General features: G+C 41.8%; 2 protein-coding genes across 6 annotated transcripts in view; one reads left to right on the plus strand and one right to left on the minus strand.

Moving 5' to 3' along the window:
* The first annotated feature begins 31,493 nt into the window (after positions 1 to 31,493).
* LOC125463628 (ectonucleotide pyrophosphatase/phosphodiesterase family member 7-like) lies at positions 31,494 to 55,341 on the plus strand. Of its 2 annotated transcripts, XM_048555152.2 has the most exons (6): positions 31,494 to 31,757; positions 34,230 to 34,375; positions 42,526 to 43,155; positions 47,600 to 47,834; positions 51,780 to 51,894; positions 55,133 to 55,341. In XM_048555152.2, the coding sequence occupies exons 1-6, from the start codon at positions 31,514 to 31,516 to the stop codon at positions 55,143 to 55,145; spliced, it is 1,383 nt and encodes a 460-aa protein (XP_048411109.1). In that variant the 5' UTR covers positions 31,494 to 31,513; the 3' UTR covers positions 55,146 to 55,341. The 2 variants fall into 2 exon arrangements, with proteins under 2 accessions (XP_048411109.1, XP_048411110.1); XM_048555153.2 differs by lacking the exon at positions 51,780 to 51,894.
* A 9,165-nt stretch (positions 55,342 to 64,506) lies between these two features.
* The window catches only part of LOC125463707 (matrix-remodeling-associated protein 7-like), a 109,593-nt gene continuing 102,010 nt past the window's right edge, over positions 64,507 to 72,089 (minus strand). For 2 of the 4 annotated variants that reach the window (XR_007249892.2, XM_048555303.2), the window contains 2 exons: positions 67,634 to 67,651; positions 64,507 to 65,021 (listed from right to left, as the gene is read on the minus strand). Coding sequence is in view for 2 of the 4 variants with exons in the window: in XM_048555303.2 (XP_048411260.2) it covers positions 65,009 to 65,021; positions 67,634 to 67,651 (31 nt within the window). In the remaining 2 variants the exon portion in view is untranslated. The remainder of the gene's footprint in view (positions 65,022 to 67,633; positions 67,652 to 72,089) is intronic. The other 2 variants (XM_048555302.2, XM_048555304.2) reach the window with 1 other exon arrangement.

Genomic DNA, 72,089 nt, shown 5'->3' on the forward strand with positions numbered 1-72,089 from the left:
CAGATGACACTAAGGTGAGCAGTAGAGCAAAGTGTGCAAAAGACACTGAAAGACTGCAGAGGGATATAGATAGTCTAAGTGAGCAGGGAAAGGTCTGGCAGATGGGGTACAATGTTGATGAGTGGGAGGCCATCCATTTTGGTAGGAATAACAGCAAAATGGACTATGTTTTAAAGGGTAAAAAATTGCAGCACGCTGCTGTGCAGACGGACTTGGGTGTCCTTGTGCATGAATTGCACAAAGTAGGATTGCAGGTGCAGCAGGTAATTAAAAAGGCAAATGGAATTTTGTCTGCCATTGCGAGAGGGATGGAGTTTAAAAACAGGGAGGCTATGCTGCAGCTGTGTAGGGCCCTGGTGAGGCCACACCTGGAGTACTGTGTGCAGTTTTGGTCTCCTTAATTGAGAAGGGATATACTAGCACTGGAGGGGGTGTGGAGGAGATTCACGCAGTTTATTCCAGAGTTGAGAGGGTTGGATTATGAGGAGAGATTGAGTAGGCTGGGATTATGAGGAGAGATTGAGTAGGCTGGGATTATACTCATTGGAATTAAGAAGAGGTTGGTTGGCTCACCAAGCTGGTTTGTTGTTCCGCCGACCTTTCATTACCGTGCTTGGTAACATCCTCAGTGCAGCCTCTGATGAAGCATCGGTGTGTTTTCCCGCCTGGCTTTTAAACTCTGCGGTCCGTTGCAACGGATTGCCTCACTTCCCGGTTTCCTCCGTAGTGGAATGTATGTGGGGTCGAGTTCAAAGTGCTTATTAATAGCCTGCTTCATGTGTGCCACTCTGGTGCCCAGAGGTCGTAGAAGTCTTGTGGTGAGTTCTGACGTGTTCCTGATGTGGGCACACAAACCCACATCAACCCTACAACAAGTGCTTGCCCGAACTAAAGACACCACTCCCTGCCATGGACAGGACCAGTGTCATCTATAAGGTCCCCTGCAGAGACTGCAAGAAATACTACATCGGACAAACAGGAAGGAAACTAACAACAAGAGCACATGAACACCAACTGGCTACAAAAAGACATGACCAATACTCACTCATCTCAATCCTCATGGACAAGGAGAACCATGACTTCGACTGGGACAACACCAAGATCGTGGAACAGGCTAGGCAGAGACAAGCACAAGAATTCCAGGAAGCATGGCACTTCACAAAGCAGGCTATTAATAAACACATTGAACCCGACCCCATATACATTCCACTACGGAGGAAACCTGGAAGTGAGGCAATCCATCGCAACAGACCCCAGAGTTTAAAAGCCAGGCGGGAAAACACACCGATGCTTCATCAGAGGCTCCACTGAAGATGTTACCCAGCACGGTAATGAAACGTCTGCAGAACAGCAAACCAGCTCGGCGAGATGACCAACCTCAACACCACAACCCGAGCTACAGATCTACTCCAAAACCTTAGAATTCAGAAGAATGAGAGGAGATCTTATAGAAACATGTAAAATCATGAAGGGAATAGATAAAGGGGAGGCGGGGACGTTGTTTCCGCTAGCAGGTGAAACTAGGATCAGGGGCCATAGCCTCAAAATAAAGGGAAGCAGATGTAGGACTGAGGTCAGGAGGAACTTGTTCACCCAAAGGGTTATGAATCTGTGGAATTCCCTGCCCAGTGTAGCGGTTGAAGCTACCTCACTAAATGTTTTCAAGGCAAGGCTAGATAAATTTTTGAAAAGTACAGGAATTAAGGGTTATGGTGAGTGGGTGGGTACGTGGAGCTGAGTCTCAAAAAGATCAGCCATGATCTTATTAAACGGCGGGACAGGCTTGAAGGGCCAGATGACCTACTTCTGCTCCTAGTTCTTATGTTTTTTCAGCATCCACTCAGTCAATGCCATCAGGATTTTATATGTTTCAATAAGTCATCTCTGACTTTTCTAAACACCAGAGGATACAGGCCTAGCCTGTCAAACCTTTTCTCATAAAGTAATCCACTCATTGCAGACATTAGTCTGATAAACCCTCTCTGAACTGCTTCCAATGCATTGATATTCTTCCATATACACAGCGACCAGTACTGCACACAGTATTCCAGAGGTGGTCTCACCAATGCCTTGCATAATCGTAGCATAACTTGCCAACTCTTGCTTTCAATTTACTTTGCAATAAATCATAACATTCTATTACGCTTTCCTGATTGCTTAGGATACCTGCACATTAAACTTCAGTGATTCATACACGAGGACATCTGGATATCCCACATTTCAGAGCTCTGCAATGCCTCACTATTAAATTATATGCTTCTTTTTTATTCTTTCTGCCAAAATAAACAATAGACAACTTGCAATTGTATCGCTAAACTTGATGCACCTGTATTCAACCAAACAAACTGATCCATCATATCAATGGGAAGCAGTTAACATAGCCATTGTTTAAGATATATATCTGCATTACAATATGTGCATTTGGTACAACATGAGGACTTAGAAAGTGTTTATAAATACGAATATGGTACACTGGTAGGCATAGACAGTAGGCTGGTGGAACTGAAAGGTGCTGTGCTACATGTTTCAGAAACTATTACAGATTATTTCACCTTATTGGACATTTGCAGCAATTTTCATGTCATCAAATTTAGGTGATATATTGAACACTCTCTTGGATTGTTTGTGATTCTAACTTAAATCCATTTCAGAGATTAGAACTACTTAATACGTAACCTCCAAATGAATAAGTTGTAATAATCAAAATTGTTCTCTGTTGAATCCAAATTTTACTGCTGAAGCCCATTTGGTAGTTAAAACAATTAGATGAAGTCATTGGAGGGAATAAATCCAATATGAAGGTGTCAGTTCCAAGCTCATTGGATGCACCAGGAATCTCATTACATGTTGTGATTGATATAAATAGATTGCAGGGGCAAAAAATGTGGTTAAAATGTTTGCAAAGAAAAGTCAGGAAGTGTTTCAGCGTTAGAAATGCAACAGCTAATGAGACATTACTTTCACTTTTGAAGTATTCAGTTCTGTGGCCCAGTTGTGCAAATAGTATAATATGCTTCTTGTTTGATGAGTAATTGTTTGACTTAAGGCACTACCACTGGCAGTTTGCAAAAGAAGATAAATATCCAGAGGCAAGAATTTATCTGGCAAAGTGTAAGTGCATTCATCACATTAGAAGCTGTCTCGAGGGGTACTGAACCGCATCACTAGGACTGTGACCATACTTAACAATAGAAAATTGTAGCTGCATTCAATAGCCTAATACTCAAAGAATAAAAACCACTGTCATCAACTTTATGTCAATGATAAATAATGTATTGGAATTTACAGAAAATATATTATGAAGGGCTCAATTTAAAATACTCGGATATGCTATCCCAATCCACTAGCGGTGGTAATGATACAGTTCTGGTTGAAATGACATTTTAATGGCATCCAAAGCGCATCTCACTCAGATATTCAAGGAAGGTTGCAGCTTTGAATTATTTTAACCCAACAGGAGCAGTAATTTCCACAGGAGGCAAGTTATGACAGAAGAATAGTGAAATACAAAGATGACGTTCATTTTTTGGAATTGAAGTTATGTCTCTGACAGGGTCAGAGACCCTTTGGAAAAGCAGGAACGAGGTTTGCAAAATGAACAAACGTATCTGACTGGGAGAATAAATGGCCTTGCTGTTCATCTCTGCTGTAATCCCAAACCTGAACACCCACCCCTCACAAGATTTCCTTTCCCCTCCCCCTGCATCCCCCATAGGGCCGACCCTGTCACTGTCTCCTTGTAGGGGACAGCTCCAATTGCCCAATCTCACTGACCATGCAGCTCACTCATTCATTGGAAGCAGGTCTTGCCATCTGTTTCCCTCTATTCCCTTCACAATGATATTGAGGGCTCCACTGCTGATCAATGCTCGTCACATCTCCCGCCGGAGCATCTGCTCGTTTGCCAACAAACCTTTTGCCAACCTTAAGTTCAACGTGAGCTCCAACATTGAGAGAGCGGACAAACATCATGGCCTTGACAGAAACCCGGCACCGTTCCTCTTCATGAAGCCTCCTATATCTAACTGAACCGTTCAGAACCAGCCTTGCCCAGACTGTCACAGTGGTCGTATGATCCCTATCAAAGAAGTTGCTACTCCTCAAGCACCCTCACCTCCTTTTGGCAAATCATTTTTTTCAAATTCTCATTGAAAATCTATGTCGTCTGCTGCCTACCATGTACACAATAGTCATTTCACCAAGATATTTCAAGTGACGTGCTGAACAATTTCCCATTCTTGGTGATTTCCATTTGAACTCATCATGCTCTCTCTACTCTGAGATAACTGCCCCTGTCCAGATCCTTCATTAACCTCTTCCTCACGCATTACTTACAGTTACCCCACTAACTTTGCTACTTCTATCTTTCCCATTTCAGATAAAGATAATTTCTAATCGCTTCCTAGTGTTATTCTCCACCCTAATTCCCACTCTCCTTTCTTCTGTGCCTGTGTTTCAAACAAATCTCACTTTCAATCACAATTGTAAAATTCTGTCCAGCCTTTGGCTATCAACTCACCATAACTTTTCTGCACTCACACACTGTCCTTGGCAACACTATTTGAAAGCCTAACATCAGTGTGCGCATGTTCATTTATGTCACCAGTTCTGTTTTACCATTACCTTTCTTAACTCCTCTACTATGTCTAACTTTTCACACTGCTATCCAACATCTAGTACTGGATGAGTAGAAATTAGCTGTAACTAAATATTGAGAAGAATGAAAACAATGTCTTCACTCCCTGCCACAAACTCCATCACCTAGCAACCAACTGAACTCCATCTCACTAGTAACTACAACTGGAGGAAGGAACACTTCATGAAGAAATACTGGAAGAACAAGGTTATGATGACAAAAATTATAAATCTTTCCATTTTGTTGTTATGCTCCAACTCACGTTGAGCTCTCTTGCCTCTGACTTCATCCCTCTTCGTGGCAACTGTCCGAATCAGACTGATCGCAATCTTGCTATCATATTTAGTTCTTGAGATGGTTATATCAAATCAAATCCAGCTTGTTGCCTACCATGTTGTATGGTCATGCAAAGCTCATTAGGCATATGAGATTCTGTGCATGATGAATGTTGCTGCCACCATCTCCTTTAGTTTAGGAAATATCAGGGCCAGATTGGCTTTGTGTGGTAGAGAGAAACCACTTCCCGGACTAACTCCAAGCGATTCAGCTAGTTCCCAAGATATAGCTTATCACAAGTTAGCAACTATTAAAGGCTACATTGATAGGAGAGATGTTGTTGTAGAGATTTTGAGAATAAATGTTAGGTCGCGATCCATCCAGATGCTGAGCTGCTCTGCCTACAAGTCTGTATGACAGCATTATAGTGCATGGTGCTTATGACACTTCCAAGAATGAATGTTTTCAGATTCATAGATACCAGAAATGAGCTTCAAACTGTACATGCACACTATCATTCCACCTCCATATCATTGCCTGATCTCGGCCTACCCTAGAGCAACGGAAACCCTCATCTATGCTTTTGCAACCACTATACCTGACTGTCCCAATGTCATTCTGACTGGCCTCACCCCAACTTACCCACCATGAAGCCAAAGTCATCCCTAACCCTGCATTTGTAATCCAAGTCACACAAGATATTACATCACCTGAGATCTACAATGGTTCCTGGATAATTTCAAAATGTTCATCCTTGTTCACAAATTTCTCCATAGCCTTGTCCCTCCCCATTTCTAATCTCCTCCAGCCCTAATAACCTTCCAATTCTCGCTCCACTGTTGGCAGCCATGCTTTAATCTGCCAAGGCCTTTAATCTGTAGAATATCTTTCTTGAACTTTTCCATCTCAGTGCTTCACTTTCCTACTTTAAAACACTTTTTAATACCTGTTTTATCAAGGCTTTGATTAATGCCTTCATTACCTCCGTCTGGGGTGGAATCTTCTGACAGAGCACTGGCCAGCTTGGATGTGATAAGTGATTTAATTCAGTGGCATGGAATCACATCCTGCCTCCAACAGAGTTCAGTTCTAGGCAGTAGGCCTACGGTTAATCTGACTGCTCCATTACCAATGGAAGAAGTCCTTAAAGGGCTGATTAAGAACCTCATTCTAGCACTGCTGGGATTAACACTGCTGCAGGCAGATCTCTTACCATGCTGCATGCAAGACAGTCAAACTGTGTGGCCTGATTGTCACCTCAAGCTGAGTGGAGTGTGCTCCTCACTGAAAGGTACAGTGCTCAATCAAGGGGCTGAGAATCCCTGAAAGCCACCACTTCCCTGTGACCAAACTCCACATTACCCACCTATGGCCTGGGCCGTCCCAGGAACTGTGATGAGCCTAAGCCCTGCTTGCCTCTGACTGGTTGGCAGTCTCAGTTGACAAGATCTGTGTCTCTGGAATAGAGATTATGGGAACTGCAGATGCTGGAGAATCCAAGATAACAAAGTGTGGAGCTGGATGAACACAGCAGGCTAGTGCTCCTAAGATGCTGTTTGGCCTGCTGTGTTCATCCAGCTCCACACTTTGTTATCTGTGTCTCTGAAATCTTGATTCCAGGGATAGGCCTGCTGATGGCTCAGCCAGAGCCTGATGGGCCTATCATTCATTAGGCCTTCCAAAAAAGGCAGAAAGATATGGCTAGTTATACAGGGAAGATTTCTATGCCCCATTAATGGCCCACCCTTCATGTCAAATTTTGATAACTCCCCTTTGAAGCCTTTTGGAATTTTTTTATATTTTAAAGATAAATGTTAGATGGCATTGTCGTAAAGATTAAGTTCATGTTGGGTATAATAATATATGCAAAGCTGTTCCTTTGTACAAAGAGATCGCTCATTTTCAATCAGATGTGATGTTATTTATGGTCTTTGTTCGCATAAAATGCCTCCATCCACCATTGTAATTGCCACTCAGATCTTTCGATTTCAAAAATCAATAAATCTCGTGCTTGCTGTCTACTGTAGTTTCTTAATAATTTGAAGCAAAGGCAGTCAGACAAGATAACACCATTCTCTAGTGCCTCACCGGCTATGTCTAAATTAAAATATTCCCACTTTCTGACACATACTACTTTTGAAAACAATGTAGGCCATATTAAGGGGTCAGAAAATGTAAAATTCAATGAATGAATGCAGTTGACACAAAAGTCAGACCAAGTCTCTAACAATCACTCATTAATAGTGCAGAGCCTTATCAGGCTGTCTGTTTAATATTAATTGCTCAGTCACAAAGCAGATTAAAATGGGAGTCCCACTATTCCCAGCTAAATGATAATTACTGGAAATTGTACTTACTGATTAGAATCCCTGCGCTTTGCTATTAATACTAAACCAGAAGAAGCAATTCAAGAAACAAAATGTGCGCAGTGAATTTCCAGATTTCAAGCGCTAGTAAATACAAAATACTTTTTTTGGGAGTGTCTCGTGAATGTTTCAGCATGACAGAGCCATGAAGCTTAGGACCCCAATTCCTGGCATGCTCTGGGAGTCCTGATCCATGTACAGCAGTGTTACACACTGTACATTTTCAGCTCATTGTTTTATACAGCTGAAAAACCCAGAGCTTTAAGCCAACGTGTACCGATATTGCAGAGACCGTTGTGAAAGAGACCTCAAGGAACCCAGTCAGATGGTCAGAGTCAGTTGACACAGACATTTATCATCTTCGAGCTGTGGGTCAGCTAGTCCTTCAGGAGTAGAAGCAGCATCTGGGCAGCAGAATTGTCCATTAGCAGTCTCCTGACAGCCAGGGGAAAACAAGAGTCCTGAAGTACTGAGAAGGTGGTCTGCGTTGGAGGAAAGAACAGTCCAAGTTTCTCTACAGCTTAAATGGTCTGGTTGGCTTTGAGGAGCTTGAAGCTCACAGAATTTCCCAGAGACCTTTGAGTCGGTGAAGGAAGCACACAAGTGCCATTTGTTTGGTTCATCTGAAATATATTGGAGTTCACAAAATTTGAGGCCGTGTCAACTTAATGAAGGTAATTGCGTGTTAAAGAGCTGGAATTTTGGGTGCGAACCAGTGCTGGAGTACAGCCTCAGGAAAGGAGCAGAACACAGTTTTAAGGGAACAGAATAAACTACAAGGATGTGCAATTATTGATGCAAACCATCATTGAACAGTGTCCGAGGGAGTTCTAAAGTTAGATCTTCAATATGGATGATTTGGAATCCCATGGAAGGGAAGCAAAGTACTAGTCAAACACTAGTCAGTGGAGTTGTGGATAGTGACGAAGGATGCTGTAGGTTGCAGAGAGACATAGATAAGCTGCAGAGCTGGGCTGAGAAGTGGCAAACGGAGTTCAATGCAGACAAGTGTGAGGTGATGCACTTTGGTAGGAGTACCCGGAAGGCAAAGTACAGGGCTAATGGTAAGATTCTTAGCAGTGTAGATGAGCAGAGAGATCTCGGTGTCCATGTACACAGATCCTTGAAAGTTGCCACCCAGGTTGACAGGGCTGTTAAGAAGGCGTACAGTGTTTTAGCTTTTACTAATAGAGGGTTCGAGTTCCGGAACCAAGAGGTTATGGTGAAGCTGTACAAAACTCTGGTGCGGCCGCACTTGGAGTATTGTGTACAGTTCTGGTCACCGCATTATAAGAAGGATGTGGAAGCTTTGGAAAGGGTGCAGAGGAGATTTACTAGGATGTTGCCTGGTATGGAGGGAAGGTCTTACGAGCAAAGGCTGAGGGATTTGAGCCTGTTTTCATGAGAGAGAAGAAGGTTGAGAGGTGACTTAATTGAAACATATAAAATAATCAGAGGGTTAGATAGGGTGGATAGGGAGAGCCTTTTTCCTAGGATGGTGACGGCGAGCACGAGGGGGCATAGCTTTAAATTGAGCGGTGAAAGACATAGGACAGATGTCAGAGGTAGTTTCTTTACTCAGAGAGTCGTAAGGGAATGGAACGCTTTGCCTGCAACGGTAGTAGATTCGCCAACTTTAGGTACATTTAAGTCGTCATTGGATAAGCGTATGGACGTACATGGAATAGTGCAGGTTAGATGGGCTTCATATCGGTATGACAGGTCGGCACAACATCGAGGGCCGAAGGGCCTGTCCTGTACTGAAATGTTCTAGTGCTGCGAGGGGAGTGGTTGTTGAGAAATTTGAGATCTGTTGTGGTAGCATCTGCTTTTTGTTGTTCCCTGAAGGATGATTACCTGTAGTTTGTCCGTTAACTCTTATTTATCTCATTTTAATTCTGAATATCAGAGAAGTGGGGTGTGTGTGTGTGACAGAGAGAGAGAGATATGGTGGTATGGGTGCGGGGGTGCTTATGCATTGTAGATCGTTTTATATTGCTAACTTTGTATAGATGCTAAGAGTCATACAGGCAATGAGTGACGTGGGCTTTGGCAAATGTGGCCGGATTGCATGCAAGCTCAGCGAGGCTTACGCTGACATCAGGAATAACTCCCTGCACATTTTAGTTAAGATCTTGTGAGGCAAGATTCTCACTGAGCAGTATGTTGCCTATTAAGGAGTTTATTACTTGTTAATAACTATTAATTCATATCTTACCTTGCTAATACGCAACTATCTATCCTACCATCTATTGCATGCAAACTGAACACTGGGCATTCTCAACATGGAGCGAGTACTGGTGACCTCAGCTCATCATCGGTTGCAATGAGCATCCTTGTTGGTAGGCATGTAACAGCTGATCAGGGCACAATCTATAAACACCAGATGCACACACTCCTCATCCACACTAGCTGCCAAACTCTTATGATCCTGATGGCATCTCTTCAATCCAGCAGTCAGCGTTGAAAGATTGCATAAGGACCATCTGCATAGAGGAACAGGCACCTCGTATAAATTTCAGGGCTACTGGCTTCCTCTCCCAGCATTCACTACCTGCTTACATAGAGCATCCTTTCCTTACCAGTTAGTGAAGACACAGGAGCAGGTAGCTCGCTTGCTCTTAGTCTTTGGGTTACACATCTTACTTTATGATTGTGTGCTACGTCAATCTCACACCCTCTCTATGATTCAGCAGCTTATGTGGCAAACACTCTGCATGTGCAACAAACAAGCAGCATGTCTCAAAGTGTTACGAGAGTAATCCCCACTGAAGTCCACTGAGACACCCTTCAGTCAGGGGGTCTTGGCACAGTTAGTCAAGGGCAGCCTCCGATAACAGTCCAGGGAATTGGGCACAGTTAAGTATCCACTCAGGGGATTCTTGGTCAATGGGTCAGTGCCTCTGCAGTCCTGGGAGCAGGTCATGGTAAATCCTGTGATTACAGAGCAGCCAGTCCACGGGGTAAGGCTAACACAGTCAGGAAGATGTGAGGTCATCAGTCCTGTTAGGTTGATCAAGGGGGTCAGCCCCAGTCAGTCCCTGGGTCTGACCAGAGAAATTAAGGGAAAAGGGGTTTGGAGACTGACACAGAGGTCACTGCCATGGGATTGTGAGTCAAGATCAAGGCACTGGGGCCTGAATACTGGGGAGAGGGGGATGACAATTGTGAAGGGGGTGGGGGGGGGGGGGCAAGTAGATTTTAAAAACGGTAAAGCAAGGAACAAAGCAGCATCACACAGGAAGGGTATTGTCCATAATCAGGAACACCCTTCTTTCAAGGGAGGGGGCAAGGAGAACAATATATGGCCACATTTGGTATTGTCACCTAGTGTACCAAGGACCGCTGGGGGGGCGCCGGGCAGGAGCAGGCTCATTTAGACAGGTTGGGTGGAGACCTGGTGAGGTGCGAACTCCATGGGGCTCATAGAAACAGCTAGCAAATCTGGATGTTCAGGGCCTCAGTAACACTGAGACAGGGGCTGGGAAACACTGTTTGAAGTGTGCCCACAGTTGCCCTCCATTATGCTGGAGATCAAACCTGCAAAATGGGAATGAAAATGGCCATGCTCACACCAAGCTTGGGGCCAATAAGTGGCTCAACATGTGAGGGAAGGGGCTAGTGCAAGGCCATTTAGAAGAAGAGAACATTATACACAGACCCCATGCACTGTAAAGGACTCAGACGGGTGGACTCCCTCATCCTTGGTGATCTGAGTGCATAGGCCCCTCCCGGTACTACATATTGTTCCGAAGTTTTGGAACTCTCTTCCCGAGCTCAAGGCGTTGCCCCTGGCAGAGCCACCCATGTCGCCCTAAGGCTGTGGTTCTCCCACTGGCACATACAAAATACCAGGAAATGGAGGCATCACAACCAATAGTTAGAAGTGGTGTGCAATGAATGACACTGGCTCCAAGGTTAACCTGAGAGTTGCAGTGGAATGACGAGTGGTACTTACTCTGTTACCAGGACATGGATGTAAGGGGCAGGTTCTTCTGGGAATGGCAGTTGGCAGAATGGCATTAAAATTGGGCAAGCGGGGTGCCATACAGGCAGGGTAGATGGTGAATGAGATAGTAGAAACTGCAGATGCTGGAGAATCTGAGATAACAAGGTGCAGAGCTGGATGAACACAGCAGGCCAAGCAGCATCAGAGGATCAGGAAGGCTGACGTTTCAGGCCTAAAGGAGGAGGGTCTAGGCCCCAAACATCAGCCTTCCTCCTCCTCTGATGTTGCTTGGCCTGCTGTGTTCATCCAGCTCTACACCGTGTTATCTTAGATAGTGAATTAAGCAGATTTGATGAAACGTGGCGAGAGATCTCGGTTGACCTCACACAGAGAGAAATTCTCCATGAAACTCAACAAAACTAACAGCCAGAGAAAATCACAACTTTCAGCCCATAAAGCTTATTTTGTTTGCTCAAAACTGTGGAGTCTTGTCGTTTCATTAGTAGCTTTCTGGGAACTTTGCCCACTTTAAACAAACAAAAAAAACAAATAGCCCCTCACCAGCTTATCAAATAATTTGTCAAGGTCATCTGAGAGGATAGGAACAAACTGAATGCTGCCGTTGAGGTGTAATATTTTTATTTTTAAATGATAAGCATTACGAGAGACATACAAACTTATAATAACACTGCAAAATTATTAAAGAGCAAAAACATATTCATTCTGGAAATTCAGACCAGACTTCAATGAAAATTATGCATTTTGTGCCCTTACTTCCTTGTGTTTCTGGTGGAAATGCACCAAGGGAAAAGGAAAGGAAACAAGATGAGGACATTTTGTTGTGCATTAAAGTTACGAGACTATCTTCCACAAATAAGTGGCAATGATAAAAAGATGCACCTGCTAGCTTTGAACTGGTACAACATTACAGACTTTGAAACTAACCCAACATTATCTTTACATTTGCTGACACTAAATAAAAATGAGTACCAATTGTGTTGAGGTAGAAATGCAAGGCAGTATCTAAATCAGGTCATAAACTATACAAATGTAAGTTGAAAAATCAAACCAATGTGGAGATAACAGCAGTTGTATCATTTCTAAAAGATAATTTGAAAAGGTAATAATTGAGAAATCCGAGAAAGTCACAATGGAAAATACTTACACAAAGTTCAGAAGTAATGCCATAAAATCAAGTGTCAAATAATCGTAAATATATTATAAATATCTGTAGTTTAGCAATATGAAGTGTTGCCTCGAAAAGCGCTATCCATCCTGCTGTGGTGGCAGGCTTTACAAAGTAGTTGTTGAGAAAGAAAGCAGCTATGTATTGTGTTTTAGCAGCAATTCTTCATCAAACATTGTTTCCCTGTCCTTATTTCCAACACTTTTCTTCTGGCTAGCAAGCATTCTGTTGCATCCTCTGAGTTCCTGAAATTTTAATTCTGCCATTAATGTTATAAATTCAAATTAATTTATGATTCTTACATTAGCAGTGAGTGTTGATCCAACTGCAGTGAGCATATAGAAGAGTGACCAGCAAAACAAGGCTGGAAGATAAATTGTGAATTCAATTTTAAGTGAGACTTTTTCAATTGGTAAGGTGTTACCTAGAGTACCGCAGGACTCGCAGCACTCGGCCCTCAACCGTTTGCAATCCATACCCACTACTTGAATGAGAGACCGAATGTATGGTGGCTAAATTCGTTGAACATGCAAAAATAGTTAAGAAACTAAACTGCCAAGAAGACATCAAGAGTCTGCAGCGATAAGCTTAATTAGTGAATTAACAGAAATATAAAAGATGTAATATAATACGGGAAAATGTGAAACCTGTCCACTTCGGCAGAATGAAAAGTATATATTTCAACGGAGAACGAGAGCAGAGTTCTACTGTAGAAGGGGGATCTGGGTATTCTAGTGCAAATATCATAAAATGTTAATATGTCAGTGCAACAGGTGATTAGAAAGGCAGATGGAATGTTAGCTTTTATTGCAAGGGCAACGGGGTATACAAGTAGGGAACTGTTGCTGCAGCTACACATGGCCTTAGTTAGACTGCATCTGCAGTATCTCAGTTTTGTTCCCTTTACATGAAAAAAATACACAATTGCATTGGAAGCATTTTAGAGAAGATGCACTCTGCTGATTCTGGGACGAAACATTTGTTTGATTGAGCAAATTGGACGTACAACCTTTGGAATGTAGAAGAATAAGAAGTATTTTGTCATTGTAAAAATTCTAAGATCCTGGTGGAACTGGACAGGATGGATGACAAGAGGATGGCTCTCTTTATGGGGAAGTCTAAAACCAGGAGTTGTGTTTATAAATTATTAGATTTGATCTATTGTTGTCACATGTACAATGAAAAGTTTTGTTTTGCATGCAATACAGACAGATCGTACCATACAAAGATCATAGAGTGATAGAACAAAGCAAAGAATGCAACAATACACCTGGGGGAGAAAAGTGCACAAAAGGCAAGATCAACATTTGATATAAAACTTGGGAGGTCCATTCGGAAGTCTAATAACGGTGGGGAAGAAGCTGTTCCTGAACATGTTTGTATGTGTTTAAACTTTCGTACCTTCTGCCTAATGCAAGAGATTGGAAGAGACTGTAACTGGGGTGGAAGCGTTCTTTGATGATGTCGACTGCCTTTCCAAGGCACTGAGAAGAGTAGATGGAGTCAATGGATGGAAGGTTGGCTTGCATGATGGCCGGGGCTGTATTCACAACACTCTAGTTTCTTACAGTCCTGGGCAGAGCGGTTGTCGTACCAAGCCATGATGCATCCAGATAGAATGCTTTCTTTGGTGCACCCATAAAAGATGGTGAGAGTCCTTATGGACGTGCTGAATTTCCGTAGCCTCCTGAGGAAGAGGAGGCACTGCTGTGCCTTCTTGACTGCCCCATCAACATGGGTGTCAGAGGACAGATTGTTGGTAATTGCCACTCCTAGGCACTCAATGCCCTTAACCATCTCCACCTCAGCACCATTGGAGAGAGCAGCATTCCCTCTTCGTTGCCTCTTGAAGTCCATAATCAGCTCTTTAGTTTTGCTGACATTGACGGAGAGATTATTACCTTTACACCATGCCACCAAAAAAAAGAGTCTTCCTTGTAAGACTGAGATAAGGAAAATTGTTGTGCCTAGGGTCATTTGTCCATGGAATTCTCTTCCCAAAAAGCAGTGGAGACTGGGTAATTGAGTTTATTCAAGGCAAGAGCAGATTTTTTGATTAGGAAGGGAGACAAGAGTTATGGAAGGTGAACTGGAAAGTGAAATTCCAGAGCAAGCTAAAATGCCCAAATGATGTATTTCTTGCGATTTTGTGATCTTATGAAACATCCACCAGTATCATGTGCAACCAACATGTAAAACTATAACAGGAGAGGCAGCAACGCAGATGTTAAATGCAGTTTTAAAATCATTTTTTTTAAAGGTTTCCTGACAGACAAGTGGGCTAAAGTTCATTTCCATCAGTGGGTTGGTAACAAATCCACAGTAGTTGTCTCACTTCCATTACTGGTCAGTTTAACAATATGTCACCAGGATGCAACTTTTGTCAATAATGAGCTTGACAAAATCGATTTGAAATCTTTATGTTGCTGACATTATCATTTTCTACAGTATGGTTCACGTCTGTCAATTGGTTTACAATAGGTGCAAGGTTTGGTTACAAGTTGTTATCAGAATTTTCTTATCTGGTGCAAGATACTGCAAGGCTAATAATGTACAATTTCTCTCAAAACAAGGATGACACTGCAATATATTTTCAGGTTCAGATCCATGTTTCAGATGGTCAACATTTGTCCACATGCACAACATAGTACACATTGTCTCCAGTTTCTTACAGTTCATTTGTGCAACTGTCCAATGCTATAACAATCGGGTCTATTCTTTTCAGACTCACTGGTTAGCCTGATTTATTAGAGTTATGGCTCAAACATACATTTCTAGACCCTCCCTGTTGTTAAATTGATATGAAATTACATTGTGTGACAATTCATGTTACAAGGGACCTTGAATGACTAAATAATTCAAATCTTTTATCAGATCTGATCAACCTTTACAATCTTTTAACTTTAAAATCAGCAAAATTGCAGATCTGTTTCTGAGACATTTCAGCTTTGATGGGGCTGTGATAACTTTGTTTTAACTCAGACTTCTTTTTTAAAAAAATGAAGGCAGCTTGAGATATTTTCTCTAGCATATAATACTTTGGAGAAAGAAAATCTAATATCCCCTAGATCATTTGGCAATGATTTTAAATCAATTGTTCATTACTGATTCTTTCTCCAGAGGAAACTGTTTTTCTCTATTTTCATCATTTGGAAACCTCCACAAGTTCATTTCTATACTTTCCCAAGTAAACAGTTCTAACTTTTCCAACACTACTCAAAGCAAAAGTCCCACATTCCTTCTGGAATAGAGTTAACTATATCTCTACATCAGCAATACCTCAGCATTTGTAAAAGGATCCATGTCATACTGACCTCAGATCACATGGTACAGGAGCCAGAATCTGTAGGATTCCTTTGTTACAATTCATTGTATTTAATAATGTTTAATAAGGACCGTTAATAGTCACTTACAAGAGTGCAGAACCAAACTTATCATCTCCATGGAGTAAATATCCTTTTTACTCTTTACATCTAAAACCTTCCATGAATGCCACACCAGCTGAGACCTAACCATCTGAAAAATACCCATCTCCAATGCACAACACTCTGCTTTCTGTCACTAAGTCAATTCCAGATCCATACTGAGAGACAGTAAGAACTGCCCATGCTGGAGTCAAAGACAACACAATGTGGAGCTGGAGGAACACAGCAGGCCAGGCAGCATCAGAAGAGTAGGAAAGCTGACATTTTGGCTCGGGACCCTTATTTAGAAAATTTGGATCCTGCGCAGAATGAAAAACAGAAGAGGTCCTTTGCAGGTCTGGGAGTGGGAGGCTCTGAGCTGGGGTAAGCTTGATTATGGGCCAGAAGATGCCAGCAGATTGCTGACAGTGTGTGCTCAAGGAGCCGCAGAGAAAACCGTTTTTGGAGGATCTGAATGTCGTGTATGTAGCAGTCATCGCTGTCAGGGCCAAATTGGGATGGTCTGAGTATAGACTGCAGTCCATTGGGGATGATCTGGTTCCATCGGCAGGTACTGAGAAAGGCAATGTGGCTGTAGTACATGGTATGCTTCAGTACGTGGTCGAGGAGTTTCAGGGCTGAAGAGATTACCAAAGGGTTGCAGTGGGAGAGGGAGCCACTGACGTCTTTCTGGAGAGAGGAGGATAACTTCTTCAAAATGGGCAGCCCTAGAAGAAGATTCGCGGTGAGGTTATAACTCAGAGATAGTAAGAACTGCAGATGCTGGAGTCTGAGATAACAGCGTGGAGCTGGAGGAACACAGCAGGTCAGGCAGCAACAAAGGAGCAGGAAAGCTGACGTTTTGGGTTGGGACCCTTCTTCAAAAATGGGGGAAAGGGAGGGGAGCTCTGAAATAGAGAGGGGGTGCGGTGATAGCAGGTAGATAATGGAGCAGATAGGGTGGGAGAAAAGATGACCACAGGTCAAGGAGATGGGAATGAAACTAGTTATCAGATTTCTGAAGAAGCATTCTGATCCGAAACATCAACTTTCCTGCTGTTCTGACGCTGCCTGGCCTGCTGTGTTCTTTTAGCTCCATATCGTGTTATCAAATGGCAGTATGGATCTGGAATTGACTTAGTGACAGAAAGTAGAGTGGTGCATTGGAGATAAGTATCTTTCTGATGGAGAAATGGTCTCCATGGTGATCCCCAATGGCTAGTCTTATGTCCATCACCCTTGAATTTTTATGAGCAACTGATTTACAGACGTAGGGAGAAAAATTACAAAGTTATCACAGAGACAAATTGTTACAATAAAAAGTGAGTGGCAACGAGTAGAATTATGGATTTTGAGTTGTGATCAACAAGGTGGCAAAATGGTTGGAAGTGCAGTGAATGGAGGTCAATGTTAGGAAAATGAAGTATTGCAATTTGGAATAACGAATATGCAAAGACAGTCCTCCACAATTGGCATACTTTTGAAAAGTGAAAGTGAACAATGAGATTGTTAAAGGTGATGTGGTAATTTGAAATGTTTGTTAAGAGGCATGTGAGTTACTGAACATTTCTGAAGGACGGTCCTGACCCGAAACATCAACTTTCTTGTTTCTCTGATGCTGCCTGTGCTCCTCCAGCTCAACGCTATTATCTCTGGCTTCAGCATCAGCAGTTCTTACGATCTCCATACTGCTAATTGCATTTTTTGTTCCACACACATCCTCCTCTTCACAAGCCTCTTGTGCGGCACTTTGTTAAATGTCTTCTAAATGCTATATGTGGCACACAATGTCAAATGCATTCAATTGATCAGCCTTCTACTTCACATTTCAAAATCAACTTGCAGCCGCACAAGAATCAAATAAGTAAAAGAGATAAAATCCGAAAGAACTGAGATGCTGTAAATCAGAATCAGAATCAGAAACAGAAGCTGCTGGAAAAGCTCAGCAGGTCTGACAGCATCTGTGAAGAAAAGAATTAGAGTTAACGTTTCAGGTTCGGTGACACTTCCTCAGAACTCAAAGTAAAAGAGATAATTTACTTTACACCAAGCATTTACTTCTACATTTGAACCATCAAGATGATATAAAAACTTTATACTCAAGTACTGAAAATCTGAAACAAACACAGGTCACCAGAAAAACTCAACAGGTTTGGCAGCATCTGACAGGACTCTTCTAACTTCAGTGAACTCAGAACACAAAATCAAACATGTATTTCAAGAAGCTTTTTTTTGCAAAAGTAAACATTAAGCTATGGATGCAGCCATCAATGCAGGCTAAGGGCTCTATCTCTCTGCCTCTCAAGCATAAATAGTGATAATAGCAATTGGAAAGAAACATTAGGACACAAAGGACTCAAAATATATCTGCAATCATCTCTACCACTGAAGTTCCCAAACATCAACTGACTAGCAATGGTCTCAGATTAAAACCATGTGCCTGTCGGACAAGCTAAGTTCTCAACACATTATTAGTTTATCTTCCTTTATACGGGACAGTATCCCCTTATAACTCTGTACCTCTGTGCATGAGAGAGGAGGCCCACAGGATTTCTGCCAGCTATATTCTTGACAGTGTGTCAGTATTTTTTTCTGAGCTAGCAGATAATAAATCCACTCTTCCATTCTCGAAAACCTAGAAATTAGCTTCTTATTGCTCCTGATGAAAACGGCTATCTAGTTTTTCATTGAGGGAAAGTATAACCATGTGCTAAAAATAACTCAGACATTTTATTTTGGCAAGTTTAATAAGAGGGGAGACTTGAATCTGGTGGACTAGCAGAGATTAGAAACATGAAGAATAATTCATTGGATCACGGACAAAATGCTATTTTAGTGTCAATAGCAGATACAAAGCTACTGAAGGGAATTAAATCTCTTTACAGGAATGAAAATAAAATAGTGAGAAATTCTTCCCCATGACGATTATTTTCTTGGCACTCGGTGTGCTGTTTTGTCTCCAAAATGCCACCTGGAGCATACATTATGGTGTAAGCTCTGCTGAAAATCATTTTCATGAGACTGTTAATGTGTGCAAGTAGGGTGACTGGTGCCAGGAACATGATGATTGAAATGTCAGTCTATGATACTGATTAGACACTAGCATTGCCATTGTTGGGCTCAACCCAACAGCTGCTGCTCCGTCCCTTAAGCGTACATGCAGGAACACATGTTCGACAAGAAGGAGCTTCCTTACCAGTGCTATTCAACTACTTAACTATGCAACAACAATTTTCAGTTTGCTTGCTACTAGTTTTTGTTGCAATTACAGAAGTTTTTTTTGGTTTCTATTATTCTTTAAATTCATTGGCATGCCAAGAAATGGCGTAACACATGTTGAAGAATTTTATTCTGACTTCAAGCATTATCTTATGCCCACTTATCCCCAGATATACATGCAGTGCCATACATCCATCTTGGATGTGAGCTTGACAAAGAGTACGAACAGAAGAAACAAAGAAAAGAACAAGTTTCTGAATGGGAAAGCAGGAGAATGGGGCAGGAGATAACCCTTTTAAAACCAAAAAGAACTGCGGATGCTGTAAATCAGGAACAAAATCAAAGTTGCTGGGAAAGCTCAGCAAGTCTGGCAGCATCCATGAAGGGAAAAACAGAGTTAACATTGCGGGTCCGGTCACCCTTCTACGGAACTGATGGCAGCTGGGAAAAGGTCAGTTTATACGCAGAAAATAGGGAGGGGGGTGGGTTTAGAGTGTAAATGATAGGTTAGAGCCTTAACAGAGAGAAGGACAGTTGGGTAGACAAAGTAGTTGATAACGATCAGGCTGGGAGGGTGAATGGTTATCAATGGACACAATTAGTGACTCACAACAGGTTATCTGTAATGGCAGACTGTGAGATAAAAAGCCTGGTGTGGGGAGTAGGGGGCGGGGACATGGGAGAGTTTCAGCACTAAAATTATTGAACTCAATTTTGAGCCTGAAGGGCTGCAGGTCCCCAATCGGAAAATGAGGTGTTTTGTCTTCCAGCTTGCATTGAGCTTCACTGGAACACTGCAACGAACCAGAGTCAGAGATGTTGGCCAGGGAACAGGGTGGTGTGTTAAAGTGGCAGGCAACAGGTAGCTCAGAGTCTTTTTTGCGAGCAGAATGTAGATGTTCTGAGAAGTGGTCACCCAGTCCACACTTCATTTCCTCAATGTAGAGTACACCACATTGTGAGCAGTGAACGCAGTGGACTAGATTGTGGGAAGTGCAGGAGAAATATTGCTTCATTTGGAAGGTATGTTTGGTCCCTTGGATACTAGAGAGGGAGGAGATAAATGGGCAGGTGTTGCACCTTCGCTAGGTACAACTCCCATTCCCGCACTTGCGTCCTCACCCCCTTCTCTTCCCTCCCGCAACAACAATAGAGTTCCCCTCGTTCTTACCTGCCATTTCACCTGCATCCACATCCAGAAGATCATCTGACACCATTTCCAGCGAGATGTCACCACCAGACACACATTCCCCTCTCCTCCCCTCCCATGACCACCTCCTGCAGGGACCGTTCCCTCTGGTACACGCGGGTCCATACTTCCTTTACCTCCCCACAGCCCTACGGCACCTTCCCCTATAACTGGCGAAGGTGCAAAACCTGCCCATTTACCTCCTTCCTCCCCAGTATCCAAGGGCCCAAACATACCTTCCAGGTGAAGCAACACTTCACCTGCACTTCCCAGAATCTAGTCCACTGCTTTGCAGTAGAACACCCATGTTCTGCTCACAAAAAAAGACCCTGAACTCCCTGTTGCCTGCCACTTTAATGCATCACCCCGTTCCCCAGCCAACATCTCTATCTCTGGCTTACTGCAGTGCTCCAGCGAAGCTCAACTCAAGCTGGAAGGCCAACCCCTCATTTTCTGCTTGGGTACCCTGCAGCCCTCCAGATTCAATATTGAGTTCAATAATTTTAGGGCCTAAACTCTCCCATGTCCCAGCCCCTTACCCCACACACCAGGCCTTGTTACCACATAGCCTGCCATTGCACACACCCCGTTGTTGGTCACTGATAGTCTCCATTAATTACCATACACCCTCCCAGCCTCATTGTTATCAATTACTTTGCCCTCTGTCCAAATGTTCTCTCTCAAGGCTGTAACCTATCGTTTACTCCTTACACCAACCACCTCCCTGTTTTCTGCATTTAAACTGAAATTTTCCCGGCCACTATCCGTTGAGGAAGGGCCACTGGACCAGAAACATTAACTCTGTTTTTACCGTCACAGATTCAGCCAGACCTGCTGAGCTTTTCCAGTAACTTTATTTTTGAGGAGATAACCCTTTCGTAGGGCAACCTGCAGCTGCAACTAAAGCTTGGAAGGTGGGGAACCCCTATGGATTGCAGGCATGGTCCAGTCTGCTTCTGAGAGGCTGGATCCAGGCTGTATCCCACACAATCTCACAGTCAGTTTATGGCAAGTCTTCAATGGGTCATTAACCAGTTGAGTCAGAGATGTGCAACCTGTTAACAGTTGGCCCCGACTCCAAAGTTGCCTGCCCCCTCATTCCACATCTACAAAAAAGGCCTACTTTGGAACAGAATTGGGGAATAGGAATGCCAGACAGCAGCATGAATTTCTGCATCCATCTGCCTACATGTCTACTCACGTCAGATCCTCCAAATTCAGCGCCAAGTCAGTGGCTCCTCTGATTGTAGTGATAAAGTTTTAGCCTTCACTGTACACAGAACAGAGAACACAATCACAGTTCAATGCCTTAGAGTGACAGTATTTCTGGCAATGCAAAATCTTTCTCCATTCTGTTTAAGTGCTTTTCGTGTGATTAAGTGCTTAAAATCCTGGAGTTGGGCTCCAACCCATATTAATCAACTTGCCTCTGGGTCAGATAATCAGCTGAGCTGATGCACTCTAAGCAACCTTTCTCGTGTGATAACACATCACTAAGCAGTTTTCTAATATAGATTGATAATAGAGTGGATTAACAGAGGGCCTTGCTCTTTTCATGTATCAATGGACAAGGCTCTGCAGCGTAGCTTTGATCCCCCAGTGCAGATGCTGATTCAGTGGATTATTATTCCTTCTAAAACATGAGACACAAAAGGAAAATGAAGATCAAAGGCCTGCAGTGTAGGATAACATCAAGGTTAAAGAAGAGAGAAAAAATAGAATTAACCAAGCCTCAAGATGGAAGAATTAAAGCCTCTTGATTTTTGGATGAAGTCACTGTATTTACAATTTGGAATGAGAACGATTTTACTCGTAAAATGAATCCAGGTTGCAGACTTTCTTTTCTTTAAATCAGTTACAGAATTGTTTCATGTTACTTTAAAAATTTCTAAGTCCACAATATAACAAATTGCTTGTGTGAGATGGAACTGCCAAGGTCCCTATTGCGGAATTACCTATGGGTAATAATGGGTCAATTAAAGAACTATAGTTGTCATAACATATCAAGGTATCCAGTTCTGAAGAGAAACAGGGACTTTCAAATGAAGGGTGATTCAGGCATTCAAACTTTGGAATGGGTGGAGCTGCTTGTGGAGTAGAGTACGCATTTTGAGATAGAGAGATCCAGATCAAACTTATCCAATACACGATACAACATGGATAACAACACATGCATTTACGCCTTTAGAAAGTATTGATGAGATGTAAACATGTACTAATATTGTAATGAAAGTAACGGGCATCTAAAGACTGTAACACAGCTTTAGATAAAAGTCCAAATAGGATTAGCAATAATTACAATAGCAAAAAGAATTTTGATCCCAGTCAACAAGTTGTAGAGTCATAGTGTCATAGAGATGAACAGCACAGAAAAATCCCCTTCAGTCTATCAAGTTGACAGCAGCCAGAAATAGCCACTTACAATGCTGGGAAATGCGATCAGAATTGTTAAGTGTAGTTCTGCTGCTTTTGGAGAGGAGCTCTTTCAGCCACGTAACAAATCAACGAGCCCTAACGATGATCAAGCCTGATCTGCAACAAGTACAAGTAAGACAGCTTCCCACTGGCAGAACATTTCTTTCCACAATTTTACATTTATCAACCTTATTTCTCTCTAAGTGCAAACAGAGCAGGGGAGGGCAGTTGTACACAGCCAATGTGAATGGAGACGGGGGGGAACAGACACACATGGAGATGTGGGTCTTCGAGTGATTCCTGGCTACAAGGTATCCTGCACCTCTATGTAACATCAATCATGCTTTGGGCTAAAAGAGACTCTCTTTTGCCATATTTTCAGTATTTCACCCTCCATACGTCTGCTATTCTGTTGTAAATGTTTTTCTTTCTATACTTGTTTTATTATCATCTCATTGTATATTGCATCATTATCTCTTTCATCATTTAATTACTCCTGCCCTCTTTCTGTCACACATCTCTCCTATTTATTCTTTCCTGGACATTGGATTTGCATAGCAATTGTTAATAGTTAACTTCTTCCTATTCCAAGTAAAGGGCAACAACTTCTGCATTACAAGGCAGCTAGCAGTCACAGAATCATGCAGCACAGAAACAAATCCTTCAGTTCAATTCATCCATGCTGACCAAGATTCCCCAAACTAAACTAGTCCCACTTTCCTGCATTTGGCCCATATCTCTCTCAATCTTTGCTATTCATGTACCTGTCCAAATGTCTTTTAAATGTTATAATTGTACCTGCAGCAATCACTTTCTCCTCTGTTGAAAAGTTGCCCCTCACTCCCTTTTACATTTTTCTCCTCTCACCTTAAAAACATCTCCTTTCATTTTGAACTCACCTGTAGAATCCTTACAGTGCTGTTTGGCCCATCGGGTCTTCGCTGTCCCTCCAAACAACATGCCACCAGATCCATAACTCTGTATTTATCATGGCTAATCCCCTTTAGCACATCCCTGGGCACCACAGGGCAATTTAGCATGGCAATCCCCCTAACCCGCACATCTTTGGACTGTGGGAGGAAATGATCACCTGGCAAAAACCCACACAGGTACAGGGAAAACACGCAAAATCCACACAGCTCCACCCAACTGGAATCAAACCCAGGTCCCTGGCACTTTGAGATTGCAGTGCTAACCACCGAGCCACCAGGCTCACTGACATCACAAGGTAAGCTCTGCTCATTGGGATATGAAGAACTGATCCTGGGAGGAGCGAACCAGATACTCCCTTTGCTCTAGTGTTAAATTCCATGTAGCTAAACATGGCTGTGCACTTATAGTCAAGTCTAACTTAAAAGTCCCACCAAAGTCTGTGTAACTCAGACGTAACGTAACTCGCTATTACATATTATGTAATAAACCTATTTTATTCACTAAGACCAAACTTTGTTCTGCCAAAGACTTTGTGAGCATCCTTACCTACCTCATTAGAATTAGCTTAATACCAACAGGAAGCATTCATCGTAGTGAATCAACCCAAGACATCTGGGATAGTTTCAGTGAACACGACTATAATGTATGCAATACACATAACATATACCAGCGGTAACAGCACCATTGTTGCATATTATGCTAGAAACTGTGACCTTCTAAAGAAATCTTCAGCTGCCCTTAAGTCTAAGCCGTCTGAAAGAGAAGTGGGGTAAAGAATTGCACTGAGTATATCTTTAAAATTGTAGTCGATGAGGAGCACATTGGAGCCAGCTTCAACAAAAGCAGCAGCCAGTAGACACAGTGGCTGCAAAGGCAATAGCAGTGCTAAGCCTGCCACCAGCAGCCAAAATCACGTAGAATTTGTGAAGGTAACTGAAAAAGCTTAAGTGGATCATGAAGAATTTCACAAACACCACAATGGGAAATTCTAAACCACAAACTTGTGATAAAATGGTCAATGTAGGACTTCAAAGTTAATTCCCTTGAAGGAAGGATGAAAATTCTTAAAGAAAAAAATTGACGTACAGATGCTAAAAGAATGTTTGAATTATTATAACCATTTAAAATTGGCGGGAACGTTTAAACAAATCTAAAAAGAATACTCATTAAGAAAATCATGGAATGGCAGTATAATTTAATGACTTAAACTTAAAAAGTCAAGACAGAAGAATTTACTAGAAATCACTGTTTCAAAGTAAAAAATAATTTTTTGGTGGATTGAATGAATTATCTTAAAGTTCAAAACTTGCCTGATGCTTTTTTAATTTCAGTTTAAAATGCCACAAATCACATGGAAAAGGTGGTGAACATGCATGAGCCATTCACGTGATGATCATCACATATAAATATTACAAACGGTATGAAAACGGTGTGGATTAAGCTTATTCATTCACTTTGGAAAACGGCCCCCTTCTACATCAGAACAATTCTGTAATTTTGTCAAGTAGGAGAATAATTCGGAAGCAATTAGAAGTTTTTCAGCTTCTCCAAAAATTAAGGCAAATTTCTGAATAGGACAACTAGATTCAAGTTAAAAGTTATCATTAAATCAAAGTTTCTTAATAATAAAGCTTTGAACCATTATGCTTGATCATACAGCGAATAAAATGAATTTACAATTTTCAAACAGCTTTGAAAACTTGAAGGTTCAGTTTAAAATTCTAAACAGTAAAACCAACCATACCTATAATAATCTAAAGATTCCATCAAAACCTTTTCAAGTAAATTATTTAAGTAAGGGATGTAGAATCAGTCAAATGCAGTGAAAATGGAGAAAGATATTACACCTCCAACCCGATTTTAGATCATAAATACTACACAGGGAAATTAAACTGGACTATACAGAAGAGACCATTTCTGAGATACACAATTGTTTTATGAATACAGTAAAATCCCAGAGAAGGATAAGTGAACATATTTCTTCAATCTGGAGACACAGTGGCAAGTCATGTTTTAAAATGACAAAATGCAAGGGGAAAGGCAAGGAAGTCTTTAATAATATTTAGAGCATTTTACAACTATTTTGTAATCAGAACTAATCATTAAATGGAGTGAGCAAAATGAAATAGAAGAATACAGCTTCCAGGAGAACCTGGTAACAACTTTAATAATGGTCCTTGTCCTTTGTAAATTATTATAAGGACAGAATTCTGACATGATAGGTTGAATGAAAAGTATTCAAACACTTTGAATCTGTAACGGTTCTGTATGTGTAGTTAAAAAGAGTCAGCTTTACCACTGCAATACAACTTTTGTAACAAAGTGAGACATTTTAAGTGAATGCACAGAAGTCAAAAATAACTGAAAACAAAAGGTGCTGCAGATCACAGCGGGTCAGGCAACATCCATGAAAAAAAGTAAGCTAATGCTTCGAGTCTAGATGACTCTTCATCAGAGCTTTTATCATTCATTTTCAGTACAGATTCCAGTATCTGCAGTAATTTGCTCGTACAAAGCCAAAATTAACCTTATGAGATCGGAACTAATGATGGTCATTTGCAATAAAAATGTTATCAACTCCCAGCCAGTGTTTCAGGAAGATTTCCCAGCCTACTAAGACTATGTGCATTAAACATAGTTTTATATTTATAGCACCTTAGGAAAGGTACGTCAACCATTGCTGAGGGTAGACGGACAGGAGGCTGGAAGAACACAGCAAGCCAGGCAACACCTGGAGGAACGTTTTTCAATGTTTAGGAATTTCCATTTTCCAGGACTGGATGTAGGGGTAGAGGGAGCTGCAGATAAAGAGAGGGTGAGGGTCGTGGAATGGTGGTGACAGGGGGGCACCGGTAGTAGGTAGGACCTGGTTGGTTGGTGGGAGGGATGAATCCGGTTGATAGCTGGAACTGAAGGGAGGAGTGGGGGCTGGAAAGGGAGCCAGGGAATGGGTGAGAAGGTTACTTGAAATTAGAGAACTCAATGTCAAGACCTCCAGGATATAGGCTGCCCAGGTGGAAGATAAGGTGTTGTTCTTCAAGTTTGCATTCTGAATCGCTGCAACATTGGAGGAGTCCAAGGATAGACACGTCAGATGGGGAGTGGGTGGGGGAGTGGAAAGTGACCGGGAGATCAGGCTGGCCATTATGGGCCAGGCGAAGATGCTCAGCCAAACAGTCACTGCGTCTACGTTTGGTCTCATTCATGTAGAGAAGACCACATCGGGAGCACCAGATCCAGTAGACTAAGTTAGAGGAGATTCAAATGAAACTCTATCTCACCTGGAAGGACTGTTTAGGGCAGTAGATGGAGATGAAGGTGGTGGTGTGCGGGCAGGTGTTACATCATTTACGGTTACGGGGAAGGTACGGGTGGGGGAGTGTCAGGGAAGTGGGAGTGGTCGGTGAGGAGTGTGGCACGGGGAATGGTCCTTGAGGCAGAGAAGGGTGGGCAATGGAAGATTTTCTGGGTAGTGGATCTAATTGCAGTTGGCTGAAATGTTTGAAGATGATATATTGGATGTGGAGGCTGGTGGTGGAAACTGAGGACAAGGGGGACCCTATCCTTATTATATTTAGTTGGGGGAGGCGGGGTGATATAGAGCTGTGGAGAAAGGAATGGAGGAGGCACGGTGGAGGGCTGTCTGGATGACAGAGAGTAGGAAAAGAACATTGTTTGAAATAGGAGGACATCTGGGATGCTTGGGATTGGAACATCTCCTCATCAGAACAAATGAAACAGAGACAGAGGAGTTGGGAAAACAGGATGGAGTTTTTCCAGAATGCAAGGTGGGAGGAGGTGTCGTCTCATTGCTATGGAAGGCTGTGGGTTTATAGTAAATGCCCGTCCATAAACTGCCACCAGAAATGGAAACGGAGAGGTCCAAAAAAGGGAGGGAGGTGTCTGAGATAGACCAAGTGAATTTGAGGGCAGAGTGGAATTTGTTGGCAAAGTCAATGAACTGTTCCAGTTCAGCCTGGGTGCAGGATGCAGTACCAATACAGTCATCGATGTAACGGTAAAAGAGGTGGGGAACAATACCGGAGTATATATTCGGCCTTCTCCAGTGTCACAGAGATTCAGAACGCAAATTTGCTCATTTGCTGCTGGGCACCCGACAGACAGGAGGACTCAACATTGAGCTCAGTAATTTCAAATAACCTTCCCACCCAAACCCCTGGCACCCTTTCCAGCCCCGACTCCTCCTTTCCATTCCACCGACTGACAGTCCCTTCCAGCTACCAACTAGATTCACCGTCCCATCGGCCAACCAGGTCATGCCTACTACCAGTGTCCACCTATCACCATTCTACTACGCGTTACCCCCTACCCCTTTATCTGCAGCACCTCCTACCTCCACATCCAGTCCTGAAGGAGGGTAATACCCAAAACATTGACTTCTCCTTTCCTCCAGATGCTGCCTGGTTTCTTCCAGCGTCCTGTTTGTCGAGCTTGGATTCCAGCATCTGCAGGTTTTTTGTCTCATTCCTAGGGGCACTGATGACTCATCTGAATTAGATGTGACAAAAATCTCACAGTTTGACAGTTATCCAACTCATTTCAAAATTGGCACTACAGTGGAAACTGAAGTACTAACCAGAAAAAATGCTGTTCTTTGGAAAAGAAAATAAAGCCACAAATTTCTGACAGAAATTGGTGTAGCCAGAAAACCACCCAAAATTAAAGGAATGCTGAGAGCACTCCTGTACTACAGATACAGTTACTATGTGGAACAGGGTATCTCATCAAAACCACTTCTGAGCAGAAAAGCAGGCTTTGCTCCTCGGATTCTGTGGTATGTTGAAGTGGTTAATGTAACACAACCGAACAGGAGGAAGACTTAGGTCTCAACAGAATGTTCATTGAACTGAAGATATACGCCATGCAAGATTAACTCCATTGTTTTATGACAACTATTCTTATCCAAGAGAGCAGAAGATACTTGTGATTTCACAGATGGAGAAATTATACAATTATCTTTCATTTGCGACAAATTTCTAAAATGAGTATCAGGCATCCTCAATATCACTACCACTGGGAGTTAATTATAAACTCTTGGTACAGTCATTTCAACTGTTTCAGAGCAGTACCGAAACAGCACAGTCAGCTTTATTATTCATGATTGAGCTTAATAATATATTTATGTTATCAAAATAAATAGGTGCAAGAATGAGAGGATCTCATGCTCGTCCATCTCATTTCAGTGCCAAAAGGAAACTGCTACTTCTTTCAGAAGCACAGTTATCTTCTACAATATGACTCAAAGAAATGAAATATCCCCCGAGGAAGACAAACATTCAACATCACAGCCAGAACATAATCACTGCAAAGGCAATTGTGGAAATCAAAGATCCGTTAAGGTTCCAGGAGAGCAATAAACTGAACCTGAATGTGTCGTGCTCAAGCGACACACCTCCATCCAAAACTCACAATCAGCCTTTTATAAAATTTAAAGCTCTTTTGGTGGATAGGGGCATGGGGGTAGAGAGAAAAGAATGGAGCAGTGTTCAGTATATTTACTTATCTGGCATAATTATACAAAAAATTAAATAACAGAAAAAGAAGCTTCTAATGAGATATGCATAAAAGAGTTAATTCCTTAAAGAAAAAGATTGACATCATGACATAAGATCCACAAGTCTGGATATAAACGATTGTTCCTGGGAGGAAGCACTGGTTCACAGTGAGGTATCTAAGTGCTAAATGACATAACTACATACTTACTGTTCAGTCCAACCAGAGGTCTCTTAATTATATGTTAAAAAGATGTGGATATCATTGGCTAAGGAAGCATTTACTACCATCCAAAATTGTCCTGAGAAGGTAGTAGTGCTTTTTAGAAGTATTCTTGAATGGCTGCAAATCTTGAATTGTTGGGATAATCACAAGTCTGTCAAGAAAGGAATTCAAGAGACAGTGACAGAACAGCAATCTAGTTCCAAGTCAGCATAATGTGCAACTCAGACACGAATTGCAGGTGGTGGGATTCTTCTGCATCTGCCACCCTTAACTTTCTCAATGACGTAGGCTGCATGCTTGCAAGATGCTGTCAGAGGAACCATCCGAGACATTCACATAACTCAGACATAGTAACAACTAGCCATTAAGTGCCATGTGCTAAACCCATGTTTTTCAAGCAAACCAAGTCATTTTTCTGCCAAAGATTTTGTATGGGCACCCCTCCCCACTTGGTGTAACTAACTTGGATTAATACTAATGAGAAAGGTTGGTGGCAGTGAATTGCTCCAAATATCACAGATGATTCCAGTAGACATGACTACAAAACATTCCATGGCGGTGGCTGGTGGGTACCACTGTTTCACAAAATGCTGGTAGTAGTGGCCTTCTGAAGAAATCTCCAACTGTCTTTAAGGCACAGTCATTGAAGGAGGAGAAGGAGAGAAAAAAACATGAGATGAGGACAACTGAGTGTGAGCAGACTAAGAGGCAAATAATTCATGTGTTATGAATGGGGGGCGGAGTTTGTGTGTGGGTGGGGGGGGGGGGGGGTGCGGGGCAAGATGAATTGCCATGAGGTGCCTGGACGGATGCAGGTCCAACAACATCCAAACAGCTTGACACCATGCAGGGCAAAGAGGCCCAATTCATTTGTACCACATCCACAAACATTGGGTCTCCTCACCAACAATGTTCAGGAGCAGCAGTGCGTACCACTCAGCAGAACTTCATCAAGGGCACTTCAAAATGCATGAACAACTACCTAGAAGAATAAGGCTTAAGGTACACACAGACACCACCATCCACAAGTTCCCCTCCAAGATACACACCGCAGACTGACTTGGAAAAATACCACTGTTCCTTCAATGTCACTGGATCAAAATCCTGGAATTCCTTCTCAGAAGGGATCTTCCTGGGCATCTACACAACAAAACAGTTTAAGGTGGCATCTCATCACCACCACCTTCTCAATGGCCATTAGGGATCGCAAATTAATGCTGGCCAACATTATCCCCTGAATAAATTAGCAAAATGGTGCTGAAGCATTCAGCTATCAGAAGTGGGAGGGATGCATGCTTTCTGTTTTGTTAATTTACTTAACGCCTTTCATGTCCCAGCTCAGTGAGGCCTCAAAGAAACCCAGCAGCAGATTTAAGAGTCAACTGAATGAGACCCTGTTGCTGAGATTCCCAGCCTCACTGGAAAAAAATGAATCAGGGCTCAGGTAGGAGAAGTTGGACGATCAGGATTTGGAGGATGGCGGAGGAGTCAAAGAGGAGTAGGGGCATGCTAAGGTTGATAGACAGGTCTCCGGAAATATATATTGCATGATCCTAGCAGTCCATTTTGATAAGAAATCAAATTTGTGTTTCAAGATTGCCCCTATATATTCTTCAAAATTTCCCAAAGTATATTGAAAAGGAAAGACAAGAACAATATTTTAGATACAGCTTTTGTGTTGTTCCTTGGCTATTACAAACAAGGATTGGAAATCTCTGAACGTTTCCTATTACAGTCTGGAGAGTTCTTTTCATTCTGAAGCACATATCCAATAAGGCATGCACAAGAACAGCCCCAAAATGAATTTCACCTAATGACGGAAGAGAATCATTTTTCTTTTGAAACCTGTCGTGACTTTCATAAATATTTAAGCCTTGTTGAGCATATCACAGAATAGCTTGTAAATCTGTTCAAGTAGTTCTATCCTTTATTATTTGGTAAATAATTTTCCTGCCGTGAAGAGATAAGTTATCAAATTCCACTGTACAGACGATAACTATCACGTGACATACATTACTAAGATCTAATCTCCAGCAGAGCTATCCTAAAGTGAAAACAGTCAACTGGTTTGTTTTGAAATCATCTTCTGCCGTAAAGATTTATTTTGAGATAAGCTAAAGCTATAATAACTCTACTAGTTGATAGGTAAACATGTTTTTTTTTGTTCTTGGTTGTTGCAGTGACTGAAAGCAGCCAGGGAAATGTGTTCTGTCCTATACTTGAGTCTTCTGCTGTCACTAACACACAGTCTTCCTATTTTTAGGAATGGACGGAAGAGTCATAACAAGCTGCTACTTATTTCCTTTGATGGCTTTCGTTGGGATTATGACGAAGATGTTGAATGCCCAAATTTGCAAAACTTAGTCAGAGAAGGTGTAAAAGCAAAATATATTACACCTGCCTTTATTACAATAACCTCTCCATCTCATTTCACATTGATAACGGGTAAGCTCTCTGCCTTCGTTTTTATTCTGATTGATTAAGTAAATAATTGGATTATTGTTATGATTTATAAACTTTAACAGATTATCCAATTGTAATGCAACAAAGGAACCAGATGTTAACCATGTATATCAAAACTTGCAAATATATTTTTCAATTATAAGTATCATTGGCTATTTCCATGGCTTTTGCTAGCAAATGATGCCCACATTCCACAAGTAAATTAGAAAAGTATTACTTATTCATATTTACTGTCAGTTATAATAAAACACCTGATTCTGTTTCCTTTGCGAATCATGTTTTTAAATTGTGGATAGTAGTTAGATGTTTCTATGACATCTGCAATATTATAATCTCCTAACAGTGTAGCCATAGCAATTTTATTATTCCTTAATATTGTCTTTCACTAGCAATATTGAATTTGAATTGCGCTCACTCAAAGTACATCTGCTTCCTTACCTTGGCAGTTAGTATTATGGACAGTCCTTTTGCCATCTCCTGAACAATATCACTTGTAGCACCACATCACCAAAGAGCTGACTGATGTGTTAATACAGATAAATCAGTTCATCTTAAATACGAGAAGGAAACATTTTATATCAACTTTGAAAAAAATAAAGAACACTTATTTTGAGTAACAATTGCATGGATAGATATTATTAATTGCAAAGTATTATAATGTATAACTACTTAAGGTCAATTTTCTATATTTACCATTCATTTTATTGTCTTGCAAGCACCTCAGGGTATTGCCAGCTCAGGGAGGGATTTCTCGCAGCCAAGAGCAGAAAGAATAATTTTAACAATTTCATTGTGAAAAGCACCGAAATAAAGTTTTCCCTTCCCTCAAGCCCACGTCTTCCAAAATGACAGTTTACATGTGAGATGAAGAAAGAGAAAGAGATACAATGTAACACTTAACCAAATTAGGTTCATTCTGAAGAATACCAGAATGGTCACGATGAATTTTCTTTGTCTAATTTAAAATGTTAAATTCAGATGACCACTCATCATTTTCTTTCTTTTTGCAAAATCTCTTCTGCAATTTGTTGTAAAATACTTTATTGTTAAAATAGTTTCTAGTTTTCAGAACAATGTTGTGTTTTATTTGATTATTGAAAAGTCGAAAACCTACAATACAGAATGAAGCCATTGAATCCATTGTGTCAGTGCCAGCTGTGCAGAACTATACAAAATAAACTCACAGTACCAACACAAAGCATACCCGACATTGCAATTTAATGGGAATGATTTTTTTTACAATACAGATCCCCATAGTCCGAAAAAGATACTGATGTTACTCAATCCTTCCTTGTGTAATGCTTTTGTTAAACTGCTAGTTTAACAGTATTCAATTGTTAAATCACGGAAATACTATGGGGCTCAGAAAAAGGCTATTCACCCATCATATCAGCACTGACACAGTAATCTCACCTCCCAAATTTAGAGACAAATCGCAGATACCAACACCCTCTGTGTGAAAATGTTTTTCTTCATTTACCTTCTAATCCTTCGACCAATTGCCTTAAATCTTTGCTCTGGTAATTGACGTTTTCATGAGGGGCAATAGAACTTCCTTGCCTGCTATATCCAAAGCTTTCATTATTGTCTACTTATCACTTTAGTCACTCCTTAAGTCAGATGTTAAGATAAAACATGTCTGGAAAGTTCTTTTCATGATTTCTAAATCACTGAGAAGTATCTCTTACTTCAAAATGGGACTGGTCCCCAGTTGCATCCCAGAATGTAAGCTGCACAATGCAGTCGTTGGGAGTGTAAATCACAAAAAAAACTGAGTAACACCGGCAACTGCACAGATAGGTTCCCTCTATAATACTCAGGAACATGCTAATACTGTAAAAAAAAATCACATTTAATAAAGAGTCAGAATATTGTAGGCATGCGTAAATTGTCCAACCTTTTCTTGAAACCCAGAAAATTAAATCAAACGGATCTTATGTGAACTGATGCTAATGCAACTATATCCTTCTTTAAATAAGCAGAATAAAACTATCCACAGTACTCTGTATGCGGTTTCATCAATGTCCTGTACTGGAGAAAAATCTCCCTATGTTTGTATTTCATTTCCTTTATAATAAAACAGCCATCTTCAATTTGCTTTCCCAATCATTTGCTGCAACAACATACCAATGTTTTGTGATTCAAGTAACAGAACAAGTTCACCGTGTACCACACAGTTGCTATCTCTCTTCCCCATTTAAATAATGTGCAGTTTTCTATTTGTTCGCAAAAATGGGAAACCTCACATTTCCCCACACGATTTTGGCAGAAGGAACAAAGCAGGGGGTTGGTTTATCCCATTGAATAAGATAAATGCAGTTAATAATGTGCAGTTATCAGAACAAATCTGCAATCTAGGCTTTATTGATTACATTGATTCAGTGATGGTGAGGCTTGATTGATACACCTTTCCACATGATAAAAGAAGAAGTTAAACATCTATTTCCTCCAAAGGTAGATATATAGAGACGCATGGCGTAATCCACAATATGTGGTTCAATACAACAACTGGACAAAAAAAACCATATTACCAGACACAGAGTGTCAACGAATATTGGGACAATGGAAGTTTACCCATCTGGATCACTGCCCAGCGACAGGTAAATGAGAACATTACAGTATTTCACCAAAATCTAACGGAACGAGAGTCATACATACAATTGAAATTGGCAAATTTAATCTGGAGTTGTGAAGCATGGTCTTCCATCTCCCTAGTGCAAACTAAGTCAGAAAAAAAAACAAAGTTCTATCATTCTGGATGCAATTGTCAGCTACCCTTTTACATTCTCCCGTGGGAGGGTGAGCAGCCAGAAGTCATTGTGCATGTTGGCAAAAATTACATAGGTAGAAATAGGGATGAGGTCTTGTGAGTGATTATAGAGAGCTAGACAAAATGTTAAAAACCAGGCCCTCAATGTTGGTTACCTCCAGATTACTTCCAGTCCCATGTGTTAGTGAGGGTTGAACAGGAAATATGGCAGATGAATGTGTGGCTACAGATTTGGTGCAGGGGGTAGGGATTCAGATTCTTAGATCTTTGGGATTGTTTCTGGGGCAGAGGTGACCTTTGTAAAATGGAAAATGCTGCACTCGAACCGGAGAGGACCAATAACCTGACGGACAGATTTGCTAGTGCCACAAAGAAGGGTTTAAACTAGATTGGTGGGGAGTAGGATCCTCAATATCAGAGAGGCAAGTGTGAGGCTAAAAGAAGATACAGTAATCAGAAGTTGCAAGTTGAAATGATAGGTCAGGCTGGAACATGACAGGGAGCAAGGAATGCCTGTTGGATTAAATTGAATCTATTTCATTGTAAGAGGCTGAAGAACTAGGGGAGTGGATAGGAATGTGGGACTGGGATATTATACTCATTACTAAAACATGACAGGACTGGCAGCTTAATGTGCAAGAAGACAGATGCTTTAGACAGGACAGAGGTGGAAGAAAGGGGATTAAGGAGAGTATCACTGCTGGTGCCAGAAATGAAAAACTGAGGGATTATCCAGTAAGAATTTGTGGGTGGAGCTAAGAAATAAGAAGGGTATGGTGATGTTATTGGGTTGTATCACAAATAGTCAGCAGGAATTGGAGGAACAAATATGCAGGGAGGCTGGAGAGACTTGCAGAAGCAATAGGGTTACCATTGTAGGGGATTTACATTTTCCTAACATAGACTCGGACTGCCATAGCATTAAGGGCCTAGATGGGGTGGAATTTGTTCACTGTGTTCAGGAAAGTTTCTTCAATCAGTATATACAGAGTACTACTTGGGAAGGGGCAAAACTTGACCTACTCTTGGGAAATAGGATAGGACAGATGACTGAGTTGACAGGGGGGAGCATTTTGAGACCAGTGACCATTGTTCATAAAATCCCTCCAGTGTGGAAACAAGCTGATTGGCCCAACAAATCCACACCGCCCCATTGAAGAGCTTCCCACCCAGACCCATCCCCATGGCTCACCCACATAACTTACACGCCCTTGGACAATACAGGCAATTTCGCATGGCCAATCTACCTAACCTGCACATATCTGGATTGTGGGAGGAAACTGGACAACTTGGAGGAATCGAGCGCAGACACAGGGAGAATGTGCAAACTCCAGACAAACAGTCGCCCGAGGGTAGAATCGAACCCAAGTCCCTAGTGCCATGTGACAGCAGTGCTAACCACTGAGCCACCGTGCCACCCACTTCTTTTGTTTTTTATTTCAGGAGACTATCACCAAAAGATTTATTTGATTTTAAGAGAATATGTTTCTACCTCTTCAACCTACTTGCCTGCCCAGACATCATCCCCAAACAGATCAGAAATTTAAACCTTTATTTTAAAATGTGGCTTGTCCTGCAAAACATAAACCAAAGTCAACACATAAAAAGGGAAGACAAACTAGGTTCGTACATCATTAACATAGCAACAAAACGACATTGCAGAGCACATTTGCATACTTTGTTAGATTTCAATTCCGAGGCTGTATCAAAAAAAGTCCTATTAATGACACAATAGTTATGGAGAGGGACAAAACCAGTCCACAGGTTCAAGTTCTAAACTGGGGCGAGACAAATTTTGATGGAATTAGACAGGAGCTTGCAGCAGTGAATTAGGATAATTTGTTTACAGGCAAAGAGAGCTCCAGCAAGTGGGAGACCTTCAACATTGCAATAGCAGGAGTTCAAGGTCTATACATTGTTGTAAGGGTGAAGGGCAACATTGGCCGGAGTAAGAAAAGCTGGGTGACTCGGGATATTGAGGCTTTGACCAGAAAAAAAGGAGGCGGCATGGCTCAGGGATAGGCAGCTGGGATTAAGGGAAATCCTGGTGGTAAATCGGGGATACTGGAGTTTACTGAAGGAGGAAATTAGGAGGGTGAAAGGGGACATAGGATAGCTTTGGCTCAGAAGATTAGGGTGAATTTCAAAGAGATTTTTCCACTATATGGAAGGAAAAAGAAATAACTAAAGAGAAAAAATATCCCTCTGGGACAAAATGGACATGTGTGGAACTATAGATGGGCAAGGACCTCAAGGAATATTTCTCCCGTGTTTACTGTGGAGAAAGACAAGACAACTTGCGGAAGTCAGTGGAGATATCTTAGGGACAGTCCATGTCACACTAGAGGTGGTGTCAGATGTATTTGAATGTATGAAGGTGGATAAATCAATTGATGCTTACCAGATATATCCAAGAACTATGCAAGAAGCTAGAGAAGAAATTGTTAGAGAAGAAATTGTGTGTGTTGTGTGTATGTGTGTGCGTCAGCTCTGGCTGATGTATTTGCATTATCGTGAGCCACAAGTGAGGTCCCAGAAGACTGGAAGATAGTGAATGTTGTGTCCTTACTCAAGAAGGGCTGCAAAGAAAAGCCTGGGAATTATAGAGCAGTAAGCTTAACATCTGCGGTGGCTAAGCTACTTGAGAAGATTCTGAGCGATAAGATATACATGCATCTGTAAAGACAGAGTTTGATTAGAAGTAGTCAGCATGACTTTGTGCGTGGGCGATCATGCCTCTCAAATTTCTTTTTAAGGTGACCAGCAACGTCAATGAGGACAAGGCAGTATATGTCGTCTATATGGGTTTCAGTAAGGACTTGATAAGTTTCCACATGATAGGCTGCTCTGGAAGGTCAGATCACATAGAATCCAGGGACAGTTGGCAAATTCGATATACAATTAGATTGAAAGTAGGAAGCAGAGGGGAATAGTGGAAAAATGCTTGTCAGACTGGATGCTTGAGGCTAGTGGTTGTAGTGGCCTCAGGGGTTGGTGCCAGGCCTATTTGCTGTTTGTTATCCATATCAATGATTTGGATGACAATGTACAAGGCATGATTAGTAACTTTGTGGATGACACTAAAATAGGTGGTATTGTGGACACTGCGGAAGGTTATCAGAAATTGCAGCAGAATCATGATCAGCTGGGGAATTGGGCAAAGAAATAATAGGTGGAGTTCAATAGAGATATGCATGGGCTGTTGCACTTTGCAATGTCAAATCAAGGTAGGAGTTTCATGGTGAATGGTAGGGCCTTAAGGAGTGTAGTGGAACAGAGGGACCTTGAAGTTCAGGTGCACAGTTCTCTCAAAGTGGAGTCACAGAAAGACAGGGCAGTGAAGGTGGCTTTTGACACTCTGGCCTTCATCAGTCAGGGCATTGAGTATTCAAGTTGGCAAGTTATACTGCAGTTGTACAGGATGTAGTTGAGGCTGCATTTGGAATATTGTGTTATTAAACTGCAAAGACTGCAGAAGAAATTAACAAGGATATTGCCTGAACTCAAGGGACTGAGTTATAGGGAGAGCTTGGACAAGCTAGGATCTTTGTCTTTGTAGGGTAGCAGACTGAGGGGAGATCTTGTAGTATATAGAAGATTATGAGAGGCATGGATAAGGTGAATGCATGCAGTCCTTTTTCCAGGGTTGGTAAATCGAGGACTAGAAGGCATCAGTTTAAGCTAAGAAGGGAAGGAATGAATGGGGACTTGAGGGGCAACGTTTTTTTTTATTTAAACAGAGTGGATTGAGCATATGGAATGAGCTGCCAGTCAAAGTGGTTGATCACGGGTACATTAACATTTAAAATGCAATAGGACAAATACTTGGACAGGAAAGGTTTAGAAGGCCATAGGCCAATGTGCAGGGAAACAAGATTAGCGTAGATGGACATTTTGGTCAGCATGAACCAGTTTGGGCTGAAGGGCCTGCCCGTGCTCTCAGACTCTATAACTAATTGCTGGTTTGACTGCCAAGCTCCTCTGTGTACTGGCTTCAACATGCATGTTAGGGGCAGTCACAAGCAGGTTTTGCAAAGGGAGCCTCAAACAAGTGTTTGCAAATATATATAAGGGGCCTAAAACTTGTTTTCAGATCCTGTGTATGGGTGACCTACATAAGAGCCATTACTAATATGATAGGTAATGTATATATCACCTGAGTGACCACCCACCATATTGATCCTTTTGGTGCCCTTCTGACAACATACCAGACTAGAGATAATGGGAACTGCAGATGCTGGAGAATTCCAAGATAATAAAATGTGAGGCTGGATGAACACAGCAGGCCAAGCAGCATCTCAGGAGCACAAAAGCTGACGTTTCGGGCCTAGACCCTTCATCAGAGAGGGGGATGGGGTGAGGGAACTGGAATAAACAGGGAGAGACGGGGAGGCGGACCGAAGATGGAGAGAAAAGAAGATAGGTGGAGAGAGTATAGGTGGGGAGGTAGGGAGGGGATAGGTCAGTCCAGGGAAGACGGACAGGTCAAGGAGGTGGGATGAGGTTAGTAGGTAGATGGGGGTGCGGCTTGGGGTGGGAGGAGGGGATGGGTGAGAGGAAGAACCGGTTAGGGAGGCAGAGACAGGTTGGACTGGTTTTGGGATGCAGTGGGTGGGGGGGAAAAGCTGGGCTGGTTGTGTGGTGCAGTGGGGGGAGGGACGAACTGGGCTGGTTTAGGGATGCAGTAAGGGAAGGGGAGATTTTGGAACTGGTGAAGTCCACATTGATACCATATGGCTGCAGGGTTCCCAGGCGGAATATGAGTTGCTGTTCCTGCAACCTTCGGGTGGCATCATTGTGGCACTGCAGGAGGCCCATGATGGACATGTCATCTAGAGAATGGGAGGGGGAGTGGAAATGGTTGGCGACTGGGAGGTGCAGTTGTTTGTTGCGAACTGAGCGGAGGTGTTCTGCAAAGCGGTCCCCAAGCCTCCGCTTGGTTTCCCCAATGTAGAGGAAGCCGCACCGGGTACAGTGGATGCAGTATACCACATTGGCAGATGTGCAGGTGAACCTCTGCTTAATGTGGAATGTCATCTTGGGGCCTGGGATAGGGGTGAGGGAGGAGGTGTGGGGACAAGTGTAGCATTTCCTGCGTTTGCAGGGGAAGGTGCCGGGTGTGGTGGGGTTGGAGGGCAGTGTGGAGCGAACAAGGGAGTCACGGAGAGAGTGGTCTCTCCGGAAAGCAGACAGGGGTGGGGATGGAAAAATGTCTTGGGTGGTGGGGTCGGATTGTAAATGGCGGAAGTGTCGGAGGACGATGCGTTGTATCCGGAGGTTGGTGGGGTGGTGTGTGAGAACGAGGGGGATCCTCTTAGGGCGGTTGTGGCGGGGGCGGGGTGTGAGGGATGTGTTGCGGGAAATACGGGAGACGCGGTCAAGGGTGCTCTCGATCACTGTGGGGGGGATGTTGCGGTCCTTAAAGAACTTGGACATCTGGGATGTGCGGGAGTGGAATGTCTTATCGTGGGAGCAGATGCGGCGGAGGTGGAGGAATTGGGAATAGGGGATGGAATTTTTGCAGGCATACCAGACTATGCTGCAATTCAATTTATTTGGCATTAATTTCTTTACATGAAGCAAAGTTACATAAACTCAGCAGAATTTAAATTTATGAAAAATTTCCATTGTCTGTTTACATCAAAAAATTCTTTAAAACTAAACAAGTAAAACTTTAGAAGAGAAAAAGCTCAACTTTTTTTAAAATACTCTTGAATAGCAAAACAAAGTCACCTTATGATCTCTCAGACTCCAGCATGTACCTTCCTGATTTAACAAAAACCGAACTTCAATTGAGTGCAGCAAAATGTCCGTAATTGTACCTAAAAATGCAAAATAAGACTCCGTACATCTTGAAAGAACACGGGTTTTAACAACCGATGTAAATAATTGGAGGCTGGAAATAACATTTTCAGTTGAGAAGGTGGACTTTTTTTTCAATGTTTTAAATTACATCTTGCCTGTGGATGAGGCGTCTTCTATTTCGCAATTACTGCTGAAAGTCCACCAGGGGGTTTCAACTGTGGGATCCAACTGTTGTTTTATTGAGAGAACAGAAGCAAATGTAATGTTGGGAATGCAGAATTCAATCCCCAGTTAACAACGCCAAATCTTTTAGGATGCTGCTGAGGACAGGGGAATGTGTGATTAGAATTTATTTGCCCATGGAGAGAGTTTGAGGGGCCGATCAGAGCATTTTCTTTTTCCCCTCGGCCAGTGTGCTGGTCTCCCACCATCGTCTCGCCTCCAGGCAACTTTCATCAGGTTTGGTGAGGCCTGCTTGTCTGCAGCAAGGGGCAGGAGGTCACTTAAGTCAATAAGAACAACCTTTAAGGCCCATCTACATTCACCAATTGGAACTTTCCATCCAACACATCAGCCCCTGCCCACTGAGACCTAAATGTAGCCAAGGGACAGAGGCAGCTTCCTGCTGGAGGGCCAAGGAGAGGGGAATCCACCTAGGGAACAATTTCCCCAGCCTTACTCCAATCCACATAAGTGGCTCAGTGGCCATCAGTGGATGTGTCACTCCTCAATTGAGTCTGACCATTACATTTACTTTGCTTTGACAAATTTGTAAACCATGCCTAAGAAACTGGACCAGGTATAGGCCTTGGCTGATCTATTCATGGCCGCAGTTCCACTTCCCAACTCTCTCATCATAACCCTCAACTCCTTTACTATTTGAAATATTATCAATCTTAGCTTTAAAAACATTCAATGAGGAAGCCTCAACTACTTCAATGGGCAGGGAATTCTACAGGTTCATAACCCTTTGGGTGAGGAAGTTCCTCCTCAATTCAGTCGTAAATCTTCTCCCCCTAATTTTGAGTGTATGCCTGCTTGTTCACCAGCCAGTGGAACCAACCTCCCTGCTTCTATCTTATCTATTCCCTTCATAATATTGTATGTTTCTATAAAAGACTCTCCCCATCAACACCCCCCCAACCCCCAACCTTCCAAATTCCATTTAATGTAATCCCAGTCTATTTAATCTCTCCTCATGAGCCAACTTCCATTTCTGGGATCAACTGAGTGAATCGCCTCTGTATCCTGTTCAGTGCCTGTACATACTTTCTCAAGTAAGGAGACCAAAACTCCATATCATAACTCCAGGTGTGGCCTCACCAGCACCTTGTACAGCTGCAACATAACCTCCCTGCTTTTAAACTCAATCTCTCTAGCAATGAAAGGCAAAATTCCAATTGTTTTCATAATTACCTGTTGTAGCTGCAAACCAACCTTCTGCAATTCATACACGAGGTCACCCAGGTCCCTCTGCACAGCAGCATGCTGCAAATTTACACTGTTGAAGTAATAGTCACTTTCATTGTTATTCCTACTAAAATGGATGACTTCACATTTATCAACATGGAATTCCATCTTTCAGACCTTCACCCTCTCACTTAAACTATCTTTCTTCTTCTGCAAGCTTTCAGAGTCCTCTGCACACTTTCACAAAACCTCTCAAAGATCTCCATTTCTTCCTCTTACCCACTTCAACAGCTCCCACCACTGACCATGAGCTGCCAATGTGTCAGTACTGAAGGGCCTATTATCCCCCAAACCTCAGGAGTTCACCTTCCATCCTTAATTGCCATCCCAGGCAAGTTCACTTACTCGGCTTACCATCCCCATGAAAATTGCACTGGCTCCCAGGACCAGCAGCAGCACGTGTGGGTTCCTAATCACAATGCCTCCTGATGGCAACTTTAGGATCCATTAAGTAAAGTCCCAGGACATTTGGTTGAGATTTTAAATTAAAGACAGGTCAGCTTAAAAGTTCTAAAGATCCTTTCATCAATTTGTCAACCAAGTGTGATATCTCAATGTTGTATTTCTGGTACCGGCAAAAAAAGAAATTCCTTGTCACGTTGCTCTAACTTTTCAAGTTCAACAGTTGAATATGCTGAGAAATTGTATTACTGTAGAAAATATAAATGAATTATTCAAGTGATATATTATCTCTTATTTCTGAAGGGTTTAAAAACAGGCTCCTTTCACTTCCCTGGCACCAAATCCTCCTATGATGGAGAAGATGTTTTCCTGAAAGAAGTGGAGCCTCCATTTTACCATTACAGCAATGAAACAGCCTGGAAAGAAAACATCGACACAGTGATGCAATGGTTCACTTCACAAGATCTGGACTTTGTTTCACTCTACTTTGGTGAACCAGATGGAGCTGGCCACAAACATGGCCCGGAATCAAATCAGAGAAAAGACATGGTTCGGCAGGTAGACAGAACAGTAGGTTACTTATTGCAAAGTATTCAAAGCCATGGCTTGAAATCTAAACTCAATGTCATCATCACTGCTGATCATGGAATGACTACCGTGCTGAAAGAACCCCAAGTGACAGAAATTGTGCTGAAAAGAATTGCCAACTTCTCATTCGAAGACATTGATTTTGAATTACTCGATTATGGACCAAATGGCATGTTACTACCTAAAGAAGGAATGATAGAAAAGGTGTACCAAGCTCTGAAAGGTGCTCATCCTCATCTAAACGTTTATAAAAAAGAAGATTTTCCAGAAAGACTTCACTATGCTAACAACGAAAGAATTCTCCCTATTGTCATGTATGGTGACCTTGGCTACGTTATTCATGGGGTGAGTGCCTAAACAGAACAAATCAAGTGAGGAGAGTACTCAGAGTTCTTATTCCCTCAATATAGTGTTAATTCAGCATTAGTGTAGGCTTTCCTTGACTGGTTGATACTCTAACTACGAAGCTGAAAAAGAATTTTTTTTGTGGTGAGCTCTTATTGAGAAAGCTTCAGACCAATTCATATCAAATAATCTGCTTTGAAAACTCAGCTCAGATTTTGATACTTGCCACAAATTCCACCACTCAGTAGCAATAATCCATACTATTGTAAATAAACCAGAGGGGGAGAAAAATAAAATCACAGAATTTTTTTTTACTTGAAATGTTAATTTGCCATTTCACCCAATCTGAATTCATCCTTTTAAAACATTCCAGGACCCTGGATTCAGATCTGTACCATTGCCATAAACTAACAAGCTTTCCTGAGGCCATATACTTCTGGTGTTCCAGTTTCATTGAAATCCATCTATTTGAATTTATTTGTTTGAGAACAATATACCAATCAAATAAGTGCCAGGGTTTGACAATTTTACGCTATTTATTAACAAATCATTTCAACTTCCCCTATTCTGCTCTGCTTTTCCAATGGTCTCTTGGCCTTTTTTAAGTAATAAATGAAACACATTACAGTTCCATGTTTGACCTTAAAGTTCCAGAATGTCAAGTGGTAAACTCTCTGTACTCTAGCGAATATCTAAAACTACAATTTTTTCCAATTTTGATTAGCATGATGTCCTACTCTCAAAAGAGTACAGATTTTTATTTTTATTAGAACAGATTTGGTGAAACAACTTCTGTGGGTCAGTGCCACTCTAACAGCCAAGAAGAAAGTAATTACGATTTTCCTTTTATTATTCAGTCCTAGGGCATGAGCACTAGCATGGCCAATATTTATTGCAAGCTTTGAGAATCCGACAGTGAACCGACCTCAAACTACTCCTTCCCCCTCTCTGATAAAAGGGTCTAGGCCTGAAACGTCAGCTTTAGTGCTCCTGAGATGCTGCTTGGCCTGCTGTGTTCATCCAGCTTCACACTTTGTTATCAACCTCAAACTACTGTTGCCGGTGTAGAATGTGTAGTATGTCAGTGCAAATGAGGACTTGCTAGGCCATTTTAGAGGGTAGTTAAGAGTCAGCCATTATCCAATGATTGCTGTTGATTTGAACTCAGATGTAGCCCATACTGGGCAAAGATGGCAGCTTTCCTACCCTGATGGTCATTAGCAAACCAGATGGCCTTTAATAATCATTAAACTGCCAGACTGTTGTTAATGAGACCAGCAATTCATTCTAGATTTATTAATTAATTAAAATGAAATTTCCCCAGCTGCCATGGTGGACTTTGAACTCATGTCCACAAAGCATTCGTCTGGACCTGCAAGCCCAGTGATGTTACCAGCATGGTATCATCTCCTTAAATTGTTAACCTGTAACAGGTTTCCTAAAAAGTGAAGCAACTCACTGAAATAGTTTGTCAATTAGTGACACATTTACCAGTAAACATTGAATTTACGATTATACAACTAGAACTCTATTATTAGTGCAGCTATGTATCAAAATACAAACTGTTCTGAAAAAATGAATCAGGAATGGTTTGGGAAATTAATGAAATTCATCTTTCAAACAATTCCCACATTGTGAAACCAATTGGTGAGGGTTATATTACAAAGGATGTCGGTAGCAGAACAATGCAACAGGTTGAAGTGGTCATGACGACATAATGGGATACACTGGATTAACTAAACCACATTTAGAATCTGAGAACTCTCACAGCAATTTGTCACTTGGCTTTTAACTTCTCACTGATTTTGCAGCTTAACAGAATCATAGATTCCCAAAAGTAAAAACAGGCCATTTGGCCCAGAGTCCACACCACCCCTCCAAAGAGCATCCCACCTTGTCTGATTTCTTTACCAATAGGATTGGGTGACAGATCAAGGTGAAGAGGTCACTTTGTCTTTTCCTGCTATTTCCTGTATTCTTGTAAAAGGCAGCATCTATTTCTCATCTCAGTTCTTTTCGTCTGTCCTCATTATGAGCAGACAAAGCTAAGAACATGAGAAGGTATCGGATGTCAATCTAGTGTATCTCCCGAAGGAGAGAGAAACAAAGATGAAAAAAAATGAACAAGTGGTACAGCTTACTTGGAAACCTCCTCACAATGGGAAGGGTTTTCTGCTTTCCAGGAAAGTCAGAGACCTGTCTTTGCTGCAGGCTTCCTGGAGGCCTCTTTACGCTTATACCATGACCAAGTCAGTGTCTAAACAAAAACTAACTGTCCAAACGCTGTTAGAAGGAAAATCTCCTTCCAACAGTGTCATCATGTCATAGAATCTCTGCAGTGTGGATACAGGCCAACAAGTCCACAACGACCTTCAGAGCATCCAACCCAGACCCAGTCCCCACCCCCTGTAACCCACCTAATTTACACATCCCTGAACACTATGGGCAAAATAGCATGGCCAATCCACCTAGCCTGCACATCTTTGGACTGTGAGGAAACCAGAACACCCAGGGGAAACCCACGCAGGTGTGGGGAGAATGTGCAAACTCGACACAGCCAGTTGCCTGAGGGTGAAATCGAACCCAGGTCCCTGCTGTTGTGAGGCAGCAGTGATAACCACCATGCCATCGAGCTGCAAATAGCAGACCAAAAAGATAGTGAATTTCATTAAACTTGACACAGAGATCCATGAAACCTGGTTTGAGATTAGGCTCCATCTGTTGTCAGATATTTTTCTTCAGATCCGGTATAAGTACAAACATACAAATGATTTTCAGGCATGTTTTGCCACAGTAATTTCACTATGTCAAATCAGGTAGACATTTCTATTTCCTGATTTATACAGGCATTCTGAAAATCAAGTTTGTGGTTTATGCGCTTTGGAGTGTAACATTTGATATTAGGAATTAATGATTTAGCTGTAAAAAGAAGTGAGACACCTGGTTGAGAAGCTGATAAAAACTGATGAGAATGCAACTCCAACAAGTCTAATTTAATGCACTTGAAAGGGAGCCTGGTTTTATTCTGCAAGGTCAAAGTTGATAGTGAAAGAACTTGAGCATCAAATTATCCATTTCTCAGCTTGTAATGGAGACAGGGAGCCTGGGGAAAAGATCAGACTTCATGAGCAATATAAATCACTCACATGGATTATAAAAATGTTTAAACAAAACAAGAGTTACATGTAGTGCTCAGGGCTAAGGGATCAAAAGGTATGGGTAGCAAGTGGGAACAAGGTACTGGGTTGGATGACCAACCACGATCATATTCAAATGAAGAGCAGGTTTAAAGGGCCAAACAGCTGTCTCCTCTTCCAATGTTCTAGTTACTATGTGTTAGAATGCGGAATGTGCAACACACTGCCTTGCAGATTTCAGGAGAATACCATAGGTGAATATAAATGCATGCAGATAGGAGATCATGGAGTCCATGAGGGTGAAAGGAACAGAGATATCCATTTAGGTTGAAATAGGGTGAAAAATAAACAAATATAAAGGAGATAGCAAGAACTGCAGATGCTGGAGTCAGAGTCAATACCATGTGGAGCTGGAGGAACGCAGCAGGTCAGGCAGCAGAGGAGCAGGACACTCAACTTTTCGGGTCAGGATGCTTTATCAAGACATAACAATTTTCCTGGAGGAAGGGTCTAGGCCCGAAACACAGACTCTCCGGCTCCTCTGATGCTGCCTCAACGGCTGTCTTCCTCCAGCTCAACACCATTTTGACTCAGAATAAAAGTTCAGTAATGCGTTCCTGTGATTAAGTTTAAATGTATACAGAACTAATTCCATTGTCAGGCTGGGATGTTCACAATATATGTTTATGCCCAATGAAAATAGACATATCTATCAAATGTAAAATAGTTCAAATGAGTAAACACTGCATTCTCCACTTAAGAACAAAGTCCAATGCATCCAGCTTCAAATTAAACAGAAATAGTCTCTGGAGTCTGTTGTATAACCTCATTAATAAAGATCATCTAAATCCACTGCAGGATCAGGAACACACTCTGCTAGAGAGTTACAGGTTCTCCTACTGCAACTTAGCAGGTAGCACTGAACAGAGTACAGTTACACAAAACTGCAAGTACTGCGATCAAGCTGCTAATTATAAAATGAGTTTGCATTTCCAGCAATGAATTCTTGGGAAATAAACCATGATGGTCCTTCAGATAATATTACATTTTCTTTTGAGCAACACAGTGCGATTCCACATTGTTTGATCTAACCATTTTCCTTTAGTGAGAAAGTTCCTTCTCTTGTATACTAATGTTTACATTCCAAATAGAAAATAAAATTGTGTTTTCCTCGAGACATGCTGTGCTTGAGAGACTGATTAACCACAACTGCAATGCTTGGATTTAAAGCATCTGAATTCTGTAACATACGACATTCTCTTAGAGCTCTCCCTCATTATATTAATGTTCTTTTGTTCTTCCATTAGAGAGCCAAATTCCAGTTTAACAAAGGCGAGCATGGTTTTGATAACTCAAATATGGACATGAAAATGATTTTTCGCGCATTTGGTCCAGATTTCAAAAAGAATTATTTGGCTGAGCCATTCGAAAGTGTGAACATTTATCCACTCATGTGTGAGCTTCTCAACATCGTGCCTGAGCCAAACAATGGATCTTTGGAACTTACCAGAAGAATGTTGGCCTATCAGGAAGACACCAAATGTAAGGAACAATGACAAAAGAACAAGCTCAAACATTGTCCTACAATCTTTTGCTTAAAGACTATGAATTAAGGGCAAAAGCAAAGATGATAAAGTCAGTGTGGGACAATATTGTGTCCTGCAGATCAGTTTGATATACATTTGTGGTGTTTCCATTTGGTATGTTGTGCAATTTGATTTCCGACCTTTGCCGCAACTCATTACCTTCCCCATTTGCAAGATTTTGTTTTGGTCTTAAAACAACACTTTCCCGTACAATCTAGTGTTACCTGCAAATGCAGATATTCTACTTTCAATTCATGCAGACTATTTTAAATGCTGGGGTGGATATCAAAGGGGGAAAGATTATCAGTCCCCTCTCCAGCTAGACTGAAATTCATCCCATAAAATGCTTCTGGGAAATCCAGTTGCCCGACACAAATTTTACACCAGGTGACCCTAATGGATTTAGATAGGAACATCTACAACATTGGATATCAGCTCAGTTCTAAGGGTCACCAGACCCAAAATGTTAACACTGATCTCTTTCTTCACAGATGCTGCCAGACCAGCTTATCTGACTGACAGTTCTGTGATAGCGGTGGTGCCAAAACAGGCTGCTACTGGGACTATATGCAGTCCCAAGAACAAAAAAAATTGGGATATATACCAGCCTCTGCTAAATCTAGGGGATTTTGGGGAGGTGTGGGTGGGTAATAAACGCGAGAAATTGCATGGAGGGAAGATATAGAGTGTAGGATATAGCATGGCCAAGAAAAATAATAAATTTGAGGATTGGGAGCGGTTTAGAATTCAGCAAATAGGGATCAAGGGATTGATTAAGGGGAAAATAGAGTTACAAAAGTTAGTTTGCAGGGAACATAAGAACCGTGCTCAGAGTTTCTACAGGAAGGTGAAGAGAAAGAGATTGGTAAATACAAATGTGGATCCCTTCCAGACAGAAATGGAAGAATATATAATCATGGACAAAGAAACAGCTGAGCAATTCAATACATGATCTGGTTCTATCTTTATAAAAGAGGACACAAAACAGATCCCAGAATTGAGAGAGGATGCAAGATTTAGTGAGAGGGAGGAACTCAGATCAATATTAGTAAAAGAAATGGTGCTGGGCAAATGTTTGAGATTGAAGGCTGATAAATCCCCATGGCCTGTTAATCTACATTCCACAGTACGTAAGGAAGTAGCTCTAGAAAATAGGGGATGCACTGGTGATCATCTTCCAGGATTCTGTGGACTCAGGAACAGTCCCTGCAGATTGGAGGGCAGCTAATTTCACTCCAATATTCAAAAAGGGAGGTAGAGAGAAAACAGAGAATTATAGGCTGGTGAGTCTAACATCAGTAGTGGAGAAATTGTTGAATCCATTGTCAAAGATTTAATAGCAGAGCATTTAGAAGGCAGTGGCAGGATCAGACAGAGTTAGCATGGATTTATGAAGGGGAAATAAGGCTTGACAAAACTGTTATACTTCTATGAATCTACAACTAGTAAGGTTGACGAGGGGGTCCCAGTTGATATGGTATATTTGGACTTTCAGAAAGTGTTTGACAAAGTCCCACACAAGAGATTAATGTGCAAGATGAAAGCACGTGGGTTTGGGGAACTGTATTGAGACGGATAGAAAATCAGTTGGCAAAGAGGAAACAAGAGTAGGAATTAACGGGTTATTTTCAAATTGACAGGCAGTAACTACTAAGGAGCCACAGAGATCAGTGACGGGATCTTGGTTATTCACAATATATATGAATGATTTGGATGAAGGAAACAAAATCTAATATCTCCAAGTTTGCAGATGATACCAAGGTGGGTGGGAGGGTAAACTGTGATGAGGATGCAGAGATCCTTCAGCATGATCTGGACAGGTTGGGTGAGTGGGCAAATCAATGGCAGATGCAATATAATTTGGACAAATGTGAGGTTATTCACTTTGGAAACAAAAACAAGGCGGCAGATTACTACCTGAATGGCTGTAAACTGGGAGAGGGGAGTGTGCAGTGGGGCCTGGACATCCTTGTGCACCACTTGCTGATGGTGCAGCAGGCAGTAAAGGCAGCAAATGGTTTTGTGGCCTTCCTTGTGAGAGGTTCCCAACAGGAGAAGATATGTGTTGTTGCAGTTGTACAGGGCCTTGGTGAGGCCACACCTGTAATACTATGTGACGTTTTCTGAGGAAGGACGGTTTTGCTCTTGAGGGAGTGCAGCAAAGGCTCACCAGGCCAATTCCAGGGATGGTGGGACTGATGCATGAGGACTGATGAGGTTGGAATTATTTTCACTAAAGTTCGGACAAATGGTGGTGGAGGGGGATCTCATTGAGACTTATAATTCTAATAGGTCGAGATAGGGTAGATGCAGAGAGGATGTTCCCACTGGTGGGTGTGTCCAGAACCGGGGTCACAGTATGAGGATTTGGGGTAGACGATTTAGGACAGAGATTAGGAGACATTTCTTCACCCACAAAGAGTGGTGAGCGTGTGGAATTCATTACCACAGGAAGTAGTTGATGCCAAAACATTTAAAGTATTCAAGAGGCAACAAGATATAGCACTTGGGGTGAATGGAATCAAAGGTTAGGGGGAGAAAGCAGGATTAAGCTATTGAGTTGGGACGATGAGCCATGATCATGATGAATGGTGGTGCAGGCTCGATGTTCCAAAGGGCTGAATGGCCTCCTCCTGCTCCTACACCTTGTGTTTCCACATGGGGAGTGGGGATTTGAGGTACAAAATTTGGGATGCCAACCGCGTACCCCCCCCCAACATCAACACACAAACATATATAGACAGAACTCTCCAGAGGCAGTCTTTGTTACAGCAGCTCACCAGCATCCCACACAAAGCCACTCAAGTCTTCGGCGATGCCCCACATTCTCCCAAAGACCAAACAGTTTTGGCCTCCATTTAACAGGCAGTTAGTTATTCACCGAAGGGCCTCATGCCACTGTCTTCTCCTCCTCCTCTCCCCCATCCTCCTACCATGGAGACAGTCGGGGTTGGGGGGTAGCAGCAAGCTGACAATCCATTTGACTTTACACCTTAGCCCACTAGGAGGCGTAACCTTCATCCTCATTACCAAATGCAGCATACCTGATTAATCAGGATAATTCAGTCGATAGATCGATTATCTTCATTTCCTATGCTTGCTATTGAACTAGTTCTGCAATTTACTGATTCCTTTCTGCCCTACCAAAAGACTGCAATTCAAAATCTCACGATTATTCAAACACTTTCCAAAAGGCATGGGCATACCCCAATGCACAAACAGAACATCTTTCACTCTGACAATTAGCATCTTGCAATGAAATTACATCCCTAGCAATTTCTTAAAAATAAAATTGGAATTTCTAAAGTCAGTCACTGTTGCACTGTTTCCATTGAACACCAGGGACCCAGGTTCAAATCTAGCCTCAGGTGTCTGTGTGGAGTTTGCACATTCTCCCCATGTCTGCATGGGTTTCCTCCCACAGTCCAAAGGTGTGCAGGTTAGGTGGATTGGTTATGCTAAATTGTGTTCAGGGATGTGCAGTGAGGTGGGTTACAGGGGGATGAGTCTGGGTGGGATGCACCAAGGTTCGGTGTGGACTTGATGGGCCGAAGGGCCCGTTTCCACACTGCAGGGATTCTACACTTCCCATATATTCACACACGTGTTCAATGAACCAAATGAAACTTCTGCCACATCATGATGCTGCCAGTCTCATGTTATTAAACACACAGTCAGTCATTCTTCCATATCAGAGAGGGTTCTATTCCAGCAAACAACAAAATGCACAAGCGCAGAGCTCATTTAAAAATATAGGTTAAAAATATGCAATTGTCATGACTTTTGTTTGACACAGAGGGGTGAATTCAAGATTCATTATTTTTCAGAGAGGGTGTATTGTAACATGCCTCATGCATTTCCAACTGCTTTCAGACCTTTTAATATTCTATTGTCTTTTCAGATCCTGACTCAACATTACTTCAGGCGGTTATAGGTTTGGGAACAGTTGTTGGTTTAATGGTTCTAATTGCTGTTATTGTTGGAACTCATGCTTTGTGCAAGCAAAGAAACAAAAGGTAAGTATCTGAAGATAATGCTTTCAAAAGGATCTTGCAAACAATATATTGTAAATCAGCTAAAGCATGACCCATAGGCCTACATACTTTCCTGAGCACAATACCCATACAGCTGATCCCTGACAGCACAATATTACTTATTTATTGTCTTTTGAAAACCTAACCCACCAGCAGCTGCTGCATACCTCCCAAAGGGAAAATAATAATTTGTGACCAAGAACTTGAAAATTAATCATTTGAGGCATTGTGTTAGATTCACCATCAAGATAGAAACCTCTAAAAGGTTTTCATTTGCTCAAGTGAATCTTTTCTTTCAGAATACTTTGAGAGTTTGTGTTAGGGTATGCATATTTAAAGTGGTGTCATTCAGCATAGCATAAATTATCTTAACATCTAAAATGGCGAAAAGTGCCTTCATTTGGAGCGTGACCCATTTTCCTCACCTTTGATATCAAATTATTTCATTGGATTGGATTCATTTACTTGAACTTCAACTACACACGAAGAAGTGCAGCTAAATATTTTTCTGGTTGCAAACAGTATGATGTTTATAGCATTAAATGCCCCTTGCAAATTACCTGCTAGGAATGAAAGAATTTTCTACTGTACTACACAAAATAGATTAGCCACTCTTTGGAATCAAGTGGTGCCTCTATGCACTGCCAAGGTACCTTATCATCTCATGTGGCAAGTGAAATTTGCTGCCAGCAAAATCTCCAGCAAAGGGAGATTAGATTTTTTTGCACTTTTGTCCAAAATGATCAATAGCTGCTTCACATTTAATGCCATTTTAAAAAAGATTCCTTCATGGGATGAGAATGACACTGGCTTGGCCAAGATTTAAGCACATCCTCAAAGGCCCTCAAGATAGTTTTGAGGTGTCCTCTGAATACCAGAGACGTCTTAAGACCGAGCTCAAAGACAAACAATGGATTGGGTCGAGCTAACAACTTTAACATGAACTCTTTCCAAATCATTGCTGCAGACACCACCAGAATTTTGATCAAGTGACTGAAGGAATAGAAATCTGGTACCAAGCCAGAATGGCTTGGCTCAGGAAGTGATTTGCCATTGGGTCCTTTTCCTTGTGCTGGTCTTTCTACATGGTACAGATCATGGGTTTCCAAGACTATTGCAGGAACCTTGAGTCGCTGCAGTGCCTTTTTAAGCTGGAACACGTTGCTACCAGTGTCAGTGGTGAAGGGAATGGGGCACCAAAAGAGCTGATGTGTCCTGGATCGTATAGGAATCTGAAGAGTGCTTTTTGAGCTACACTCAAAAGGAGTGGGGAGTCACAAACCAAAATTACTTACCACAGGGTTCCCAGTCTGTCTATTCTGACTGCAGATGTTCAGAGTGAGAGATTCACCAACAATCACAATCACATTATTGAATGTTAGATGGGAAGAAGGTTATTACCAGCTATCATTGTGTCAATGTAACTTCCCATTTAGTCAGCCCAACTCAATGTCCTCCGAGTCTTATTTTCAGAGACGTGATCTGCATGGAGGTGTTAACGAGGATGGGACCTTGTCCAATCATCAGCAAATATCCCCACTTTTGATCTTTGACGGAAGTACATTGATCAAGTAGCTGAAGGCATTTGGGTCTTGGATACTAATCTTGAGGAACTTCTGCAGTTATCTCCTGGGAGTAGCGTGAGTCATCACCAACCTGGATCCATTTCTCTTAGTTCTTATTATGAAGGAATGGAGAGGTTCCTTACAGGCCATCAACTGCAGTTTTGTCAGAGCTTAAAGCACATTGTTAACTGGTGCCTTAGTTGTCAACGGCAGTCATTTTCACCCTATTTTGAGTTCTGATCTGGTCATCCATGTTTGGACCAAAGTTGTAAAGAGGTTAGCAAATCAGTGATCTTGGTGGAACCCAAACTGTCCAGTTTCAAACTGAATAAATGCCATTTGATAGGACCATTGACAACATGTCCCATCACTTTATGAGGAGAATGTGGACTAACTGGACTGTAATTACCTAGTTTGCAATTGTCCCACCTTTTCGAGACAGGGCATGACCAGACAATTTTCTGCATACTGCTAAGCTGTAGAAGCACAGCTAAGCAAGGAGTGCAGCAGACAGTTCAGGCACAAATCTTCATATTCAGATAGAATAGAAAATGATACAGGACAGTGGGTTTGAAGTTTGCACAAGCCTATGTTTGAATAAGAACAGTGCAATGTGCACTTTGGACAAATTATTTGAAAACTAAATGTACTTGTACTAAAAAGCAGACTGAAGCAATTAGTCACACTTTTGAATTTTAAGAATACACAAAGCATTGATACATTTGCTCAGCCAAGATTACTTGATCAAGTTGGGGTGGGACCACACAATAGAATAACATACATCTCACACTAACAATGGTATTGTGCCCATAACCCTGATCATCTCACACCCCGACCTGGTCACACTGGTTACTTATGCTCCAGCATCATTTAGTGGATTCTGGTCAAAACTGACAGCAATCCCATCAACCTGATCTCCAAAGGTTTTGTTCCCAGATGAAAGTACATCACCTGGCTCCACAGAGGTCCCAATTACAGCTCCAGGAAGGGTGGAATGTCACCCCTGTGAAAAACATTTGCTGCCAGTAATTCACAGGCCTTCAAGATGGATCCCTGACAGGGTCATGTGCAGGGATTGCCATGAAGGGAAATAAAGTCCTCCTGCCAGAGCCTGTAAGGGGCTTTCTGGATACTTTCCATATGGGAAGTATCACCCATCTACTACTTTTGAATATCTTATAACTGAGTCTTCATCCCACTAAAAAGCAGGGGAATGCCGGAAGGCAATGGAACCTCCATTCTGGCATCGTCCTGCGTGGCCACACATACAGCCTCCCAAAAGGTGATAGAGAATGGGGACGGAACTATTAAATTCAAATCAACACATGGATCTTTATCAACAGTGCCCCTGCCAATCCAATTTTCTGATCTTCTGTCAGCTCCCAGGTTTCTCAGCTGGGAGTCAATTGCACACTGTCTCTCCTAAAGCACTCTAAATTCCCTCAAACACATGGCTCATTGCTTTTGTATTGCAAAGCAGCCTTTAGTGATTAACTTGCATGGAATTTTCAAGCTAGCTTAGGCAGATCAGCATGAAATGGGAGGTAAGACAGGAGGACAACATGGTACTACATGTAGGGCAATAATCAAGACTTTTTAAAAAAACATTAATTTGGCAAATAACATGCATAACAGATTTAATTTCCTCTTTTCAGAGTACAAGGGTAATGACCTACGATTATCTCATCAGTTCAAGTCCAAGAGACAACTCTCAGCCTGTGCTCAGGCCGGATGACATTTTGTATTAAAGATTTAACTGTTCAAATGTGAGAAAGCTAATGGCTTTTTTGTACAATTTATTACATTTGAACATTAAATCTGAAAATTAAATTGATGTATAGAATTATACATTGGCAGACATTCATTCCAGTTGCTTTGATATAAACTTGAATAAAGTATTACTTCAAATTACAATCTTTGGGATGATTGTTTAAAAATGTCAATTTCCATAAATGCATAAATAATGACAGAAATGTTATGCATCCAGACAGACAGTTAATCTGCAGTAATCACCATTTAAAATTTAAGCTTCTTTCACCACTACTAAGATTAAAAGCCAACGAAAGAATGGCTGGAACTTCAACATTAAATTTAAATTTCAATCTTAATCCCATATTTAATTACTGACACCCACCCAGGCCTCCAATGTCAGAGTATTGGATCCCACGAGGTGGCAGGACGAAAGCTGCTTAGTTGAAGTGAGAGCACGGGAGGGCAAGTCAATGAACCATGCCCCGGGTCTGGTTGAAAAAGGGGATAAATCAGCAAAAAAAAAATCCAAACTACTTATATCATTGCTCTACATCAACAGAGTTTTGTTATAACATACATTACAGAGATTATACCAAATCATGGAGATAGCAAGAACTGCAGATACTGGACTCAGATAATAAAGTGTGGAGTTGGAGGAGCAGGAAAATTGACGTTGTTGGTCAGGCCTCTTTCTTTAGAAATGCTGAAATTTCTGAACGGTCCTGACCCGAAACGTCGGCTTTCCTTTTCCTCTGATGCTGCCTGGCCGGCTGTGTTCCTCTAGCTCCACACTTTATGATACCAAACCTTGTTTGCTTAACAGCTCAACTGTACTTCAAACCCCATTCTCTTATAAACACCTGGTATTCCCTTATCCAGAAGGATAAAATCATTACACCATCAGAATTAATCTTTACAAAGGTAACAGGATTCAGGTCAACATCTCATCTTTCATATTACCACAGTGCAGTAGTTATAGACTATTAATGTGAAAGCTATGGTCTACAAATAAAACAAGTTTAAGAAAAAGCAAAGAGATAATGGGAACTGCAGATGCTGGAGAATTCCAAGATAATAAAAGTGAGGCTGGATGAACACAGCAGGCCAAGCAGCATCTCAGAAGCACAAAAGCTGACGTTTCGGGCCTAGACCCTTCATCAGAGAGGGGGATGGGGAGAGGGAACTGGAATAAATAGGGAGAGAGGGGGAGGCGGACCGAAGATGGAGAGTAAAGAAGATAGGTGGACAGAGTATAGGTGGGGAGGTAGAGAGGGGATAGGTCAGTCCAGGGAAGACGGACAGGTCAAGGAGGTGGGATGAGGTTAGTAGGTAGATGGGGGTGCGGCTTGGAGTGGGAGGAAGGGATGGGTGAGAGGAAGAACCGGTTAGGGAGGCAGAGACAGGTTGGACTGGTTTTGGGATGCAGTGGGTGGGGGGGGGGGGGCGGGGGGGGAAGAGCTGGGCTGGTTGTGTGGTGCAGTTGGGGGAGGGGACAAACTGGGCTGGTTTAGGGATGCAGTTGGGGAAGGGGAGATTTTGAAACTGGTGAAGTCCACATTGATACCATTAGGCTGCACGGTTCCCAGGCGGAATATGAGTTGCTGTTCCTGCAACCTTCGGGTGGCATCATTGTGGCACTGCAGGAGGCCCATGATGGACATGTCATCTAAAGAATGGGAGGGGGAGTGGAAATGGTTTGCAACTGGGAGGTGCACTTGTTTGTTGCGAACTGAGCGGAGGTGTTCTGCAAAGCGGTCTCCAAGCCTCCGCTTGGTTTCCCCAATGTAGAGGAAGCCACATTGGGTACAGTGGAAAAAGCAACCTTCCCCCACCCCCCAAACACAGCTTACTTTATTTTACAGTACACTGTATAAACAAGAACTGATATTTTTTAGTCTCATATGTAATCCTAATGCACTGCAAATCAAAGCTGTAGTATATAACAAGGAATCAATCCCGAGAACTTCACCAATACAGCTGCCATGACTTCAATACAGTTAGATCATGCTAGAGATTTACCATCTTCAAACAATTTGCTTTTGATTTATCAGTTTTCACTATTTAAAAACAAAGGGTCATCATTTGATGAGAATTCACCCCATCATCTCGCAGACAGTTGTAAGTCTTCAGAGCTTTAAAATGGTGTAGAAATAGAGTCTTCCTATATCTTAAGGATCTAGCCATCTCTGCCTTTAACTGAAACACTCAGTGTAGATGGGTACACACAGCAAGTTAGTTCAGCCATGATCACAGAACATTGCAGAGGAGGCAGTGTACTCCTGCACCCAATTCATGTTTGAATGATCAAGGAAACATTTTCAACCACTCTTCTTCCCCTCCCAGCCAATATCATCTTCACTTCCATCATTCAGGAAATCCCAGTGACACCTTCCCACATCATCATACGCAAACGGAGGCAATACCTACCTGCCCTTCTACCTTCTCTCAATCTGGTGCTACAGCCATTTACATGTTTTTATTTCAATTTTGCATACCATTTGTCACTCATGTGGCATTTTCTTTGCCAAATGGGCAGAGCGAATAAGTTGTAGAGGGGGTCACTGGGCCTGAAACTTTGCTCCACAGATGCTGTCAGAGCTGCTGAGGTTTTCCAGCAATTTGTTTTTAGTTCTCATTTCCAGCATCTGCTGTTCTTTTTCTTTTGTTTATTGCAATCAGCTTGGTTAATCCAAATCAACCTGCAAGTGTAATTTCAATTTGCTGGTCAAGTTGTGAAATCTGTCCCAATCATTCTGACCTCATGTTTCTGTTCCCCAAACTGTTTCAGTTAGTTAATGTCAAACAAGCTTGACAAGAAGTCACCATTCAAATAGGGATTTTAAAGCCATCTGGACTGAACAGTTAAGTCAAATTTCCACCCTCAGAGCAGCTGATTAATGCTTTTACTGAAATTTACACTTCCCTCAATCCCTACTTTTGTTTTGCACTGTCATCCCTTCTATCATTCAAATCTTCTCAGCCTCTGATCTTCCATCTACCATCCCACCCCTCCAGCTTTCAAGAAGCAGTGTCCTAATTCCCCCACCCACTCCCCAGGTCTAAGGAAAAGGTCATTGACCTGAAATTTAACTTTCTACAGATGCTGACAGTTTCTCAAAGTCACAGCCTTATGTCTTCCCTTTTTAAGTCACCATTTAAAGATCGAAATGAAGTGGGCTTTATATGTTAAAAAAAAATAGTGGAATGCAGGCGTTTCTTGTAACATGTTGAAAGATTGACTTTTTCAGGCAAGTAAACTTCAACACTCTATACATCCCACCTGAAACATTTACAAGGGAGGCACAACAGATAGGAAGTTTCAAAGCTCAGTTTGCTCTCAACTTTAGAACCAGGACAAAGGTAACCGAATTAGGCAATACACTTTATTTTTTCATTGTTACAAATTATCAAAGCTCTCTTATCCTGAAAAGATGAAGAAAGAAGATCTCGCTTGAAATTTTCAAATAGAATTAGTATGTATTTACATCCACAATAACAGTACGTGTTTTAAATAGTTGAAACAACTTTTATTTCTCTAGAGAAATACTAAGAACTACCAATGCTGGGAGTCAGCGATAACAGCGTGGAGCTGGAGGAACACAGCAGGCCAGACTCTTGGCCTGACCCAACCCAAAACGTCAGCTTTTCTGCTCCTCTGACACTACCTGGTCAGCTGAGTTCCTCCACTTCCACACAGTGTTGAATTTCTCTACAGTGCCTTGTGAAAAGACTTAACAAGTGGCACCAACCACACCCCACACTCAAAAACAAAGCTTTTCATTCTTACAGATAATGGATATCAGTTATATGAGTAGATTGAGAAGCTGGAGGCCTTCACCTAAGAAAAAGTGGTGGGGAATTGGATAGAAGTGTTAAAAGTTAAGATCCAGACAAGACTAAGGGAACAGTTGAAATTGGGAGGAAAACAATCAAGCAGAGAACAGATTAAGAAACAGTTTGCAAAAGAACACAAAAGGCAAAGTAAAACATTTTACATAATATTGATATCAAAGTGTGCTGTCTTTCAACCAGTCTTAAATAAAATCAAGAAATCTGAGCTTCAAAATAATGCAAGGAAGGGACAGTTTGGAGAGAACTAAGAAAGCATCATTGCAAATATTGTTAAGTGTTACTAGTGCTACTGCAAGACCTGACTATTTCAAAGCTAGCAGTAAAATACTGTCCTCTTGTTATTTGTTAATCATTTTGGTACAGATGTACTGGGTGTGATGTGAAGCTCAGAGCACTTCCATCCCAAAAGGACTTACTATACAGTGTAATCTACTAGGCTAACGCTGTTAAAAAAGTCTCAGACAAGGAACAAAATTAAATTTCATATGTAGACTGCCCCAGGATTTATTGATAACTCACTGTGGTATGATCTATGCCAAGATACTAAACCTTACATAAGTACTCAAGTGGGAAAGCATTGGGACTTTAGTTAGCACTGCTGCCTCACACTCGGGAACTGGGCTCAATTCCATCATGTGACTGTAGAGTTTGCATATTCTCCCCATGTCTGTGTGGGCTTCCTCCAAATACTCCAACGTCCTCCCCCAGTCCAAAAGATGGGCCAGTTTAGGCGGATTGGCCATTCTAAATTGTCCCATAGTGTCCAAGGATGTGTAGTTTATGTGAATTAGTCATGGGGAATGCAGAATTATAGGGTCGGGGGATAAATGTCAACAGGATGCTCTTCACAGGGTCAGTGTAGACTACATGGGCTGAATGGCCTGTTTCTATATTGTGTGAATGACTGCAAGTACAATCATAGAATTATGAGTGAGGCCTTGGTCAACACTAAGTGTATTATCTATACAAATATAACTAGAAGAAAGGTCAAGATTTCAGTTCAAGATAATGGAGGCATCTGACCATGGACTATATTTGAACTTGCAGCTTTACGAAAGGTCTTTGGTAGTGTTTCAAATTGCTTCTTTTGAAAATTGTTAAAAACACTAGTAGAATGGTTATCTATAAAACACTAGGTAGCACAAACTTAAGTGACCGTCTCCTCAGAAAGAAAGCCTTAATTAGATTAAATAGCCATCAGAACAAACAGCCATCTAAAAAGAATAGAGCTTCAGCTGTTCTTCCATGTCTTTCTCTGACATGTCACCAAAAGTCTCTTTTTTCTCTTTCATTAACTTGAAGATGGCAGCCAGTTGCTCTCGCTGGACCCTAGGGTGAAAAGCAGAAATGTACAATTTAGTCAGGTACTAGTGCTTTAGTAATACTTAAGAGATTGCATGAATGCTCCATAACTCCTTCCATCATGAAGTCTTGGGCTCTTCTAACAACCACAATAAAACATGAGATGTGTGTCTACGTGCTGTTTTTTAAAAAAGTGGTTTCCACCTTATTTGATTGCATATCAGCTTAGCACCAAAAAACAGGCTGGTAATAAGACAGCACGAGCAACTGAAATTTGTGTGTACTTGCAAATCTGCTCAGCCTTTTCAACAAAAAAAACACTAGTTGTTATTCAGATTTTGCATTGCTAACATTTAATCAGCCAAATTACCAAAGAGAATCTGGCTCTAAAGCACAATCTCCCAACATGAACATAAAATGAACTGTAGTGCAGTGACATTAAAGAAATTAGCACATCTATTGCCACCAAGCATATCTGAATCAACAACTTATTGCAAAAGATGTTAAAAATATATATTGCACAAGTATGTTATTGGTTTGTGCAACACAAATCATAGGTAAAAAAGTTAGATATATTGTTTGTAGGAGAACTTGGTTTTCAGGTATGTACAAGTTGGACCATTTGTGTCCCTGCCAAATTTTGCTGTTTTCGTTCTGGTTCAACAAATGTAAAATCTATCATAAATGGCCACACTAAGTAGGAATGGCAAATACACCATTGACTTGTCCTTCAATCTTCAGGATTGAAAAGAAACTTTGGCAGAATTTCAACAGGGGGTCACAACTACTTTCAACAATGTGAAATCCTGAAAAGGTGCTCTATAAATGGAAGCTCTTGGGTGAAACCAAAGTACTTCTGAAGTGTACTGCCTGCTTATAATGGAGGAACTAAATAATCAACTGGAACAAAGCAAGGTCCCATAAGCTTTTGGCAGGACCGCAATTGTGCGCTCAAATCCCTGGGGTAGGACTTGCAGCTATAAACACACCCCACCAATAGAAGCAGAACGCAACATACCTAAAATCACTGATGGAGCACAAGTGCAGAAAGCAGTTTACACTCAATTTCCACTGAAACTGCCACCATTCTGGTCTAGGCCCGAAACGTCAGCTTTTGTGCTCCTGAGATGCTGCTTGGCCTGCTGTGTTCATCCAGCCTCACATTTTATTACCATTCTATGTTCATCTGTTGAAGAATTTCACAAGGTGCTAGAACAGCACCTTCCTCAGCCCACTTGTTGTAATGGCAATCAAACTCCAATCACACTGCTCGACAGCATTCAAGGCAGGTATAATAGTCAAAACTTGAGATTTGGCCTTCTTGGCTTAGCCCCTATTATGCCTATACTAATTAACCATTTAAACAAACTCAACATTACTTCTATTCCAATTTCCAGGAAAAGTCTAGGATGAGAGGACAGGATCCAGAGTAAGGGTCACCCAATCAACAAGGAGGAATTTCTTCCCAGAGGTTGCAAATTTGGAATTAATAAATAATTCAGGCTCAACAGCCCTTTGTCGTAAAGAATGTTCAAGGTGGAACGGGATTTTTTTCACACCCCCCACCCCCCATAAAAGGAAAAGGATTTGAAGGTCGTGGTGGGGTGGGGAGGGGAAGGGAAAGGCAGGAAAAATGCAATTGAGGATCAGGTCAGCTATGTTCTCATTTAAACAGTCGAGAATTGTTGTCAGAATGGTCCTATAACTTAAGGGCTCTTCAACAGTGAACAATTACATGAAATTTGGCATTGATAGTAATTAGCATGAGCTCAGCTGCAATTCATGCCATGCTTGATAACCAGTGACCACTTCACTAGCTTCAAAATCTCCCTTTCCCCCACCGCATCCCAAAACCAGCCCAGCTCTTCCCCTCCACCCACTGCATCCCAAAACCAGTCCAACCTATCTCTGCCTCCCTAACCTGTTTTTCCCTCTCACCCATCCCTTCCTCCCACCCCAAGCCGCACCCCCATCTACCTACCTACTAACCTGATCCCACCACCTCGACCTGTCCATCTTCCCTGGACTGACCTATCCCCTCCCTACCTATACTCTCCTCTCCACCTCCCCCTCTCCCTAGTTATTCCAGAACCCCCATCCCATCCCCCTCTCTGATGAAGGGTCTAGGCCCAAAACATCAGCTTTTGTGCTCCTGAGATGCTGCTGGGCCTGCTGTGTTCATCCAGCCTCACATTTTATTATCTTGGAATCTCCAGCCTCTGCAGTTCCCATTATCACCACCACCCAAACTCTTATAGCTGTTCTTTTGCTCAGAATTAATTTCCATTTTATGACTAATTTGAAAGAATTCAACTTGTATTGTTGTAGAGACTAATCTATGACAAGTACAGAATCTGGAAAATGTGACTAAATGTACAAAGCTGCAAGTTATTCCCAATTGACATAATGTCTTGTCATAGTTGATCTGAATTACTTATCCCTTGCTTTCTTCTTTTCCCATCTTGGTAGAAGGGACAGAAAAATAAAATGAATTACTCGCATAATGAACCTGGTGGTTAGAACGCAGAGGTAATTCGCAAACTATTGCGGTTGTTCGAGACTGTTATGAATGTAATTATATTGCCGAAGGTGAGGCTTGCTGAGCTAGCCTGAATGAGATGGACTGGTTAACTCATGTGGGAGTTGGAGATAGGGAACCATCACAGGCTGTTAAACCACCATCTTCGTCTTGTTATAATCTTGACATCATCACCATCAGTATTAGCTTCAGTTTGATCCTGGGACTGACAGATGGCTCCCTTCATTTTCATCATTGTAGGCAGATGACAGAGTTTGATGCACAATTCCTGATACAGACATTAGATTCTTAAAATTAAGTATAAATTTAAATTTATATTTACTGAAACATCTAGCACAGCTTCCAATAATTCCAGGTCAATTGCACTGCAGCTTAAAAACTGAATTTTCCCATTCAGTACGAGCCAAATCAAACCAGTGAGTTGCTGAACACGTGCTTAGATGCTAAATTCTGACTTTACAGTCTAACTTTTTTCACACACCCCCCCCCCCTCCCCCCACTGCAATATCTGGACACCCACCCCCACCAACTCCCCACAGTATTAACTGCATGCTATAGCTAGTGGTTGCAAGCTGGAATTGATTCCACAGGCAGCACCTGAAGAAAAAACAAGTTAACATTTCAGGTCTGGTGGCCCTTCCACAGACAGGAGAATGAAGGGTCACTTGACCGGAAACATTAACTAGTTTTTCTTCACAGGTGCTGTCAGACCTGCTCAGCTTTTCCAGCCATAATGGGAACTGCAGATGCTGGAGAATCCAAAAGATAATAAATTGTGAGGCTGGATGAACACAGCAGGCCCAGCAGCATCTCAGCACAAAAGCTGACATTTTGGGCCTAGACCTCTCTGAAGAAGGGTCTAGGCCTCAAATATCAGCTTTTGTGCTCCTGAGATGCTGCTGGGCCTGCTGTATTCATCCAGCCTCACATTTTATTATCTCAGCTTTTCCAGCTGTCGGATTTACATTTTCTGCAGTTTTTTTGGTTTTGATTCCACATGAAGTCATTCTTCACATGAAGAAATCATGAAGCAGCCATCTGCACCTGATTCTCTCCATGTGTAGACTACCTTCCAGCAACACAGTGGATCAGAAGCAACTGTTCAATATCCTCCATCTCAAGCTATGCCACAAAGTACTGGTGTTAGACTAGGGTAGACAAAAATCAGAAATCACAACACCAGATAATAGTCCAGATTAGTTTGAAATCATAAGCTTACAGAGAACACCATATCAACTAATTAAAACATTAATTTAGAATGGAAGCAAATAATTGGTTGTGGTGGGCTCTGCAAGTCTAATTTCTGTTTAACTTTGACTAATAATCTGGTTGTGTGACTTCCAAAAGGTATGCTTGGTACCAGAGATCAGACCAGTTTAATGATGTACATGACCACTCCACATCCCCCAAGAACAGCAGCTAAGAGGGGGAAAATAATCACCTCAAAAGTGTCACTTTTAACCCACCTACTCTAACTTGGATAAGGGATTATCTGCATTTAAAAACTTAAAATGAGGTGTTTGCATTAATAGGAAGCAATAGGAACTTGTGCTGAAGCAAAAAACAAGTGAACCACCACACAACTCTAGTAATCAAGACTTTATTGAACATTGTCAAAAAGGTAGAGACATATGTAATAGATAAAGCAAATGTTGCCATTTCAAATTACAAATCCATCTTGAACTAAAACATCCCCAGGAAAAAAAGTTAATCACTACAACCCTGTTAACAAATTCTGCATTAAGGCTTAAACAAACCAAACAATTTTACATTGTTCATAGAAACCAACAAACAAAAAAGGTTGTCCTGCATTAGTTCCACCAAGATATACAGTTTGCTGTGCACTAACTTTAACATTGTGTTTGATAGTCTGCAATATGTAGCTCTTAACTGAAAGTAGTGAATTAAGTGACTAAATTAAATGTATGCTATTGTATTAGACTCTACTGCAACATCTATTACAGAATCTTCAACAGCACCTCCCTACTGAGGATAAACTTGTCGGTTTTTTGGGTTTGACATCTGAAAATTCAAGCCCACAGCCACTTAATTCCTTCGCATGCATGAAAGGCTCTCCCGATTGGTTCTACTCATCCGCTCTGTAAAGAAAAAAGTTGTGTTAAAAATTGAACTGTACAGCAGGACATGCAATTTTGTTTTCTGTTCAATTGTTTTCAGCAAGTTTGCTAATCCACTCAAGTGAAAGCAAAGACAATGTGAAAAAACAATCTCACTGCATCAGGTAGCAATGTGTTGCCCCAACTTTAAGCATTTCCCCCAACAGTATCTTGCCTGGAAGCAGTGATTGCAGAGAATCTGTCATGAGTCATCTGTTAATCTCCCTGTTTTACAAAGTAATGAGAGGGTTAACATGGTTAAGCTATTCAAAATTGGGGAAAAAGAAAAAAAATCAGCAGAATAAAGCCCAATCCCACTTCTGGGCAATGCCCATATCTACACATGTACTTTACCAGGAAGTAACCTGGCTAAAATTTTCCTTCAGCCCAATATTTGAGCCACAACTATCATCTCTCCTGTACTTTACTCAACCAAATACTTCTTGAACTTCTGCCAGAAAACACGGCTTTCAGGTTAGACTGAATTTCACTACATGGTTAGATCACTAAAGAACCTATCATTCTAAGGTCCCACAGTTACATTTTCTAACTGAACTTGCAAATGCCATTTCCAAATCAAAGTTATTAAATGCTCCTTTTAAAATAACCAGATTCTCTCACATGCATGATTAGGACACCAACTTGAAAGCTAATGTAATTTCACTTTTTTTAAAAACACCAACAGGCCAACTATGTTCCCACTCATGATTTGAAGACAGTTCACCACTTCTCACAGCAATTAATTTACAAAAAACACTGAACTAGCCAGTCATCTTGTCAAAGTGCTTTTAATTCAAACTCTTTCTTCACTTGTGGGATGTGTCATTGACTGGGCAGCATTTATTGCCTGTTCCTAGCTGCTCGAGAAGTCAGTGTTGAGCTGCCTGTTGAACTGCTGCAAAAAAAAAATCAGTGTGCTGTTGATAGATCTGCAAGACCATTAGGAAAGGAATGCCACGATTTTGGCTGAGGTACAGCAGCCTATTTAAGTCAGGTGGGTACAGCTGGGAGGAGGACAACTTGCAGTCGGTCACGTCCCCCCTTGCATCTGCTGCCCTGGTCATTCCAGAGATTACACAACTTGGGACTAAAACATTTTATGGTAGTTTTGCATTTATTCTTGCAGTCTAAGCATACCTTTGAAGGGATCATTAAAAATGGTTCAGCCAGTGTTATACACCTCTGCTTACTCTAATTTTAAAACAAACTTTAGGTTTCCACCTTACTCTTAAATAAAAAGTCATTAAAGACCAGTAAAACTTGATACAAGAAAGGAAAATAAGAAGAATCAGCCATGGTACATAATCTGTTTAAAAGTCCCTCTAGAATTACAGCAATAACAAGGTGTAGAGCTGGGTGAACACAGCAGGCAAGCTGATGCTGTGAGCCTGGACCCTTGACTTTCCTGAAGGAGGGTCTGGGCCCAAAACATCAGCCTTCCTGCTCCTCTGATGCTGCTGGGCCTGCTGTTTTCACCCAGCTCTACACGTTATCTCAGATTCTCCGGCATCTGTAGTTCCTACTTCCTCTAGTACTACACTCTGGTTAAGGTCAGAAATTGTTATTTTGGGTTGATAGCTTTCATGTCTTTTTTAAAAGACCACAGGGCAAAGAACTTGCATGTTATTGTCTTCCTGAGCTTTAGATTTGAAAAGCAGTAGAAAAATGAAATTAAGACCAATCTTTATAAAGTTCATTATTACAGGTCATCCTATGGCAACGTGACAGTACAAGGAAACTGATCAATATGTCTCCAACACAAAACTAAAGTCCATCTATCGAGATTTACAAGCATACTGATATCCTATAGTCAAAGCACTACATGCTACAAATTACTGGAACTGCTCCAGGACAGATGGGTGCCCCATCAAAGAAAAGTCCTCATTCTAAGAAATCCAGTGTTATTTTTCTGAACTTGTTTTACCTTCCTAAGTATCACATCACATATTTATTAAAGTGAGACAACTTGTCCATGGAGGATATCCCTATTTAAATTTTAGTTGAAATGTATTGAAGTCAATGTGGTTGGCCATGAAACTGCTTGGTTAATTTTGCAATACTTCTGTTCTCCATCTGACATAAGCAAGGATTTTACAGACTTGAAGAGTAGAATTCTTTTACTTATATTAACATCAAGGCCAAGTGGCAGAAAAATCGAGATTAGTCAAACTAGCACACTGTAGCCTCCAAATTTTGAGCAAATTCAACATTGCTTGTCATTTCAAACAGCAATCTCATTTACCAAATTAGTGTTCAAAGGTCAATATTCCCCACAAATCACTTTCAATCTAAAGTTATATCCATTAGCAAATCGCAAGTTTTGATTCTCCCAGGAGGCAGACAATGTTGGCAGAACACTTCCAGAGTCTGGAAGATGGATGCATCTTTTTGAAGATGCCTTCAATTTATAATTACTGAAGTTACTTTGAGACGTAATATTCTACATATCAACAAGTGCCATTTATTTCCCCCTTATGGGTGCTAGCCTAAGATTTCACATACTTGGAAATGTAATCTTCCTGTTATTAAAAGGGAAAACAGCAAACACATTTGAATAAAACATGGATATTGTACAATTCAAACCTAGGACTTACCGGGAGATTCTTTGCATCCTAGAAAGTATGCATCAAGCAGCAAAGAAAAACAAGGTCAGAGCAAAATAATGTGGACAAACATGCAGGAAAACACCAGAGTGCGATAGGGACAGGAGAAAAAGAATGTGAAGCATCTTCAAGTCAACTGTGTCCCAGCTGTTAAGGCCCATTAATAAAGCTTTAACAGACAAAGTGAATTTGTTTATACACAGCTCTTAAATTTGTACTGAACAAACCAATAATGACTTCCAAGTACTTAATTAACCATCAAGTGCTTTAGGACGTCATGAAGTCATCGCAAGTGCTGAAACAAACTTCTTTGCACATAGGAGATGGTTTGACTATTAACAGGTGTTAAGTAGGAAGATCAACAGATTGGGGCTCAGTGCAGTGGTGCTGCCCCTAACTTTGAGCCAGAAGGCTCAGATCAAGTCTCAGCTGCCCAGCAGGTGTCATAGCATATCTGACCAGGTTGGTTAAAAAAAATCTTGGAACATCACAGGAAGAGGTCATCTTTGACTGAACTTGCCAACACCTGGGGCTGATAAGATGCCTCCTCGGCCCTCATCCATTTTTTTAGGGGGGGGGGGGGGGCGGGAAGATGGGTTTGCAGCTCTTTGTTAGAGAAGCCCCTGCAAACCATCTCACCAAAACTCCTTTAAAAAGGTGATACTTCACATCAGTACCTTCAACACTTAACCTCCCGAGGATTCAGTCTCAGAAGCATAATTAGAAGGACTCATCAATATGGACAATAAATCAGCACCAATCCATTAAAAGCTTAAGTGAATAAAACAGAAGCTATTAACATAGGAACACAAGAACAGGAATGGACTAGTCCCTCAAACCAGTTCCAGTGAAATAATGGCTGATCTGCGACCTAACTTTATATCTGCCTTTGGCCCATATCCCCACATGCCCTTAACTTTTGAATGAGCAGTTTTAAAACCTAACTGATGTAGCATCAACTGTTGTTTGTGGAAGAGTCCACCATACAGAACCTTGTCAAACACCTTGGTATGACTGACTGTGCAGACTTCAAAGTCAAAAGAAGTTGAACTAGCACTATTGAGTATTTTCCAATTAAGTCTTCATTACAAAAACATTTCCTACATTTCAAATGTCAACTCCTGCAGTCTTAAAACTTCCACATTAGTTTGCAGGAAATACCATACAAATCAGAATTTGTAAAGTGTGGAAACAGGCCATTTGGCCCAAAAAGTCCAAACCAAACCGCAACCACCCCAACCCCAAAGAGCATCCCTCCCTGGACAGGCCGTGCCCTTATCCCTGCATTTCCTCATGTCTAACCCAAAACATCACTGGTCACTACAGGCCTTTCAGCATGGCCAATCCACCTACCCAGCACATCTTTGGACGGCGGGAGGAACCCCATTAAATTTTTACTGGTTTTCCTCCTTACCAGTCATATGATTGTGTATTCAACCCCTCAAGTCTGCTTCACTGTTCAACAGAACAGACTATTTGATTAGACAACATGCCTGCTAAGACAGGTGGCTGAAAAGATCAAAAACCTATCCACTGAAATGCAAAATGGTTTCCATTATAATCGTGCACCCCCTAATTTTCAAAACATGACTTTGATATGACCGAGGCTAATAATTAAAATGTCATAAAAGCCCTGGAGTTAACAACCAAACTGAAATATGTTCATGCCATTTTCCAAAGTGGCAAAAAAGTTTATTTTTAAAAACCACATCTGTTATGACTAATCAACAAAAGTTTGATACCATGCAAAAACTTCTGAAAACACCAAGTCAATTCACATCTCTAAAGTTTAGTTTCTACATGCATTTGGCTTTTCAAAGAGATCAGACAATGAAATAATTTTGCAGTTAGTGAACACTTGTCAAATTCCATTCATCCATAGCTTTGAGAGCTCTCCTAGACTCATTGTAATCTGATTTTGTGGACATGAGTCCAGGATTTCTGACAAGCCTGAGAACTTCTATTCTAGCACTATCCATAAGGTTTTATTTCTGAGATCAGCAATTCCTACTACCTCAGAACACAAAACAAAATTTAGTTTTCCCTTCAAATTCTCACCTCTGGTGGCCTGAATCTAAATATTGTGTCAGGGGAAACTCAAACACACTGCCAATAAATACTTCACCATATCATACTACTTTGGAAGTTGATGTCTGACTACTGGAGTTAAGGGCTTCCCAACACTGCAAACATTCAGTGAGCTCCTGAGGCAGTTTAAAGTAGTTAAACACATGCTAAACACAGCATTAAACAAGTAGCAGCACATCAAATTCAACTCCTTTTAAACTTAACTGCTCCAAACAAGCTACCTTTATTAGGGATCTGCTATCTTCAAGTTACCCAGAACAGGAACAAAAACCATTTATGCTGATGATTTGTGGAAAATGTTTTTTTTCAAAAACTTGCATCTTAGTTTGCCAAGAAACAGATCAGAAGTTTGACCTACTTAATTGCGTTCTTCAGCAAGAATTAAACAGCCACCTTCAGTATTCCATCTCTTGCAGTACTGTTAGCTGGGTAGAATTAGAGAACCTAGAGACTTCATCACCAACCCTGCAACAACTTTGATATTCCAACACTGGCTAGACCAGTGTATAAAAACACACAATTCACACAGGTAACAAAGTGTGAAGCTGGACGAACACAGCAGGCCAAGCAGCATCTCAGGAGCACAAAGGCTGATGCTGTTTCAGGCCTAGACCCTTCAGAGAGGGGGATGGGGTGAGGGTTCTCGAACAAATAGGGAGGGGGGGTGGGGGGAGGCAGACCAAGAGATGGAGAGAAAAAAAAGATAGGTGGAGAGGAGAGTATAGGTGGGGAGGTAGGGAGGGGATAGGTCAGTCCAGGGAAGACGGACAGGTCAAGGAAGCGGGATGAGGTTAGTAGGTAGGAAATGGAGGTGTGGCTTGTAGTGGAAGAGGGGATAGGAGAGAGGAAGAACAGGTTGGGGAGGCAGGGATAAGCTGGGATGTGTCAGGGGTCGGGGGCAGGGATGATTTTGAAGCTTGTGAAGTTCACATTGATACCATTGGGCTGCAGGGTTCCCCAGCAGAATACAAGTTGCAGAAACAGCAACTCTCGGGCACTAACATTGTGGCCCTGCACGAGGCCCATGATGGACATGTCGAAGGAATTTTTGGGTGGGGGGGGGTTAAAATGTTTCGTGGCTGGGAGGTGCAGTTGTTTGTTGTGAACCGCGTGGAGGTGTTCTGCAAAGCATTCCCCAAGCCTCTGCTGCGTTTCCCCAAATGTAGGAGGAAGCCACAGTGGATACAGAATACCCCATTAGCAAACATGCAGCCAAACATCTGCCTAATATGTAAAGTCATCTTGGGGCCTGAGATGGGGGTGAGGGAGGTGGTGTGGGGGAAAGAGTGTAGCACTTCCTGTGGTTGCAGGGGAAGGTGCCAGGTGTGGTGGGGTTGGAGTGGAGTGTGGAGCGGAACAAGGGAGTCACGGAGAGTGTGGTCTCTCCAGAAGGCAGACAAGGGTGGGGATGGAACAATGTCTTAGGTGGTGGGGTCAGATTTTAGATGGCAGAAGAAGTGTTGGAGGATGATGCGATGATACAACGCATTATCCTCCGAACCCACCACCCAAGACATTTTTCCATCCCCACCCTTGTCTGCCTTCTGGAGAGGCCACTCTCTCCGTGACTCCCTTGTCCGCTCCACACTCCCTTCCAACCCCACCACACCTGGCACCTTCCCCTGCAACCGCAGGAAATGCTACACAAGCCCCCACACCTCCTCCCTCACCCCTATCCCAGGCCCCAAGATGACTTTCCATTTTAAGCAGATGTTCACTTGCACATCGGCCAATGTGGTATTCTGTACCCACTGTGGCTTCCTCTACATTGGGGAAACGCTTCAATGCTTTGCAGAACACCTCCGCTCGGTTTGCAACAACCAACTGCACCTCCCAGTCACGAACCATTTTAAACCCCTCCCCCCGCCATTCCTTAGACAACATGTCCATCATGGGCCTCCTGCAGTGCCACCATGATGCCGCCCAAAGGTTGCAGGAACAGCAACTCACATTCTGCTTGGGAACCCTGCAGCCCAATGGTATCAATGTGGAGTTCACAAGCTTCAAAATCTCCCCTCCTGCCCCCCACCATCCCAAAACCAGCTCTGCTTGTCCCCACCTCCCTAACCTGTTCTTCCTCTCACCTACCCATCCTCCCACCTCAAGCCACACCTCCATCTTTACCTACTAACATCATCCTGCCTCCTTTACCTGTCTGTCCTCCCTGGACTGACAAATCCCCTCCCTGCCTGCCCCACCCATACTCTCCTCTCCACCTTTGGTCCACCTCCCCTTCTTCCTATTTATTCCCGTTCCCTCTCTGAAGGGTCTAGTCCCAAAATGTCAGCCTTTGTGCTCCTGAGATGCTGTTTGGCCTGCAGCGTTCATCCAGCTTCACACTTTATCTTCGATTCGCCAG

The sequence above is a fragment of the Stegostoma tigrinum genome, chromosome 22 (assembly GCF_030684315.1).
Source record: "Stegostoma tigrinum isolate sSteTig4 chromosome 22, sSteTig4.hap1, whole genome shotgun sequence".
NCBI lineage: Eukaryota > Metazoa > Chordata > Chondrichthyes > Orectolobiformes > Stegostomatidae > Stegostoma > Stegostoma tigrinum.

Excerpts from the sequence above, each read along its gene's own strand:
- LOC125463628 (XM_048555152.2), top strand. The coding sequence starts at position 31,514 with ATGTGTTCTGTCCTATACTTGAGTCTTCTGCTGTCACTAACACACAGT. Across the intron at positions 34,376-42,525 it reads GGATCACTGCCCAGCGACAG|GGTTTAAAAACAGGCTCCTT; the intron begins GTAAATGAGAAC and ends TTATTTCTGAAG. Across the intron at positions 47,835-51,779 it reads CTATCAGGAAGACACCAAAT|ATCCTGACTCAACATTACTT; the intron begins GTAAGGAACAAT and ends TTGTCTTTTCAG.